Source organism: Notamacropus eugenii, chromosome Y, assembly GCF_028372415.1.
Source record: "Notamacropus eugenii isolate mMacEug1 chromosome Y, mMacEug1.pri_v2, whole genome shotgun sequence".
Classification (NCBI taxonomy): Eukaryota; Metazoa; Chordata; class Mammalia; order Diprotodontia; family Macropodidae; genus Notamacropus; species Notamacropus eugenii.
This window is the reverse complement of record NC_092880.1, coordinates 12,305,113-12,377,201: the sequence shown is the minus strand read 5'-3', so window position 1 is coordinate 12,377,201 and position 72,089 is coordinate 12,305,113.

The window sequence follows — 72,089 nt, the reverse complement described above, 5'->3', positions numbered from 1 at the left end:
GTTAGCATATTTCTCATTTTACAAAGGGCCACAAAAATATTTCATCATGTGAAATGTAGTGGTTTCCTTTGGGGAGAAAAAGGCAATCAAAAATGAGATTTAATTGATTTGTCCTCTAAATGGATCTCTTTTGAGGAGAAAAGACACACGTAGCAATAAAATTGTTATAAGTACTCAGTTCCCTCATCCTTAGAGGGGTAAATTTAGGCTTTATTAAATTAGTCTTTGGGGAACCAACATTTGTCCTAAGATATGGCTTGTCAAAATAAAGATTTATCAACTCCAGAAAGTAGTCAGGCTTTCTTCTGAAAGGACTAGACACTCCCCAAATGGAAAGCTCAAACAGTGAAAATGAATGAGGGACTGCATAATGTCATGCAGTTATCCTTTAATGTGGGAGGAAAGCCAAAATAGCAGATATAAACCTATTCTGAAATCACTTAGCCATGCGGCTCAAAGGCTAGAAGATGGGAGTGCTGATCCTAGAGCCAACACAGACTTCCTCTGTAGTCTTGAACAAACTCCTTTGCTCATATCCAAATTTATATAATGAGGATAATTAGTCATTGTTTCCTGCTGCAGCCCTTGAAGCGATTAATTAGCTAATTGTTTCTAAGTAACATTTTATAAAAAGCTTAAGCTATATTCTTTAAGGCATTGCTTCTGATCTTTATATTTCAGTGTATTTACTTTCAATGCAATGAATAGCCAAAGACAGTGTTGGATTTGTATGAAAAAAAGTGATGAAATCTATTGGCTGACCCATGGATTGGAGAGTCATTCAGAAGTATTTCCCAGAACCTATCATGACCCCCTGGGGGACTCAATTTCCCCAACTCTGAATATATTATATTCATATTGTTAACTAGCTTCAATAGTGATTTATCATGTACAGTCCCTGTGCTGATGTAGAAATAATACCCTATATTTTGTCTATTATAAATACCCAAATTAACTATGAAGAATATATGAATAAGGATGTTCTGTGCATCCAGATAAAGAACTGATAAAAGTATATGTAGAATAATTTTGCATACATACATACATACATACACACGTATGTGTTTGTGTCTAATGATAGCCATCCCTAGGGTGAGGAGTGGCGGGCAAGAAAGGAAAAAAAGAAATATAGATGATAATTTTGTTATATATTTGAAAAAATGTCAAGTTGTGCAGAACAGATTTGCAGTTTCATGTGCAATTATCTTTTTATTATACTGTTATGGAAATGCTTGTTTATCCCATAAATTAAAAATAAAATAAAGAAATAATACTCTAGTGTCCTGAAAAAGTAAACTCACCTACAAACTGAGGAACTAAGCATTGACTCGGTGATTAGACCACGCCCTAGGTCAAGGCCAGTTAATTACCAAATATTTATTTAACACTTACTCCAAGCCAGGGTAGAGACAACAGAATAGATTCATTGTAGAACACAGACTAAGGAAAAACTGACTTTGAATATCTTCTCTGGCAATATGTAACCCCAACATCTAGAGCTGTAACCTATGCTAGTGGAAGGTATTCTTCTAACAGTGAATTAGCTCCACTGATGATAGACTGAAGAAAAGTAGTTATAACACTCAGCAAAAAAGCTAACAGAAAGCCCAGGTCTACAGAATGCTATGCTGATTCTCCCAATTTTGGTAGAAGATGTGGAACCTAGATTCTGATGTGTAATTTTGCCAGCACGTAGTAAATATATTATTCCAATTTGGGGGAACCTAACTGCTAGCCTTACTTGGGTTTCCTCCCCCCACCTGTTCTAGTGTGAAGTGGAAATTGCATTCCTTTGCAAAGTCAATCAAGAGATCACAGATGATGGAAGCAGTGGTTGATGTCTTAAGTATGGCCAGAACGAATTTCTCTACTCTAATTTCTGCGTACGTTATTAAGACAGGTCAATTATATTTTCATGCCATGTTTCCCTTTTCTGGGAACACTGCTGCTAAGTGATGTAATTTCTGAGGGTCTTGCTGAGGTTGTCTCCAGGCCAGACTTTTATTTCTTATAGCAAACCAGCCGGAGATGCCAAGCAAAACCTTGAACTGACTCCTCTGATTCAGTATCCTGGTATCAGCAAGAGAAATACAGTACCTTCAGGTATTATTTTGCTTCATGAATTTAATGGTCTTTCCCTGCAGCATTGTTGTTGTCATGGGCTGGGTTAGAAAAAGGTCAAAAGCTGTGTTTGGGATAGACTGGAATGGCATAGAATATTTGAAGCAATATATGTTCATAGATAAAAATCAACTTGATTACAGTAGAATTCAGGGAAATATTAGTAAGGAGTGGAATTGTACTTTCAGTCACTAAATTTCAGACCTGTTTTCATATTTATTGGGGTTTTTTTTCTCTCTTTTCTTCTACCCTCAGTTTCTGAGTATCAAAACCAATCCTGGTTTTACAGTAATATAAAAAAGACAAGCCACTCCCTTTCAGTCAATAAAAGGAGATATTTTGTTTTGTAGTTAAAAAAAAATATTCATACTACCAAAGAGTAAAACAAATGAGGCACTGACCTCCCACCAGGGAGGGTAACTTTAGTTCAAGCCTGCTATAATAATGGTGTCCATTATTGTTACATGGACTGGGAGTCATCTATTGTAGGATGAACAGCTGTTGATTACAATGAAATTTATTCATTTTCTCAATTTAAACACTTTGGATATAGCTTGTCATATATGTATGTGTATATCCATCTTTAAATATCTATTCCTGTGAATAAAATCTATACCTGTGAATAAATATGAGATTTTGTGTGAAAAATGTGAAAAAATATAGTTTTTCTATAGAAAATGACTAACATGGTTTACAAATATAATATAGAAATATAAATATGATATTTAGCATCCTATTTATAATAGTGTATAATTTTATAATATAGTATTATTTAAAATATATTAAATATAATACATATCTATGTAATTATATGTAAATATAATCCATACAATAAACATATTATGAATGTTTACATTCTATTATAAATATTTACATTTTATATTTATGTAACACATACATGATATTGATGTTGGTCAGCACTTACTTTTTCCTGGTGCGGCCAGCAGCTAATCTAAGCCTGTAACTCAGGTCCCCTGATCCTTGATGCAGAACTTTTAATGATAGCTAGCTTTTATGTAGAGCTTTAAGGTTTGCCAAGGACTTTATACATTTTTTCTTATTTTTTCCCTCACAATAATCTTGGGAGATAGGTGCTATTATCATCTCCATTTTAGAGATTAAGAAACTAAGGCTGAGAGAGGTTGAGACGATTTGCCCACGTTCACATAGTAAATATCTAAGGTAGAAGTTGGACTCAGGTCTTCCTGACTCCAGCTCTAGCCCTCTATCCATTCTATCAGTAAGCTGCCTTAATTTAACAAAGTAACGATACTGATTTACAATTATATAGCTTTGATTATAATTATACGATTTAGAAACAGTAATTAAAATTATTACTCATTACGGTTAAAAGTATTCATAGAAATAAAAGATACGATAAAAATGGTCTAAAATTATTAAGGAACGGTATTTATGTTTATAAGAAACAAGAAACTCTGAAGTCTTTTCCAATATGTTTGGAGGATGAAACAAGAATTCCCATTATGGATTTCCACTGTTATTGGAAATGTGGTGAGCATGCTAGATAGAGTAAAACAAAAAGGAAAATTACTGGAACAAACATCAACAAAAACAATGAAGAATCATCTATCACATTACTCTTCCTCATATACCCCATATTCCAGACAAATTGCCTTACTTATTGTTCTCTGAATCCAGTACTTCTCCTTTTTTACTTCCATACTGGTGAAAAACCTGTCCCTCATATCTGCTAGGATATAAAGACTATTGTCTTTGCTTCATAGCATCTTTAGCTTCCTTCAAAGCACATTTCAGCTTTTGCCTCCCATAGAAGACCTATACATAATATATATATGTATATATATACACAAGCAGTTGGGTGGTGCAATAGATAGAGTGGTAAACCTGAAATCAGAAAGCCTTAGCTAGAATTTGGCTTCAGATGCTTATTAGCTCTATGACCCTGGGCATAGAGCTCTGTGTCTGTCCATTTCCTCACCTGAAAAGGGGGAAAATAATAGCTCTTACTTCCCAGAGTTATTGTGAGGGTAAAATGAGGTAGTATTACTAAAGTTTTTTGCAAATTTTTTAGGGCTAGATAAGTGTTACACATTTTTTCTTCCAAAGGGAATATGAGCTACTTGAAGGGAAGAATTGTTTTGTTTCTTTCTCTCTAGAACCTAGCACATATTTGACACTTTTAAAAAAATCCTCAATGCTTAACATAGTACCTGGAACATGGTATGTACTTAATAAATGCTTATTGAACTGAATTAATTTTTTTTACAGATTTTAGAATATCAGTGAAATCAAGACAAATGAAAGCTACTAAAGTGGCAGAATATAAAATAAATCCACAAAATTCATCAATCTTTGTGTATTACTGCCATGGAAGGAGGAAGAAGGAAGAAAATGTTCAGTTGAGATAACAACGATGTTAATACCTAGTATTTAGTCTATCAAGAAATTTATGATTTATGTCAACTACATGTACAAATTGATTTTTATAAAAATAAAAGATTTTCTTTGAGTAATGAAACAGACATAAGCTGTTCAAAGGATGTCTAATCTGCAAACTGTTGGCTAAGTTTTATGAACAGAAACATATACCTATGTACTAATTTCTACAAAGTACTTATACAAATGTCTAAACATACATATCAGATGTGATTGCTGAAAATATGAAAAAAAGATAGGTGAGCTTTTGCGAATCATTTTTTTGCAGTTGACCTCATTTTCAGCATTACAGTTCAGTGAAAGAAAGGTGTATAGAATACAAGTCTATGACCTAATGTTACTGTTGATTAATTTTTAATAAGCATTTGACTTATTAAAAGAAATCACACTTATGTTCTCCTTTCAACAAGGTGTTTCATGAATGTTTACATGCTTAGGTTCCTTCATGCAAAATTTCTTGATAGTTACAGTCATAAACATTACATGTTTAATAATCTGGATTTGATATGAAATGAGATGTAAAAAGGGAGAAGACTATTTCTCATAAGTGTCTACCACTGTCAAGAAGGATTTCTTACGCAGTCAAGAGGAAAAGAGATTCCCTAAATGTGATGATAACCTACTGATGTTTCTGCTTGCAGATGGCATTACAGACTCACAGAATTTCAGAGTGGGAAGGAACTTCAGTGGCCATTTATTCCAACCTATACCTGAAAAACGATTTTCCACTACAACAACCCTAACAAGAGGAAACAAGAGGAAATCCATTATTTCCAATGCATCCTCTCCAACTGTGAAATACCTTCAATTGTTAGGAATTATATCTTTATTAAGCCTCTTTTGCCACTTCCATGTGGGGTTCAAGTTCCAAAACTCCATTTGCAGTGGCAGATTGGTTCCACAGAAAAGGCTACCTCTTTCCTCAGCATTTTAAGGGTAACACTGAGTCACTGGAGAGGATTTTCTAGTACCACAGCTCATGTGTTTCCACTGATACGCTTCCCTCTGATTTTTCATTTATATGAATTAGCCAAACATGTTTAATTAGCTTTTAGAAATTAATATTTACTAAAGTGGCGTAATTAGAGAAGTTAGTCCAAAACCCTTCATGAACTAAGGCTATACTCTCTCTCACAAGTATACTCAAAGTCAAGGGGAAAGTGGGTTCAAGATCAGACAGAGCATGACAGAAAGAGGATAATTCACAGTCCTTGAAGTTCTTTTGTTGGAGGCCCTTTCCTTCATGATGATGGAATCCTTCTGATGCCCCGCTTTGGTATGGAATGGTATAGCTTTCTTTTGGACCCAAGGTTTAGAACTTTGTAGAATTCTAATGCTACCTTTCTTTAGTGTCACCAATTTGCCATTGGGCCATGATTTAGACACTCTCTTTAGTCATTACTATCCCAGGGATGTTGATAGGATAAAAATGAGAAGTCCAAGTCTTTCAGTTTTCTCCCTCTGGTTAAGTGGTGTGGAAGAAGATAGGCTTTTTACCTCTTTCCAAGCAATTCCTTGTCAGGGTAGCACTGGAACAGTTTTAACCACTAAGCTGGCCTACCATTTAAATCCTAGGTTCTGACTTGGTCTGCTACTTTATATAAGCCTCACAGGGTATGACTGAGTTTCTTCAGACAATATCAATACACTTTCTATGTAATAATACTTCATTTCATCCAATGGTTTTTTCTCCTTCCAAAATGACTATGGCTATCTAGTTTAATGCTTTTAATGGACTGATTCAACAGAGATGTCCTCAAATAATTAAATTAGTTTTGTTAGGTGGAATGAGGTGATTGATTCATGTTCCTAGTTTTGTTCTATTTTGTTTTTTTCCCTTCTGGGGCAAAAGAAGACAATATTACCAATAATAAACCTTCAGATACTTGAAATCAACTATTACTCTCACCCAAGTCTTCTCTCCTGTAGGAAAAATATCCCTAGCTACTTCAACCAATTTTTCTATGACTTGAATTCAGGGTCCTGTTCCATGGGGGTTGCCCTTCTCATGGTGAAGTTAGGCAAACAACTGGCCAAGTGTTTAGGACAGAGGACTGGGAGTCAGGAAGATCTGAGTTCATTGACCACCTCAAACACTCCATGGAAGAGTGACTCTGGACAACTCACTTAACCTGTCTTGGCCTTGTTTCATCTTTTGTCAAGAGGGAATAATTACGGTACCTACTACACAAGGCTGTTGTGAGGATCCTTTGAGTTAATATAGGCAAAATGCTTTGCAAACCTTAAAGCTCTGTATAAATTCAAGCTATTATTATTACCATTATTATTATTTCTACCCTTCTCTGAATACTCTTAGGTCTATAAATATCTTATGAAATCAACATGTATTGTATTGATTGCATGATGTCTTATATTTTTATGAGTTTCCTCAATGAGATCCAAAACTATTAAAAAAAAGATCTAACAAGTCATACAGGGGAAAAAACAAATTCATGAAGATTTAACAATCTATGAAATGAAGTTGGAATGGTAGCCACTTGAGTTAATTTCTCAGTATGTATCAGACACTGTAGATGGACACTGTTTGGAGACCAGAAGTGAATAAATTAAAAAGAGACAGCTAGGTTGCTTTTGGGAAACAGTCTGGCATTTTCACTTCTAAACTGCTCCCTCCCTGAAAAAATTCACTTTTTTTAAGACCAGTGCTTTCTAGATGCTGCTATATGATTATAGCACAGCAGACAGAGATCAGGAAGACCTGAACTCAAATCTAGCCTTAGACGCTTACTAGCTATGTGACCCTGGGAAAGTCACAATCCTTTTTACCTCAGTTTTCTCATCTGTAAAATGAGCTGGAAAACGAAATAACAAAACACTCCAGTATCCCTGCCAAGAAAATCCCAAATGGGGTCATGGAGAGTCAGACATGACTAAAAACAACTGAACAACAAATATGTTTACAGTCTTTTCTTGGGAATACTACAGTCTTGGAAGAATAAAAAAATGATGATCCAAAAGACAATGGAGAGATGTATGTTGGGGATAAGCAGCAATGCGTAAATTTTAATATGCTGTCAAAAACATCATACATGACATAAAAGCTTGAGAAAGCAAAACAAGGCATTTTAGATGGTTAACTGGAGAGTTCCAGTGATTCCCACAGAATTAAAAAAAATATGTAGAGAAAGGCAGCCATTATATCACATAAATCCTGTAGGGAAAGACAAGGTAGGACATGGACAAACCTCAGAAAGGGTGAATAAACATGGAAGGGTTGCAATCTCCTTTGATGGAGGGAGTACCTATAACAATGAATCTATAGTACTATCTAAGTCCTGAAGTCATGCAGTTCCTATCATAACCCACAGAGTCTGACTTTTCATTTTTGAGAAAGAATTTGAAGGTATGCATGCCTGAGGCTTCTGAAGAACCTCTAAGCCCTGCATCTTTGTTTCAAATGGAGAGTTTGTGTTACCCTACCCTGTGTTTCTCTTTGACTTGAAGTATCTGGGTATTAAATTAACTTTGAACTTAGTTTACAGTATCTTTACAAATTCTTCATTAATTTTGCCAATTCTTATATATGCAAAGATGAAACCTGAGCTTCAGTTGTCTCTACAGTGTCTGCTCATTTTTAACTGTGAAAGTTGAGCAAGTTTTTATAGATATATTTTTGTCTGAGCAAAAAATGTGATTTCATCAAATAACTTTAAAAATTATTATTGTACTATTTACTTTATTTTTAAAAATTAATTTATTTTTAGTTTTCAACATTCATTTCCACAAGATTTTGAGTGCCAAATTTTTCCCCATCTCTCCTCAACCCCCACCTGGAGACATAGTGCATTCTGATTACCCTTTCCCCCAATTTGCCCTCCTCCCCTCCCTTATCCCCATCTCCTCTGTTTTCTTATAGGGAAAGATAGATTTCTATACCCCATTACCTGTATTTCTTATTTTCCAATTGTGTGTAAAAACAATTTTTAATGTTTGGTTTTAAAATTTTGAGTTCCAACTTTTCTCCCTTTCTCCCTCCCCGCCCATCCCCACTGAGAAAAGAAGCAATTCAATATAGGCTATACATGTGTAGTTATGCAAATGACTTCAACATAAGTCATGTTGTGAAAGATTAACTATATCTCCTTCCATCCTATCCTGTCCCCCATTTATTCAATTCTCTCTTTTGACCTTGTTCCTCCCCAAAAGTGTTTATTTCTAATTACCCTCTCCTCCCATTTGCTCTCCCTTCTATCATCCCCCCACCCCACTTATCCTCTTCTCCCTTACTTTCCTGTAGTGTAAAATAGATTTTCATACCAAATTAAGTGTGCATGTTATTCCCTCCTTAAGTCAAATGTGATGAGTGTGAGATTCACTTTTTCCCTCTTACCTCCCCTTTTTCCCCCATTGAAAAAGCCTTTTCTTGCCTCTTCTATGAGAGATAATTTGCCCATTTCATTTCTCCCTTTCTCCTCCCAATATATTCCTTTTTCACCCCTTAATTTGTTTTTTTTAGATATCATCCCTTCCTGTGCAACTCATCCTGTGCCCTCTGTCTATATGTATAAAAGTCCTCAAATTATCTAAATACTGAGAAAAGTCTCAAGAGTTACAAATATTATCTTTTCATGTAGGAATGTAAACAGTTCAACTTTAGTAAGTCCCTTAAGATTTGTCTTTCCTGTTTACCTTTCATGCTTCTCTTGATTCTTGTGCTTGAAAGTCAAATTTTCTATTCAGCTCTGGTCTCTTCATCAAGAATCCTTGAAAGTCCTCTATTTCTTTGAATGACCATTTTTTTCCTCTGAAGTATTATACTCAGTTTTGCTGGGTAGGTCATTCTTGGTTTTAATCCTAGTTTCTTTGACTTCTGGAATATCATATTCCAAGCCCTTCAATCCCTTAATATAGAAGCTGCTAGATTTTGTGTTATCCTGATTGTATTTCCACAATACTTGAATTGTTTCTTTTTGGCTGCTTGCAATATTTTCTCCTTGACCTGGGAACTCTGGAATTTGGCTGCAATATTCCTCGGAGTTTTTCATTTTGGATCTCTTTCAGGAGGTTTTTGGTGGATTCTTTCAATACTTATTTTACCTTCTGGTTCTAGAATATCAGGGAAGTTTTCCTGGATAATTTCATGAAAGATGATGTCTAGGGTCTTTTTTTTTTTGATCATGGCTTTCATTTAGTTCCATAATTTTTTAATTTGTGTCTCTTGAATCTGTTTTCCAGGTCAGTTGTTTATGCAATGAGATATTTCACATTGTCTGCTATTTTTTCTTTCCTTTGGTTTTGTTTTATAATTTCTTGATTTTTCAAAATGTCACTAGCTTCCATTTGCTCTACTCTAATCTTTAAGGAATTATTTTCTTCAGTGAGCTTTTGGATCTCCTTTTCCATCTAACCAGTTCTGCTTTTTAGGGCATTCTTCTCCTCATTGGCTTTTTGGATCTCTTTTGCCATTTGGGTTAGTTTATTTTTAAAGTGTTATTTTCTTCGACATTTTTGGGATCTCCTTTAGCAAGCAGTTGACTTGCTTTTCATGATTTTCTTGCCTCATTCTCATTTCTCTTCCCAATTTTTGCTCTACTCTTACCTGATTTTCAAAATTCTTTTTGAGTTTTTCTAGGGCCAGAGACCAATTCATATTTTTCTTGGAGGACCTTTGACTTTGTTTTCTTCTGTTTGCTTGCTGTGGTCTTCCTTGTCACCAAAGTAAGATTCTATAGCCTGATTCTTTTTCTGGTTTTTGCTCATTTCCCCAACCATATACTTGACTTTTAAGCTCTTTGTCAAAGTAGTTTTCTGCTTCCAGTGGGGGTGGTGGGTGTACTGTCAACTGCTCGATTCCCCCACAATCTGTGGGCCTAGAGCTCCAGAAACAGTGGCTGTGGGCCCCTGCTGTTGCTATGGCTACTGCAGGTTCCTCTGCCCCCTCACCCCTCTACTACGCTGGGGCTGAGGCCAGATCACTCCACTCTCCTGCCCTAGTCCCACAGGCTTTTCCCACTGACCGTTCAATTTATCCTCAGCATTTTGGAGTCATGAAGTCTGGAAATCACCACAAGTGTGAGAGATTCGGTCCCTACAAGATCTTCTCAGGTCCCCTCTGTGCACTTGCGGCTCACACTGGACTGCACTCTGTTCCCATTGTGGTACAATAGACACTTCCTGATGACCTTCCAGGCTGTCTTTCCAGGAGATTTGCTTCACTCCATCATTCTGTGGGTTCTGCAGTTCCAGAATTTGTTTAGAGCTATTTTTTACAGGTATTTGACTGGGCTTGGCAGGAGTGCCCTAGAAAGTCAGTGCTGTTACTCCGTCACCTTGGCTCTGCCCCTGTATTATTTATTTTAATTGATTCTTCCATATATCTGTAAGTTCTTCATTCCTCCTTGTTATTTATAGAAAATTTTCAATTTGAATACTTCCATCTGTTCCAATAGTATTTTAAGCTAATTAGAATTAGCATACAGAATGCATGTGAAGAGTATCTACAATTAAGGTTTTCAGGTGATCTAAGAATTTAGTACTACCTTCTATCCCTTTTTCTTCACTCTTTTTCCCAGTGAAAATGGAAGGGGGACATATGTTGCATCACTTTGAATTTTTTATTGCTTTATCAATTGCCAAAGTGAAACAAAAACATAATAAAACAAAAGAAAATAAGCTATTATGTAATTTACAACAGATAACTTTTTGTACTTAGAAGTGCCGTTAGAAAGAAATAAAATCAGTAACTATGCCCATTGTGGGTAAAACAAACAAAAAACTTGTAGAACTTATTTTCACCTCTTTATATCTTTAAGCAAAAAAAAAAAATAATGAATGGGGGTGGGGAGGAGAGAACTAAGACGGCTGAAAAAAAGCAGAGACTAGCCTGAGCTCTCCTCCAAAGCCTTTCAAATACCTGTAAAAATGACTAAACAAATTCTAGAGCTACAAAACCCACAAAATGGCAGTGAAACAACTCCTCAACCTAAGATAACCTGGAGAGTGGACAAGAAGGGTCTATGGCACCTGGCAGGGATCACAGCACAGTCAGGTATGGACCACACCTGCACAGACTGGTCAGAGTAGGCCTCAGGGGATTGAATCATTGGCAGCTGTGGGGGCTTCCAGACTTTTCAACCCACAAACACCAAAAAGGTCAGTGAGAAAATTCAATGGGACTTGGGTGAAAGAGGAGTGCACCCTCTGCCCAGTTAGGCCCCAGCCCCATGGCAGTGGGGTGGTAATGACAGTATAGCAGTGGCAGCAGCAGCAGCAGAGGTTGCTTCTGGAGCTCTGGACCCATAGATAGTAGGGGATAGAGAGTGGTTGATACAAAATCCCTGAAGCTTGGGACAGTATACCCACCCCTAACCCTACCCCCACTGGAAGCAGAATTCTACCTTGACAAAGAATTAGAAAGTCAAGTATTGGGCTGGGAAGATGAGAAAAAGAGTTCAGACTATAGAATCTTACTTTGGTAACAAGAAAGATCAAAACATACAAGCAGAACAAGACAAAGTCAAAGTTCCTCCATCCAAAGCCTCCAAGAAAAATATGAATTTGTCTCAGGCCATAGAAGAACTCAGAAAGGATTTTGAGAATCATGAAAGAGAAATAGAGGAAAAATTGGAAGAGAAATGAAAGTGATGAAAGAAAATCATGAAAACTGATTCAACAGCTTGCTAAAAGAGATACAAAAAGATACAGAATAAAATTATACCTTAAAAAATAGACTAAGCCAGATGGCAAAAGAAGTCAAAAATGAGGTGAAGAATGCCTTAAGAAGCAGAATGAGCCAAATGGCCAAGGAGATCCAAAAGCTCAGGGAAGAAAATAATTTCTTCAAATTTAGAATGGAGCATATGGAAGCTAATGACTTTATGAAAAATGAAGAAAATATAAAACAGAACCAAAAGAATGAAAAAATAGAAGACAACGTGAAATATCTCATTGGAAAACTACTGACCTGAAAAATAGATCCAGGAGAGATAATTTAAAAATTATTGGACTACCTGAAAGCCATGATCAAATAAAGAGTCTAAACATCATCTTTCATGAAATTATCAAGGAAAACTGCTCTGATATTCTATAACCAAAGGGTAAAACAGAAATTGAAAGAATCTGCCAATGGCATCTGGAGAGATAACCTAAAAGGAAAACTCCAAGGACTATTGTAACCAAATTCCAGAGTTCCCAGATCAGGGAGAAAGCATTGCAAGCAGTCAGACAGAAACAATTAGAGTACTGTGGAAACACACTTCAGATAACACAAGATCTTAGAAGCATTAAGGGACTGAATGGTTTGGAATGTGATATACTGGAGGTCAGAGGAGGTAAGATTAAAACCAGGCATCACCTACCCAGAAAAACTGAGTATAATCCTTCAGGGAACCAACTGGATTTTCAATGAAATAGAGGACTTTCAAGTATTCTTGATGAAAATATCAGAGCTGAATAGAAAATCTGACTTTCAAGTACAAGAATCAAGAGAAGCATGAAAAGGCAAACAAGAAAGAGAAATCATAAGAGCCTTATTAAAGTTCAATTATTTACATTCCTACATGTAAAGATGATATTTGTAATTCATGAGATCATTCTCAGTATTAGGGTAGTTTAGATAAATAGATAGATAGATAGATAGATAGATAGATAGATAGATAGATAGATAGATAGATGGCACAAGGAAAGTTGAATATGAAGAGATGATATCTAAAAATAAATTTAAAGGAGAGAGGAATATATTGAGAGAAGGAAAAAGGGAGAAATAGAATGGGGTAAATTATCTCACATCAAAGAGGAAAGAAAAAAGGTTTCACATGGGAAGAGGAGAGAGGTGAGAAGGAATCAGTGAACCTTACTTCGGATTTGGATTAAGGAGGGAATAACATACACACTCAGTTGGGTGTCTTACCCTACAGGAAAGTAGGGGAGAAAGAGATAAGGGGGGGGATGGTAGAAGAAAAGGCAGATTAGGGAAGGGGGTAGTCAGAGACAAACACTCTTGAAAAGAGACAGGGTCAAAGAAGAAAATAGAATAATTGGGGGCCAGGATAGGATGGAGGAAAATATAATTAGTCTTTCACAATATGACTATTATGGAAGTGTTTTTCATAACTACACATGAATAGCCTATATTGAGTTGCTTGCCTTCTCAATAAGGGTGGGTGGGGAGGGAAGAAGGGAGACAATTTGGAACTCAAAATTTTAAAAGCAAATGATAAAAATTGCTTTTACATACAACTGGGAAATGATATATACAGGCAATGGGGTATAGAAATCTATCTTGCCCTTCAAGAAAGTAAAGGTGAGAGGCAGAGGGGAGGGATGATAAAAGGGAGGGAGGGCAGATGAGGGAAAAGGGTAATCAGAATGCATGCCATCTTCAGGGTGGGAGGAGGGGAGAGATGGGGAGAAAATTTGGCACTTAAAATCTTGTGGGAATGAATGTTGAAAACTAAAAATCGATAAACAAACAAACAAACAAACAAATAAATGAAAGAAAACCCACAAAAAATAAAGCCATTTTCACATCAGAATGAGGCATCAAAATAATACTTTTGTAACGATTATGAAGATCCAGTTAAATAAGCTATTTAAACGTGCTCTGAGAACTCTAAAGTACTGGAGACATATAGAGCATTGACATTCATCTGATTTTGGAATAATTAATTCAATTATGCTAATGATGATGAGTTCAGAATGCATTTCATTCAAGAGTCAGTCACTCATAAGCATGAAGTTCCTACGTTTCATGGATCTGTTCAAAGAGATAGCGGTGATACAGTGGAAAGAACTATGGACACACGAAAACAGAATAATTGAATTAAAATCATGGCCTTGGCACTAACTGGTTGATGGGTTGTGTGACTTTGAACTTTGAAAATTTGACTTTGAAAAAGGCACTTCATCTTCCTGAGCCTCAGTTGCCTTTTTTGCTATGTCAATGACCTTCAGTTATAGGTTTTTACTTGTCTTCTTTCTACTTTTACAGCAGTAGAAAGCAAGCAGTCTCACTTATTTTTGCTTTCTCTACTTTTCATCATTACAGACCTAAGGCATAATAGATACTTTCCCTCTGGCTCATTATCTGGGGTCTGTTACACCTTCACAAAAGTCTCCCCTAGAGACGACTCTACTTTGAGGGCAACTTACTGACTGGTGATTTCCTGCCTAGGTTCACCATATTATTAGAAGGTCCAGCCACATGGCTCACCCCTCACTTCCAAGTCATCTCCTGGGCTGCTTCTTTATCACCCCAGTACTTTCTAACTAACTCGGTACTGGCTGCCAGGCATGGCCCTACATGTAAGCTCTTTGTGATTAGGGACCATCTTGTCTTTTCATTTTTGTATCTTTAGCTTAACACAGGTACCTGACAAGTAGTAAGTACTTAATCAATGCTTTATCTATCTATCTAGCCATCAATAAATATTTGTTTAACAATGTTTAAAATATTTTTCATGACATACATGTAGTCTATCAAGTCTTTCAAGAGTCACTTTTATCCACAGCAAATGTTGATTGCTTTTACTTGAGTAAATGAAACTGGTATGATAAACTAAATTATTAGGGATATTACTCTTAGATACATAGGTAGATAAATCATCCCTTAAGTACTTAGTGTTTGTCAGGCACTGTGCTAGCTGCTGAAAACATAAATACAAGTAAGTGAGATAGATCCTGCCCTTAAGGATCTAATTAGACTTGGAATCAGGGAAACTTGAGTTTGAAGGTGGCCACAGATATTTACTCGCTGTGTGACCCTGAGCAAGTCACTTCACCTTTGCTTGCCTCAGTTTCCTCATCTGTAAAATGTACCTATATCCCAAGGATTTTGTAAGAATAAAATGAAATAATATTGAAGTATAGTAGGATGGGGAAGGTAGATAAAAGATGAAGGGAAGTTGGAAAGGGAAGGGGTGCTTGAATCTCAGTCATTGCTTAGAGCTAGAGGTCAGAAAATGAGATGGAATTCTGGTTCCTGGAAAGAAGAGGGAAAAACTCATCTGTCAAAGGTGAGTTTGATCTCAGGGTAAAGTCTAAGGTTGGTGTTTGAATGATAGACTGGTTAGGAGCAGTATGGTTTGGAGCTGATGGTTCAGAAGAAATGTTTATTATTTTAAATAAATGTATGTATCTGCGTGTATTATATGTGTATTTGTTATATTTATTATTATATGTGTATTTAAATAAACATACATACTTTAACATATTATCTTATAGTTAAATGTCAAAAAAAGTATGCCCCCTTTAAAAGTCAGCAATCTTCCATGGATTAGAGGTGCCACCTTTTTGGACTCTTTTGTGGCATATCGTAACTTTCACTCAGCAGTTTAACATAGAAAGTGCTTGTGAGATGGTTGCTCACCATGAATGGGAAAGTCTACTTTTATAAGATATTGATATAACCTCATTTCTGGCAGGATACTTTCTAGTTTTTGCAGCAGAAGTTTTTTTGTTTTGTTTTGGTTTTGTGAGGAAAGAAATCCTTATCCCTATAGTTGATGCCCTTGGGTTTGATGGGTGCCAAGGCACTTTGATTAATTGCTTCTGGTTCTCACTGGACCATTCTACTTGTCATCATTGAAATGAGCAGATGTGGAAATCTTGGCTTGATGCGCAGATTATTATTTGATTATGTAACAGATTTTTTAATGTCTTGGAAAGTGCCTTGAACTTGTCTCCAGAAGTCCTAGGTTCAAATCCCAATTCTGCTGCTTGACAGCTCACTTTAGGTGTAAGCCATAAAGTGGTTATTTTGAATTTTTTAAATTTTATTTTATTTTTATCTGGGTTTTATTTCCTCATCTATAAAATAAGGATCCTGCAGGTTGCTTTTAACTCAAACTCTATTTAGGATTCTAAATCCATTGCTTCTGTGTGAATCACTTGAGTCAGTCAAACCAAACTAGTCATCCCTTCTTCCTCAATTTCCTAGACCATTAAAGCACTTTGCTATAGTTCTCTGGTTTTGCAAACATTAATTTCTTTTGTAGGAAGGAGGAAAGCATTTACCCTGCCCCAGCTCCCATATTTTAAAAAGTCAAGTCAGAGAAGTGACCAGGGTCTGATCCTCTCCAGCTGAGGCAAAGAAGCAAGTTAGTTAAGGGGAAATTAGTTTAAAAGGCTGAGGATCAAATAACAGGGTTCAGGGCCTGCAGCACTGCTGTAGCTTGAGATTTGCATCCTAATAATTTTTTTTCTCTTTTCCCTTTCCCTTTCCCTTTCCCTTTCCCTTTCCCTTTCCCTTTCCCTTCCCTTCCCTTCCCTTCCCTTCCCTTCCCTTCCCTTCCCTTCCCTTCCCTTCCCTTCCCTTTCCTGCTAGCTACATAAATGTCAGGGGCAAGGAAAACAGATGGATAATGATATCTAGAGATATCAACAGAGTATATTCCAAGTAGATTGCTATTTCACATTTTTTAATGGCACATCATTTAACTGTTTATATTGAATAATTATCCTAGGCACACTGGCTTGTTTGCTCCTAAGCTTTTCTAATATATACCCATATAACCATACATACAAATTGCAGCTAAGTTCAAATAGATGTAAACGAAATGTACCTATACACATGTGCATCTATACACACATGTACATAAATGTGTACAGATATATACACATATATGTGTGTCTATTTATGTATATGTCTATTGTTTTCAAATATTACCCTGTGCAGAATTTCTATCTAAACATCTCTAGCAAGGTAATGTACAAAACATTAGAATGAATTTATTGCTGCCACTAACATTGCCCCTTCTTTCTATCCTAGATCATAACAACATTTGTATTTTACTTTGTTAGAGCAGATCCTGTATATCAATTACTTTTATTACTGAACTAGACAAATAGAGCATCTCCCAGGGGGTTTCCCCATTGTTTTTGTGGCTTCATCTTTCAAGACTGATAGAAGACTCTTTGGCATATAAACTAAATCTGCCCCAAACTTGATCAGTCTGAAATTACTCTCTCCATTCCTCCACCCCCCTCCCAGTCTTTAATTTCCTACTTCCCATTACTCTGTAACTTCTCAGAATTTATTTACATACTAGGCAAGGTATTAATTTGAACTTGTTTATGCTTCCTTGTAAGTGTTCTTAGGCCTTTTTGATACGTGTTTGTCCTGACTCTCTCATTAAGTTGTAAACTCCTCGGGGGCTTTGGTATCTCCTCTCAGCACCTAGTACCAGACTCTGTACTCAGGAGGGGCTGCTTCAATAAATGGTGTTGACTGACAGGGAATGGGATTTTCTACCACGACAATGAATTCCAGAAGGCAAGTCTAATGTGTGTGACCTGCATCCCCAAAGCACTCTCCTCCTTACCTGCCCTGGGGTAGGACACAGGATACATAGAGCTAAGAGCAGAGGGTGCCACTCAGGCAGGGCAAAGTGAAATTGTCCAAAGGATTTGCCACTTGTTCTGATGGAGGAGATGAAAACAATAGAAAAGTAAGTAGGTCCACCAATAGGCAAAGATCCAGACTCTTCTATGCTAAACATAGCATTCTCATGGAATTTAATAGGTAATCAGCTTGTGGATCAAAGAAACAACTAATGTGTGAATATAGGTCTTTACTCAAAAGAAAATCAGAATGAAGATGTTTATGGTTGTTGTTCTGCTGTGTCTGACTCATGACTGTATAGGATTCTCTTGGGAAAGATACTAGAGTTTTATTCAGGGAGAGCTCTGGTAAGGGACTTGCCACGGTCACGCAGGTGGTGAGTGTCTGAGGCCTGATTTGAACTTAAGTCTTCCTGAATCCAGGCCCAGTACTATATCCACCAAGCCACATAGCTGCATGAAGATTAGGTTCACTATTTATGCCAAGTCAACTCAATGTTATGGCAATATAAACATAACTCTAATATTTAAAGACAGCAACAAAACAATTCATGGAATGCTCAAAAGAAGCACCGTGGGGTTTAAAAGGCAGCTAAAGAGAGCAAATAGGGTCTAGATTAGAAAGAGAAAGCCCTGAGTTCCAATCCTGACTGTATGACCCTGGCCAAGTCACAAGTTCTCCAAGTCTCAATTTCATCTTTGCAATGAGAGGGAGAGGTTCAAGGACCACTCTATAATCTATAATTCTATTAGCTGTAAAGGGTAGAAAAAGAAAGTTTCCTTATTTTAAAGTGAATGGATCAAAATTAATGAGCTCCATGGTTATTTTCAGGGTTTGAAATATTAACAGAATAATCTTGTCTTTGCTTTAAAAAAATGCAGAATTTCCGGTTGATGCTTTCGTAGATAGGATCTTGCATTTACTTCCCCCTCTAAAATCTGTGTTTGTTTGCAATGTCTTCATTTCCTAGAATTCCTATATTTGTAGCAAGTAATAGCCTGGTTAACCAACACTCTTAGTCCAAGAGGCATAACTCCAATGGGAAGCATTTCCAGACTGGGTCAGAAAAAAGACAAAATGAGTAAAAGAGACAACTGCCTCAGCAACTTTTTGGCTGCTCATATTGGAAGCAGCACTCACACTTAATTTACGGCTTCACAAAGTTCCGGTTTCAAGGCAATTGCCCCCTTCCCGGCCTATTAGGAAGGCTTGCAACTGAACTTCAGTGCACAAATTAGGGAGTCCAGGCAGGAAGAATATAAGGTGCTGAAATCTTAGATTAGCACAACATTTAAAAGGAATTTTAAACTCTTTTACTTGCTTCTGCCTAATTTGTAAATGCCCCTTGTCTGCTCTCTTGGTCAATGACATTCTAATAGAAAGCGTATGGAAGCTTAGTCTGCAAAGGGAGGTTATTTTGTAGACTAGGGTTGGGGGAAACCTCAGCATTAAAAGTTTGGGGGTTTCTTTTTGATGGTAGAGGAGGGTAAGTATAATCTTCTGAACCCCAAACTAGACTAGAAAATTATGATTTCAGATATGAGTTGATTTGGGGAGAAAAAGAGACTTTTTTTTTTGATCATAGGATTTCATTGTGAATCGGGGCGGGGGGGGGGGGCAGAAAATTCGAACGCTAAACCAGGATCCAGATACATTCATGTTGCAACCAGAGACACGAGTCTTTGGTCCAAGAATCATTACTGGAAAACTCAAAATCAAACAGATTTCTTCTTCTTTCTGGTGACTACCTTATGCTTCATTCTTTACAGAGATCAAAACAAAACAAAAATTCTCTCAAGGAGATGTTTCTTGGGATTTTAAACCGTTAACAGAGCTTAGAAAGCTTCCATACTTGGCATGTGTGTGCACATGCATGTGTGTGTGTTTTCTAGCAAGAAATATTCAGGTCTTTGCAGGCTTTCTTTCTCCCTTCTTCCCCTCTCCTAGTGTTCCAGTGTCCACCATATGCATAATCTGGGCCTTCTTAAAAGAGAAAGATGGATGTGCCTTCAAAAGGAAAATAATACCTGTTCCTTATTCCTGTAATATTTATGGGGGCCTCTGCTCCAATGATTTTGGCTTTATGAGGTCCTTCTCTGTGGGTTGCCTTTTAATTGCCTGCGGTCTCCTAGCTCTTGAGGTAAGGGCCTTTTGCTCAAGTGTCCACCCTAGCCCACTGAGCAGTCAGTCCCCTTAGTCAAAGCAGTAGTAAAATTGGCATGCCTAAATACTTCAGGAATGCTAACATCTCAGATCTGAGAGAGTTAATTTGGTCCAAAACGCACTCTGGTAATGTTTAGGTTTCAGATAAAGTGCCTACAATGTTGCCCTTTTGACCCCCATTTCCTTGTTCGTGTGCTTCTAGGAGAAAGTGATACTTAAGTCCCAATCTTTACTTTTATTAGCTCCCAGAGTAGAATAGGATTTCAGCCCAGTCTTATCTCTGCTATAAACATCCTGTTACCATTCATATCTTAAAGATATCTTGGGGAAAATGATTAAATACCTTCCACCAAATGGAAGGAAGCTCATCACAGTCTTCCTCCCACCACCCCTTTAACTGGTGGGGGTAAGTTTAGGCAAGTGAATGATATTGTGCTCTGGATTCCTTAATGTTTTAAAAAAATGTAGTCTATAAACCAGGATGGAGAGATTTCTATGGCATGTGGAATCAGAATGGAAAACCATCTCCTAACAGATTGTGCATGTGTATGTGCGTGCGTGCGTGCATGCGTGTGTGTGTGTGTGTGTGTGTGTGTGTGTGTGTGTGTGTGTGTGAAGAGGAGTGGTTTAGGTCGTTTGGGCAGTGGAAAAACTTCTGCCTGCCTGTGGTACAGTGGAAAAAGTTTTGGATTTGGAGTCTGAGGACTTGATTTTTACCTCTGTGACCTTAGTCAAGTCACTTGACATCCTTGGGCCTCAGTTTCCCCATTTGTAAAATAAGGGGGTTGGCCTAGCTGGCCCCTGGGGCTCTTCTAGCTCTACAGTTTCCACCCTCTGACCCCAGAAAGACTCAGGACAGAGCAGGTAATGACGTCAGGAGGATGGAGCTTGTGGAAGTTTGAGTCAGGGCTTCATGTTGACCCCCTTCCTGGCCGGCTCCCAGTTTCTCTGAGTGGGGAAGCCTTGGACATCACTTGGACAGGAAACTTCTCCTCCCCCCTAGGTGGAGTTGGATCCAGGCAGGCTTCCCAAGGGCAGCAGGCTTCTTGGGACTCATTGGTAACTTTCAAGGAGAGGCTCTTCACTCGGGTCTCTAAGATGCCCCAAACTTTCCTGACTTCTGGCAGTTGCTTCCAGTCTTCCCCATGCTTAGAATGCCCTCCCTCCTCACCTTTGCTGGTAGAATTCTTGCCCATCCCTTAAAGTCTGCCTCAGCTTCTTCCTTCTTCTGCAGGTTTTGCCAAATTGTTCCACTCTGTCAATGATGAACTTTCCCACCCACCCCAATGGCCTTATGGGGTGGGGGGAGGCATTTCCACAGTGGATCAAAGAAGGCTGGCTTCAGGGGCAGGAGGACTGGTGTTCCAGTCTTGCCTCTGAACACTCAAGTTGTGCTTTTCTTTTCAGTGATTCCGGGCCACTCTCAAGACTAGGTGCTGCTAATGGGTATTGGTAGAGCGAGTTTTCCCAATGGAAGTGTTTTATGTTCATCTAATCACAGTTCCAGAATGTGCCCTTGTCCTGGATTATTGTATATCCTAGTTATATCGATACAACAACCAACATGCAACAATTTACAGAACCACCACCAGAATGTCATAGAAAACAACCCAGATAGACTTCGAAACTCTTTAAGACTATTGTCGCCTTGGCACTGGAAGGGACCTTCGAGTCCGGCCCCAGGTGTGTATAGATTGATAGAATCATTCATCTAGAGCTGGGAGCAATGTGGGGGGCCTGATTTTACAAATACGAATACTGAGGTCCATAAAGATAAAGTGACTCAGCCAAAATCATGCAAGTATCAGAAGCAGGACTTGACCTGAATGTAGCAAGCTTTCCTCTGTACCACTTGACCTTCTGCTCAGCAAAGCATGTTGCTAACCTCTTGACAAAGAGTGGTGGACTACAGGTGAGGAAAGGGGCTTGTCTTGTCATACATGGCCCAATGTATGCATTTGCTTACTTAACCATATTTATTTGTGGTAGGGGTTGGTTATTGGGAGGTGAGCACCAATAGTACATCTTTCAAAACTCATCCACAAATATTCAAGAAATCAGCATAAAAGGTACCAACTGGACCAGATCTGGAGGAGGTTCAAAGCTTGGGTAAAACCCAGTGTCTGCCCTCACCAAGCTTATAGTCTAATATCTCCTCTAAAGTGTGTGCCTCCTCCCGCAGCTAGTCCAAGGATGCAACAGGCCCATAATACCCTCGAATTAAATTGACCTGAACTGAAGTGTTCTCATCCTTATCTCTAGTGGATAGTCATGCCCCATTGGGGTGAGGAATCATGAAGAACCTGGCTACAATTGAAACCTCTTTTTGTCCTTAACTGCTCTTCTCTCCCCATCCCTTCTCACATCCCACTGCCTGTCCTGGTCACTTCTTATGGGGGTCAACTTACTGTATTTGAGAATGGTCCAACATGTCAGTCTTAACTTCTGTGGTTATTTCAGCATTCTAAAACAAGACCAAGTGGCAGTTGATATCAGTGTCTGAATGAGACAGAGAGAGACACACACACAGAGGCACGGAGATAGATAGACAGAGATAGAGACAGAGAAGAAGGGAGACAGAGAGAGAGAGAGAGAGAAAGAGAGAGAGAGAGAGAGAGAGAGAGAGAGAGAGAGAGAGAGAGAGAGAGAGAGAGAGAGAGAGAGAGAGAGAGAGAGAAATCCAGGAAAGACAGAGAGACAAAAACAGAGAAAAAGACGTATAGTAATTAAGGGTGAGAGAGAGATGGAGAGACAGAAAGACAAGAGAGACACAGACAGAGACAGAGATTGGGATTGAGGAAACCTCTGGGGGATGGCCTGAAGCTTAATCTACTTCTTGAGGTAACTCCTTGAGGTCAGAGACTGGGGCTTGGAGAGCCTCAGATAGCTTCAGGACTGAGCCCCTTCCTGGAGAGGGCCTGCTCCAACTTCTCAGTTTGGCACGACTGGCTTATGAAGCCAGGGACTTCCCAGGGAAAGTCCCAGAAAGTCCAGGCAGACCCATGGCCAGCAGCTTCCTCTGCTCTTTCAGAATCCCTTTCCCTCCTAACATGCTCTCCTCCCCATTCTCTCCCTGGTGGTTTTCCACACTTGGGGAGGGCTCCTCTCCCCACTGAGCTCCTTTCAGTCCCCCTGACTCTCTGCTGGATAGGGACCCTAGTAACTGCTCTGGGACATCGGGAAAGGATGGACAGAGAAGGTGGGTCCTACTGGCTCAGACCCCCAAGAGAGAGCTGAACACTGGTCTGAGATCTGGAGGGAAAGGGATACATGTTTCAGGGTTGATTGATAATCTGTTTCTCTCACCATACTTCTTTAGTTTCAAACTTCTCCCAGCCCCACGGCCTTCTTCCTAAGCACCAAATTTGGGTAAAAAAGGAGTCCCATGTTTTAGACTTGCAAGGGACTTTAGAGGTGGTCTGGTCTACCTCCTTCATTTTATAGAAAAAAGAAACCAAGTCTCAGAGAGGGTGAGGGGCTTTCCCAAGGTCACACAGCTGGCGAGCAGGGCAGCTGAGATTCCACCCAGGAACCAATCTAGGGTTCTGGGTCTCATTGGGTAGCCACGTTCCTGCCTCCCTCCTAGCCCCATTGCTCAGATACCCCTCTCCAGAAGGGGAGACAGCAGCAGCCCCCAAACCTGTCCAGGGGCTTGACTCCTCCAGCAGATCCCTAGATTCATGGCTTCAGCTCTCAGTTCTGCCATGTGGGCAATACTCCCTTGGATGACCAGAGCTGAGGGAGAATGCTGAAGTCACCAGAGGTTCTGTCCAGTCAGAGCTTTTGCATTGTGACTTTCTACATTGTGGTTGCTAGGTTACCTTTCTGCTCTGTAATCTGCTCTCCCTCATCAATTCCTGGGGTCCCCTCCCTTCCCTAGATTACCTTTCCCCACACCTGGATACCGAAGATTCACTCTCCTTGCTGGGGGTTCTTCAGAGCCCTCTCGACTTCCTGGTTACAAGATCAGTGGGAGGAAATAGAGACAGGAGGCAGCCTGGAGTCCTAGGAGAGATGGGGAAGGCTGAAATCAGTCAGTCGGGTGACAGAGAAGGCTGTGGGAATGGTCTTATGACAGAGAACTCTGTCCTTCTGTCTCTAGACTTTGTTTCTACCTGTCTGTCCCTGTTTCAAAGGATAGTGTTGGATTTGGAGTCAGGAAGACTTCAGTTCAAATCTGGATGATACTGGGCAGGTCATTTAACCACACATAGCCTCAGTTTCCTCATCTGTAAAATGGTGATAATAATAGCCCTTTCATCCCAGGAATGTTGTGAGATTTAAATGAAATAATATATGTTATTGGTAACTCTTAAAGGATTCTTTAAATGCTGGCTTTAGCTGTTATTTGGGCTGAAAGAGGTCTCCTGGTCCAATTCTTTCATTTTACAGATGAGGAATCTTGGGCCTAGAGAAGTTAAGTGACTGTGCAAAGCCATACTGATATTGTGTTTCAAAGATAAGATTTTAACCCAGGACCTCTGACTCCAGAACCAAGCATCTTAAAAAAACCCCTAAAACAACATGGATATCCTTTCCTAATGACTCTCTCTCTCCCCCACTTCAAATAGAACCTTGTAACAAAGAACTATAGTGAAGCAAAAGAAATCAATACATAGGCTGTGTCAGAAAATGTAGACCTCATTCCTCACCCAGGGTGCACCACCTTTCTGCCAACAGGTGTCAAGCATTGATTAAGAACCTACCATGTTCTAGGAGACCTAAATGGAATATGAGTCTCTTCTGATAAAATGGAAGCTTCCAGGGGATAGGAAATGTTTCAGATTAGTCAAATTAGAGCTACCTCTCCCTGAGGAATCTGACTTAGAGTGTGCCATCCTTCTACAATACCAGAGAGAAGCCTTTTCAGTGAGAAAATGTGCTGCTGTGTGGGCTTTTCATTGGTTTTGGAGTCATAAGACCTGGGTTCAAGTCTCAGTGCTGATGCTTGATTCACCATGTGACCCTGAGCCATCTCTGACCCTCAGTTTGTTCATCTGTAAAATGGGCTCAGTGCACTTGGTATGGCCAATCTCCCAACACTGCTCTGAGAAAACACTGTAAATGTTAAGGCTGGATAGAAAAGTGAGTTATCATTATGATAAATCATCATCATCATCGCTACTATTATTATGTTTTGAGGTAGAGAAAAATCTACTGATTTCAAGATCTGTGGTAATTCTCCCTGCCCCACCCACACCAGCTTGTAGATCCAGTGTTTCCAGGAGACAGCATGGTCTGGTCTTTCTCTCCCATATCCACCCCTTCTCCATGTGGTTTGTTGGGCTTTTGGCCAAATTTGACAGGTATAGCAGCAAGCATCCTAGCATACCCAGGATGACCTACTAGCACAGGTTCTTAGATCTGCATTTCTTAAAGGAAAGCAACTTTAAAAGGGGTCAACAGTCTTTTTAAAATTACACTCGCTAGTTCAGGGGAAAAGGCAGTACCCTGAATGTCAGAGAAAATACAGAGAAATTAGCATAAAGACCCACAGATAGGTCTCTGACTGCCTGAATCAAAGCAGTATTGCTATACACTTCACCTACACCATTGGATTGAGAGAGCCTTTACATCTGAACAGATGGGGGGGTCTGAACATATAGGACCAGAGAGTCACAAGGTCCTTCTTATGATTGAGCCCCCAAAGCAAAATACCAACTCAGAGTATATATACACTTTTCAGAGCCAAAAGACCTCCCAACCCTCATAACTCAATATCTAATTAGAAATTAGAAAAATGTGTGAAAGCCTTCCTACAAAACAAGCCTCCCCTAAGCAAGCTTCCTTTAATGGGTTCCTTGAGGCCTATTAATGGGTGGGGAAGATCTTAAATCTCATTAACTTTACAACAGACTGGTTCAGGTAACCTAATCCTTTCTCATGGGAAAAAGTAAGTGGAGCAATGCTGGCAAGGTGGCCTTTCATACCCTAGGCTCATGGCCAGCAGGGTCCCTACCTGAGCTTGGGCTCATCAGAGGGCCAGCAGAGATCTGAGCTGCAAGCCCTATTTCCTCCCTCCCTCCCCCCACGTAAGCTTCCTGAGGGCAGGCACCTTGGCACTGAGTAGGAACTTAGTGAAAGTTTGTTGAAGTGAAATCTAGAAAGCTCCTACTTCACCTACATGTAGAGGGGCTTTCTAAATGCTTGTTGCAAAGCCTTGGAATCTGGGAGCTCCCTCCTCTTCATCTGACCCCTGAAGGGTCTGTACTACTTTTATTCCTTTGTAAAATGGGGCCAAGGAAACCCAAGGAAGCCATCTGGCTTTTAGCACCATGGAGGTTCAAGGTAGTTTCTTCTCATTGGATAATCACATTTCTGCTTTGGATTGGCTTCTCTTAGCTTTGTCTTTAGGGTATGACAGGAATGTAATGACAGACCATTCAAGGCAGCTGAGTCACTGCTTTGTCCCATCTTCTAAGAAAAGCCCAGAAACAGTCATGAATAAACAAAGTCTCAGTCAGGAACCCCCCCACCTTGTTTTTATTGTGAAGAGGTCAATCCCTTCATTTTACAGATGAGGAAACAGAAGCCTAAGAGGTCAAGTGACTTGTCTGAAATCACACAGGTAACATGGTTCAGAGATGAGAATCATCCTGGATGACCTGAATTTAAATCCCGCCTCAGACATCTGCTAGCTGTATATTCATGGGCAAGTCATTTAATCTCTGTTTGCCCCAGTCTGCTCATCTGTAAAATGGAGATCATAAGGGTTATCGTAAACCAATACTATATAAATGCTGGCCATTATTGTGGCTTCCACAAGGTTTTGTCAAGAGAGGTTCTGAAAAGAAAAAGAAAAGAATTGAGGATTGAGCCTCTACCTCTTGGAATTTCCAGTTTCCTTTAAAACCCATCTCAAGTGCTACCTTTTACACAGAGCCTCTAATGATTCTCCCTGTGCCTGCCCCCAAATTTGTTACTGTTCAGTCATGTCTGACTCTTTGTGACCCCATTTGGGGTTTTCTTGGCAAAAAATACTGGAGTGGTTTGCCATTTCCTTCTCCAGCTCATTTTACAGATGAGGAAACTGAGGCAGACAGGGTGAAGTGACTTGTCCAGGGTCACACAGCTAGTAAGTGTCTGAGGCCAGATTTGAACTATGGTGCACTATGGTGCCACCTAGCAGACTGATATGGCTTATAAGATCATGGAGCCATTGGATGCTGGTTTGTCCAACCCTTTAAATTTGTAGGTTAAATGACTGGACTAAGGTCACACAGGATTGAAGCCCAGGTCCAGTTCTTTTCAAAGGTGTCAAACTAGTGTTTCTGGAAGACACGGGTTCAAATCCTGCCTCTGATTATGTAAGCTGTAGGAGCCTGAGTTAGTCATTTAACACCTCACTGCCTTAGGCAACTCTCTAAGCAACTGTCCATCTGTTTCGATATAGGAAACTTCTTCAGAGTTCCCTCCGTTAGTAAAATCACTGGTCAAAATCAAAACCAACCCCCTCCCCCATTCCTCATCCCCCCATCCATCACCTTCCTTCCTACCCTTTCGTATTTACTTTTCTGTGGTTATACTGTGTCTTCTCAGCCCAATGTAAGCTTAAGATGAGAGCTCTTTCATCTATTTTTCCCCCTTGGAATCCCCAGTGTCCAGCATAATGCCCTGCCCATAGTTAGTTCTTAATGAATATTAAATTAAAATGGAATTGAGTGAAGGAAAAAGAGAATTTTGTTTCTGCCAGGACTAAGTAACCCCCATGTATGTGCTGAGGGGACAGGTTAGTCTCCATCCTCGAGGAGAAGATGAAGGGCATTAGACAGACCTCCCTGATCTCTAGGTCATCAGAGGAAAATGCCTCTTGAAAAAAATTAGAAATGATTTAATAAGAAAAAAAAGGAGGAAAAAAGATGTGAAGAGATAGAGGGGAAACCAGGAAGTTGGAGGGATGAAAAAAGGGATGGAGAGAAGGAAAGGATCTCTATCATCCTAAGGAGAGAGGGCATCTAGTGATGGATAGATGAAGGACAGGTGAATGGTGAGAAGTGGAGACTCTTTGCCAGGGGGCATGGAAGTGCCTATTTGCCAACACAACGTAAACAACCCAGAATTCTGCTAGATTCCTGGAACACACATTCAGGACTTGACAGGAAACCTCCTGAGACATGTCAGAACTGACAGCCACTGCCCAAGCCTGGCTACTCATGTGGGGACAAATGATGCCCCCAGAAGGAAGCTAAAATGCATCACAAAGGTTCTGTGAAATCTTTGAGGAAAAAAACAGACAAACTAAATACCTGAAGGGCATAGGTGTTATTCCCACATGAGCCCAAGGGATTCAGAAGAGAAAGGCAGATTTGGGAAGTGAACAGCAAGCTGAGAACATGGTGTGTGAGACCTGGATCTGGATTTCTGAGCTGTGCTTTAGAACTGATCCTTGCATTCCTGGCCAGGAATGGGATGGCCCCACTGAGGACCAGGCAGAACATTTGCTGGGATCTTGAGGATCTGATCCAGAGCCTGAAACTGAAAAAGGAGGGGGTTGGAGAAAGTTGTCTTCATCATTTGACTAAGCCTTATACCACAGAGGAACCAGGGCAGCAAATGAAGAGTGACAGGTGAAAGGACAGATAATTCATGAGAGACACTATCCAAGAGGAGAGCCAGTGATGAAGCCTATGGCTTGAGAGATTTATCTACAGATGCTCCAAGTGTGGTGGGTAAGCAGGGTGAATGAGAGATCCTAACACAAAGTGGGCTGTGGAATGTATTTGGATTTGGAGACAGAGGAGCGGGGTCCACATCCCCATTTTGCCATTTTGTCTCTGTGCTACCTTAGGAAAATCATTTCCTCTCTCTGACCCTCAGTTTTCTTATCTATGAAATGGAGAGGTGTTGGTTGAAATGCCCTTTAAGGGTCCTTTTTTGTCTCAAAATCTATGGTCCTATCAACAAGCATTTATGAAGCACGGGCTATATTACAGGCCCTTGGACAGGGTCTGGAAATATAAGACATATAAAAATGAACAATATATACTTTGCCGTAGTATACATTATACTGGGGGCATATAACACGCATATTTAACTATAAATGTAATAAATAGAAAATAAATGTAAGGTATCTAGAGAGGAAGGGCCCTGGTAACTGGTGGTAGTGGGTTTCTTGGAGAAAGTGGTGTTTGTCTTGAAGGAGTGAGGGGCACTATGAAACAAGGGAAGAGGGAGGCTCGTTCCATGGTATATGTCATTGAAAACCATCATAGGAGATGAGATGGATGGTATAGTAGCATTGTGTTTTCTAAGGTCAACGCATTCTTCTACTCATGAGATGAGGGGTTATACGTGATCAACAGAGAGACAGTCAGTTTGACTGAACCGGAGAATGTGGGAAGAAGAGGGATGCACAATGAAGTCAGAAAGAGAGGTCTTTTTTGGGATGCCTCTGAGACTTCCAATTTGAAATGTCCAATACGCAGCTGATGATGGGAGACTGGAGCTATGGGGAGAAATTGGACCTGGATGTGGATGACTTTGAGTCATTTGCATAAGGATAATGAGACCCATGGGAGTTGATGTGAGAGTATTAGGAGAGGAGGGCCAGGAGAGTCTTGGGGTGTATTCACAGTTAATGTGCAGAGTATGGATGATGAGCCAGCAAAGGATGTCTGGGGACACATTTTGCTGTCATAGATTACGCTGAAATTTTGTGGACAGGGATTGAAAATTAGAAGATGGTCCTGGAAGGATATATTAAAAAGCATTGAAAAGCAGCAGAGTAAACAAAAGGGGTGGTGTAGAAGCACTGGTCATTACTAAGAAAGTCCATTCATGCTTACATCCCATAAACTGGGATGAGAAGTGTGGTAGAGAGCATTGGGACAAAGATACACAGAAAAAGAAACATGTGATTTTGGGGTGGGAATATACTATGGACCAGTTGGTCAGAAGGAGGAATTAGAGTAGGAGGTTGAGAAACTGACCAGAAACTGCATGGGGACATGATGTTGAAGTGATGGATGACTTCAGTTATCTATGCTGGAGTTTGCTCTCTGCTGAAAGCTGGGAATATGGTGATTTGCTCTGGCTTCAGAGTGGTCCAGGCAGGATCCAAAAGGGCATTCCAGTGGGAGAAAGGCCCTGGGCAAAATCCAGCCTGTATGGTTCCTGAGATCCTTGGCAAGAGTCCAGCCTGGCAGTGGCCTCAGAGCCCAGCAGTAGGGGAGAGGGACTGATGACAGGGAGAGGTCTTGAGTCCAGTGACAAGAGGGGGCTTGAAGGCCATGCACAACACAGTAGACCTAGAGTCTTCCAAAGGATGGTCCTGGGCTGGCCCACTGTACTCAGAACAGCCACACCTTGCCCACATCATGCATTCGCAGAGCTTGAACCAACTCCATCTTCCCTGTCCTCCCCCAATAAATTAGAGAAAACTCTGAACATCATGTGGAAATAACTCAGTTTGAGAGATACCCAAGAGATAAACCTGGAAGAGGTAGTGACCTCATGATAAGTCCTTGTAAAGTTTTAGAGAGAAAGATATCCTAGCCATAGGAACTACAGAAGTGCCTAGAGGAAATGAAACCAGAGATACCAGGAAGGACAATCTAAGGGGAAATGGACCTAAGATACCTAAGAACAGACAGTGGAAAATTTCACTCAAGAAATGGATGACCTGAATGAGCCAGACAGAAGACCATGGCAAGAGCAACGGATAATACCAGAGCTTGTGATTTAAGAATGGAAATCCAGACCTTGCCTGATGCGTTCCCTAGAATCTGGGAGAGTCAATTACCAAGGACCTAGAGAAAGGATGAGTTGGCCAACCAGGAGGCAGTGAGCCCAAGACAGCTGGGAAACCTTCAGTGATGAAACTCTGAAGGCAAAAGCAGAAGTTATTCTGATGGGGAGATGTCTAAAGAGACTGATACGGTCACCCAGGGGACTCACCATGCAGCTCAGATGGGAGCAACAGCAGGTGAGGGAGGAAGGAGGATGGACACACAGAACACTGAAGTGAGCTCTATGGTATTGGTCATGCCAGTTCTCAGAATCTCTTTTTTTCCTTTCCTGTGAAATAGGCTAATAATATAAGCACTGCCTACTTCATGGAGTTGTGAGGGAACATGGGAACAAAGTTGTTCTTGCCATGGTGTTGCTTAGAGGCAAGGCAAAGGGTTAAATGAGTCCTTTCCATTTGCAAGATCTTTTCTCTTTCTCTACCTCAGTCTTGTAGAAGAATTCCTGATTTGCTCTGGTAGCCCTGCCTGTGAGGGCCCCCCAGCTGGGAGCTCAGGTTTCCCCCCCTCAGTTCTAACCATGCCAGCTATACAGCATCTACAGCCCTGTGTTTATCTAAGAAAAGTCTGGCTGAATAACAACCTTGCCAGAGAACCTGAGCACATATGCTCTGGTGTCTATACCAGAGCCCTTCTGCATCATGTTTCTGAGACAATTCAGCATGTTGGCAAAGGCCAGTTGACTCCTCCAATGGTAGCTGGCTGCCTCACTGGTCTGTGCGGCAGTGTGGCATGGACTTGTGGGAGATTTCCACTTGAGTGGATTGTCTCATGGTCTTTGTGAAGCTGAGGCTTTGTAGACCCAGTCTAGTGAAGAGAAGGCTACACTTAGAATCAGGAAGACCTGGATTCAAATCCCACGACTGACCTCACTTAACTGCACTACCCCAGACAAGTCACTTAAGCCCCCTGGGCCTAGGTTTCCTCCTCTGTAATGTGATGATGTTCTTTAAGATCCCTTCCAGTCCTACATCTATGATTCTGTGATCTACAAAATCAAAGCCTTGGACTAGATAGTTTCTAAGAGGGAGTTTCCCATCACCAGAGGTCTTTAAGTGGGAAACTGGGTCACCATTGGTGGGGGTGTTGAAGCAGGCACAAATTGGTCTAATTCAGGGGTGCTCAAGTTTTTTTGTGTCCTGGGTCTTTTTGGCTGACTGGCAAAGCCTAGGAACCTCTCTCAGAATCATATTTTTTAAATGCACAATGTAAAATATATGGGCTTACAAAGGAAACCAATGATATCAAAGTATAGTTATTCAAATAATAAAAATTTAAAAAAACAATTCTAGGACCCCAAGTTTAGAATGCCTGGACTACAAGATCCCTGAGGTCTCTTCCAACCCTCTCAAATTCTAGAATTCTGGTATTTTACCCACTGTCCAAGACTGAGGTAGACTAGAGGAGATGACATCACCTTCTGCTTCCCTTCCTTCCTTCCTTCCTTCCTTCCTTCCTTCCTTCCTTCCTTCCTTCCTTCCTTCCTTCCTTCCTTCCTTCCTTCCTTCCTTCCTTCCTTCCTTCCTTCCTTCCTTGTAGCCCTGCCTGTAGTGACAGCCTCAGGCCAAGGTAGTCACGTCCCACAGCCATCCCAGAGACACAAGAGGCATTCACCTGTAAAAGGAGGTTAATAATAGCACCTACTGCACTGGGTTGTTGTGAGAATTAAATTAGATTGTCTTCTCATTTGCCAAGCATTTTGTAGACCTTGAAGCCTTATGTAAATGCTAACAATTCTTATTACTGAAGTGCTTTGTGATGTTGTTATTATTATTTATTATACTCCACTGGCAGAGATGTTGTCAAGAAGTCATCTGTGCGTTGGAAACTCTCAATATATTTGTTGGATGAATGATGAAAGGAGTAAATGAGTGGATGGAATGGGAATGATTTAATTTTTTTTTAATGAACCAGGATCTATTTTCTCTCCTTCCCACTTACCCACCCCGGCTGGAAATAGCAAAAGGTAAAGACAAACAAGACTCTTAACAAATTTCCACATTGACCACATCCAAAAATATTGGAATGGGAATGAATAACAAGATGGTAGGAAGTGACTGAACGGATTGCGAGTGTAGACCAGGATTTTGAGTAGGCTCGGGTGATTGCCTCTTGTGTCTCTGGGATGGCTCTGAGATGTGGCTACCTTGACCTGAGGCTGTCACTATTGACCTATCCTAGGGAAGTGGGGGTCCAGAAAAGGTGGGGTTTTGCTCCTGGGTGAGCTGACTGGTAAATACGGCTGCTCCTGACGGGGAGGATTGGGAGTGGGGGTTAGGGGGAATCTTTCCAGGGTCTTTACATTTCTTAGGTAGTCTCTTCCATGTAAGTCTGGGTCTGTTTGACTTGTGTGGCAGTCCTGCGTGTCATGTCCATGATCTACATACACTTGTGGGCTTTGCAGATTGTGTTCAACTGGATGTCCTCCTGGGAACTGCCTGCTCTGCCGATGGACAGGCACAGAGGCTGTGGTTCTCACCAGGAGGTGGCAGCAGCACATTGTGCTCTGCCCAGCTGCAGGGACCCCTGAGCCTGAGACATCCCCATCTTTTCCTTGGCTGTCTGCCTAGCAGGCTTTCCATTGCTACCTCTCTCTGGCGCTTGCTTTCTTTGTCTTCTCTCTTGCTAAGATCCTAGGATTTTGAGCTGGAAAGGATCTCAGAGACCACAAAATTCAAAGCCCTTGGTTTTACAGATGGGGCCCAGAGGTATGTTAGCTGACTTTGTCCAAGGTCACATAAGTAGTGAGTAGAGAAGTTGGGATTTGAACTTGGCTCTTCTGACTCTAAACTGAGTCACTCTTCCTATAGCAGGCTGCCAGGCCAGACTGCTGTGACCATCCAGTGAGACTGAGCATCCAAAGAAGTCCACAGACTCCAGTGGACTTTGCAATTTATCTACATTTGCCCTCATTATTGAGGGGCTCTGGGAAGGTGTCTACCTTGTCTATCTCTTGTCCCAGCTTCCCCATGATCTCCCTTATCTTGTAGTACTTACTTCCTACTCATCTTTGGTCCCCCATCTTCTCCCATCCCTAGTATTATATCTCTCTATTCCTACTCCTCATCCCCATCCATGGTACTCAGTTTCCATCTGTAATTGCCAAATCCATGATATAGCCTTCCTTATTCCTGACATTCAACATCTCCTCCATTTACCAGCTGAGACTCACCCCAGAATGATTCCTAAAACCTTTTCATTGTCTGCCCTTAACATTTTCCATAGATTGATCTTTTAACAGAGACAGAGACAGAGGAGAGAGAGAGAAGGGAAGAAGGAGAGACCGGAATAGAAGGAAAACTGAGACAAGGAAAGAGGGGGAAATAAAGATGACACAGAGGAGTGGAGAGTAAAGAAGAGAGCTAGGAGAGGTGGTGGAGACAAAGAGGGAAAGGGAAAGAGAAATACAGACAAAGAGTTGGAGAGATGGGGAAGGAGTGGGGAAGACCTAGGGAAGGAGTGAGAGGCAGGAAGAAAGATCCAATCAGAAAATACATAGAAAGAAACATTTGTCTTGGAAAGTTTGGACAGACTTCATTCAGAGGCAGGAGGCTGGCCTTTCTGAACTCTACAGAACCTTTTCAGGCCTCAGACATCTTGGGAAAATGAGAGAAACAGAAAGAGATGGTGAGAAATGAATTGTAAGTCCCTTCATAATGTAGTCACTTAAAAAAAATCCCAGTAACATTCAAGTTTTAATTGAAAGTGAAAATTGAATTAAAAACCCACTCCTCTCCCCTGCCCTCCAGACTCCTACTCATTGTGTCTCGGCTGCCCAGATTGTGCCAGCGAGTTCTCCCTCCTCGGAGGGACCAGGCTGTCTCTTGGCAGATTAGAAAGATGTCATTTTGCCGACAAAGCCATTTATCATGGCAGCTGGAGAAATTAGTGGTAGCCGGGTGGTGCATATGGATGTGCGTGTGTGTTGCAGCCAACAAGGGAGATGTGGAAGGCGGTGGTTGTGCCAGGGAGTGCCACCTGGGACTGCTGGGGGTAGAGGAGGGGGGGAGAAACACTTCCAGGGGGAAGAATTTTCTATCTTATTGTCAAGGAACCTAGAACTCTATAGCAGTGGAAGTGGGAAACTGAGGTAATCTAATCCAACTGATTTTAAAGGGGACAAAATTGAGGCCCAGAGTGGGCATATGATTTGCCCAAGGTTACTGTTTTGGTATTTGGGACTAGGACCCAGGACTCCTAACTGCTGGTCAAATGCTATTATATAAGAGGCTCTGAGAAGACCCTCCTCCCCCTGCGCAGAAATTCCTCCTCCACCTGACAGCTACAATATCTGAAATTCAATCTACAGGTTTTAAAAGATCTATATATTCTAAGCTAGACCAATAGATCTTTTGGGAATCTTGAGAGATCTTAGATAAAGAATCTTTTCTGTTAATAAAGAGCCCCTCAGGAAGGGGGATACCCTAAGACATCAGCCTTAAGCCATCATCTCCTCTAAGAGGGAGTTAGTTGGCAGACAGTCTTGAGTGAGGCTCTAGGAATTAGGAACTGAGACAGGCTCTTGGGGAGATGCCAACTCAGAGTGTGGTCTCCAGTGGCCATGCCCCAGGGGTCTACCCTTCAGCTTCTTCCATTGAACCATTTTATCAATGTCATACTTATCAGATTCATAGATGATAGAGAGCTGGACAACAGTGGATAGAAAGCTGGTCCCAGAATCAAGAAGGCCTGTGTTCAAGTTCTGACCAGAACCTCTGCTGAATGTGGGACCCTGGGCAAAACACAACCTTTCAATGCCCAGGCAACTCTGTAAGACCATATGGGCAGAGCAGCTGCCAATCTACATTGGAAGTGGAGTAGATTCTTCATCAAAATTTTCTGATACTGATGAAATTACAGGCTTGGTCCCTGGATGTGGGAGATGGAGCCACAAGGCAAGGTTAAAAAACATCCCATTAAGCTGGCACCCTGGGCTGAGTCTACTGAGGTGAGATGTTAATGGAGATAAATGTAAAGTCTGACCCTGCGGGTTCAAAAAATCATATGATAATGAAAGAGCAGCTTACATCTAGGGCTTTGAGGTTTACAAGGTGCTGCACACATCTCATTTGAGCTTTATGATGATACTGAAGTAAGTGCTATTATATCCACTTTTCAGATGGGAAAATTGATGCTCAGATTGGTTAATGATGCCCATTGATTCCCATTCAGTAAGTCTCCGAAGTTGGCTTTAAACTTGGGTCCTCCTGAGCATTTTTTCTACTCTACCACACCACTGGAGATAAACCATAGTTCGTCTGAAAAAAATCTTGGTGTCTTAGTGGACTGCAAACTCAATATGAGTTAATTGGGTGGTGTGACAGTTAAAAAGAAGTCAAATATGCTTTTGGGTTGCCTTGAGAGGCATAGTGCCCAGCACCAGGGAGGTGATGGTCCTGAGGCACTCTGCCCCCTTGAGATCATGTCAGGAATATTCTGTTCATTTCTGAGCACCACATTTTAGCAAGGACATTGATTAGCTAGAGAAAGTACAGAAGAAACTAGGATGGGGGAGAAACTTGGCATCAAGGTTTCCTTTATCTTGAAGGAAAGGGAGACATCTATCCTAGAGAAGAGAGAGTTCAGGGTCAGGGTAGAGAGAGATCACCAGCCTCAAATATTTGGAGGGCTAGTGTCTGGAGGAAGGAATAGTCTTTTCTGCTTGGCCCTTCTGAGGTCCCATTTCAGCTCCAAGACTCTGTCATTCTGGGCTTCAGTGTGGGAAAGCACCAAGCATGAGTGGGAAAGTGTAGAAGAGGAGGTCTTTTAAAGGACAAATTTTGTTGCAGGGTAAGAATATTTACTCTTAAGACAGAGGACCTGGGTTCAAATCCTGCTTCCGATGATTATTACTTGTGCAACTCTGGGCAAGTTTCTTTAACCTACCTGAGCTTTAATTTCCTCATCTGTAAAATGAAGGAGTTAGACCAGCCTGCTCCATGCCTACAACCTTAAATGAGACTTTGGCTAGGTCAGATAGCCTCCCTAAGCCTCAGTTTACTTATTTGTTAAATGAGAGATCTGGACCAGATGATCTTTGTCATCTCTGTCTATGATCCCAAGTGTGACTTCAGTTAGGTCAAGTAACCTCCATGAGCCTCAGTTTCCTCGCCTGAAGGATGAGGGGGTTGGATTAGTCAGTGTCTGAGGTCCCTTCAACTTTAGGAACATTAGCCTATGAAGAGAAACTCCCCTAACTTTCCATCTTTTCTGTGGGTTTGGCCTCTTCTGTATCACCCAGATGCAGCTGCACCTGGATACTCTGGGCTATCCCCTTCTTGGGGAGTCAGGGCCAAATAGGCAATCATTTCTCCAAAGGCAAAAGTGGGAGAGGGCTGTTGTATTAATCTTCAGTGAGACTTTAGAGACTCAGCTGCTCTCTGGAGTTGTAGGAGCAGTCCAATACCTATTGGTGAAGTCACAAGCCCTACCTCCCTAATGAGTCCTGGCCAGAGAAGGATGGGCACCTCTAAGCTGGGGATTATACACAGCAGACAGTAAAAAGCCCAATGAAGACCATAAAGAGGGCTTGACAGCATCCCTTTAGGCTCCATATATTTTTATTTTGTTTTGTTTTGCTTTATTCCCTGGGGATAAAAATGAGAGAGAGAGACTTTCAATCCAGCCCAGCCACGAAGAGAGCTGACTCTGGGTCCTCAAATCCCTTTGCTGTAAGACAATGGAGATGGATGGGAGACTGGTTGGCTGAAGTTTGTCTGCAGGTAGCTCTAACTTTATCAAAGAATCCTACATTTCGAACTGACATGGTCACATGATTCTAGATCTAGAGCTTCAAGAGCCTTCAGAGGCCATCTAGTCCAAAACCCACACTTTATGAATGAGGAAACTGAGGCACAGAGAAATGAAGTAATTTGTTCAAGGTCACTTAGGTAGCACATGGAAGAGGCACTACATCATGTTGCTGAGTCAGCACCCCTGTCTTCTGGTCCTACCAAGGTATCTTTCACCTCAAATTCTCCACCTCTAAAATGGGGACAAGGGACTGGTGATTTCCAAGGTCCCTAACAGCTTTGATGGTTCTTTGAGTCTATGCATCTTCAGGTGTAGTTTGGTGTCACTGACCTGCTCCATCCAGGAGAGAAGATTGCTAGTTATTGGTTCCCAGAGGTTTGGAGTCAGGAGTATCAAGGTAGCACCAGGGATAGGGAGGATGGGAAGGAGGCTCAGGTGTGTTTCTCACTCCATATCCCATATCTGTATCTTTTCACTACTTGTCCCTCATGCTGGAAATTTTCTTTTCCCTCACCTCTGCCTCCTGGCTTCCCTGGCCTCCTTCAGGACTCAGCTTAAATCCCACCTTCTGTAAGCAGCCTCTCCCAATCCCCCCTACTGCGAGTAATCAACCCTGAATATATCTTTGTACTTTCTGTAAAATGGAGATTTTTAGAGCACTAGCATCCCAGCATTTTTGTGAAGATCAAATGACATAATATTTATGAAGCACTTTGAAAATTTTAAAACACAATATAAGTGGAAATTATCATTATTATGATATATCATTATGATGATGATAACTGTCATGATTATTTTGTTATTTACACGTTCTCTTCCTAATTAGAATGTGATTTCCTTGGGGACAGAGATAGTGTTTTTATATCATAGGACCTGGCACAGAGTAGGTGCTTAATAAATATGTGTTGACTGACTGTGCATGCCTCTGTGCATGCATGTTTGCATGTATGTGTACTTTTAATATAAGCCTTTGGGAAGTCTTACATGAACTGATGCAAAGTAAAGTGAACAGAACCAGGAGAACAATGTATACAGTAACAGCAACATTGTAACACTGATCGTCGGTGGAAGATTTAGCTACTTGATCAAGACAACAATCCAAGACAATTCCAGAAGACCCGTGATGAAAAATGCCATCCACCTCCAGAGAGAGAAGTAATGAATTCTGAGTGCAAATTGAAAGAGGCTTTTTTCACTTAAAAAATATGAGTCTTATCACAGAACAGATAAGAAATCACCCTTCACTCTGGGACAGAAAGTTTCAGTGATGCTGATTGAGTGAGTGACATTGAGGTCAATAAAAGGAATGGGGGCTTAGTGAGGAAAGTTAGGAGAGAAAGAGAGATAGACAGAGATAGAGAGAGACAGAGACAGAAAGAGACAGACAGAGAGACAGAGACATAGAGAAAGAACGTTGAATGAAAGGTCTGAGCTCAGTTAGGAGGATAGGGCCTCAGCAGAAGAGATGGAAACTCAGTGTGAGGGATGGGGACTCAGTGAAAGGGATGGAGGGTCAGTAAGGGATGAGGAGAAATAGGAATTTGGGGGGAATAGTAGCTTAGTGAGAAGGATGGGGACTCAATGAAGGGATGGTTTTTCACTGAAGCAGATGGGAGCACAGTGAGGAAGATGGAGATCCAGTAAGGAGGATAGGGGCTTTGGAAAGAAGGGTAGGATCTTAGGGTCAGGGAAGGGACCCAATGGGACAGCTGGAGCCCAGTGAGGGAGATGGATGTTCAAAGAGCTGGAATTCAATGAGGGGTGTAGGGGTCTTGGGAAGGAGATAGAAATTCAGTGAGGGGTGAGAGAGCTCAGTTAAAGGGATAGTAGTTTTGTCAGAAGAGCACTCAGGGAGGGAACAGAGAAATAGCAAAAAGGAGGAGAACTCAGGGAGAGAGGGGATGGGACTCAGTCACATGAATCTAGCCATGTGCTGGCTAGGCTGCCTCAATGGAAACTTAGAACTTTCCTAATAATCTGTAAGCTCTTAGAATTCTACCCCACTCCTGGCCTCTCACCTTCAGAGAGCAGGGGTTTTTTTTGGTGGGGAGTGGGGGAGGAACTCAGAGGACTCACCATTGTCCCATAATCCGTTTTACCTCTCCTGCATTCCAATTTTCTGGACTTCATCTTGTTATGAGGTTCAGAACATCTAAACTTCCCAGTGGTTCTCCAGTTCCCATTGGACAAATTTCAGACAGTCTGGCATCTGAGGCCATGTAGGACCTGGTCACACCTGCCTCTCTGCTCCATCCAGGCCTGTCTCCTGAATGTTCCCTTTTCTACTCATTTCATAGTTCACTCATTCCATTTTGCAACTGGAATTGGGGTAGGAGCAATCAGAGGAGGCCCTTGATATATTGGACTGGAGGACTTCCCATGGAACTGAGTCTGTTTCTTGGCTACAAAAACATTGATGTCATTGACAAATACATAAAAAAATGGAATAACACCTCGCTCCTGTTATATTCTCCTGGATTTTGGACAATGTTTGACAACTGGGAAAACCGAAAAGCTATCTGGAAGAAATTAGGTTTAGACCAATATCTTACACCATATAAGCCCCAAATGGGTATATGATATAGATATAAAGGGTAGCATCATAAAAAATGAGTGGACCAAGAAAGTAAATATTTGTATTTTCTATATTCACAACTTGCATGTACTCTGACTCTCATCCCATCTCCCTCCCGCCAGAACCTTGTACTGTGTTCCTGATAAGTAAGATTAGCCTCATCTTATTCTGAACCAGTCTATCCCACCCCACCCCCTTTTCAGCTATCATCTGCTCCTCTTGGGCACAGTCTCCGACTCCCTCCAGTTATGGGGACCAAGGGGCTAAGCAAAGGTGCTGTGCCTTCCAAAAGCCCAAATCCTTTAAGGCTCATCCAGAGCTTTTGTCACCAGAAGGTTGCTAAGGAGCAGACTCAGCGCCATGGAAAATGTCCCAGTTCAAAGTGTCAGAGAACTGGGATAGCTCGGTGATATAGTGAATAGACTGTTGGGACTGGAGTCAGGAAGACCTGAGTTCAAATCCAGCCTCAGACACTAATTGTGCAAGTCACTGAACCCTGTTTGCTTCAGTTCATCTGTAAATGAGCTGGAGAAGGAAACAGCAAATCGCTCCAGTGTCTTTCCTAAGAAAACCCCAAATGGGATAGAGCTGTAAACAACTGAGAACAATCAAGTCAAAACAAACAAAAACTCCACAAAGTATCAGAGGACATTTTATGTTTACCCCCACTACAATATAATCAAGGCCTTTGCTCCCAGTGCTCTCTCCACTTTGCTTTATCACTCAGATCCACCTTATTCTGCAAGGCCTCTTTTAGGAAGCCGTGCTGGATTACTCCAGCCCAAAGTTAGAGTTTTCTTCTCTGGGTTCCTACAGATTTCAACATTTGTGTCTCTTGTCTTGGCACCTAATCATATTCTGTACACTTTTAAAAAATAAATTTTATTTTTTTAAATGAACAAAAATGAATTTTTTCTCATTTTCTTCCTGCCTTCCACCTTAGGAAAAAAAAAAGAAAAAAGAAAAGCAAAACCCTTGTAACAAATATGCACAGTCGGGCAAAACAAATTCTTCCACTGGCCATGTCCGAAAAAAATGCATGTCTCATTCTGCACTGAATCCATCACCTGATCTGTCAGGAGTATGCTTCATGATTCATCATCTGGAATCCTTGTTGGCCATTGAATTTATCAGAGTTCATATGGTTTTCAAAGTTGTTTATTTTTACAGTGTTATTGTTATCGCATAAATTGTTCTCCTGGTTCTACCACTTTACTCTGCTTCAGTTCATATGAGTCTTCCTGGATTTCTCTGAAACCACCCCCTTGTCATTACTTACAGTACAATACCCTATTACATTAATACACCATAGTTTGTTCAGCCATTTCACAGCTGATGAGCCTCCCTTTAGTTTCCAGTTCTTTATAGTTACAAAAAGAGGTTATAAACATTTTAGTACAGTTGAATCCTTTTTCTCTTTTTTTGATCTCTGTGGAAGTATAGTGCTAGGATTGGTGTTATTGGGTCAAAGGACATGCACAGTTGTGTGACTTTTCAGCACAGTTCCATATCATTTTCCATAATGGCTGAGCCAATTTGCAGCTCCTCCAATGTCTGTCATTTTCGTTTTTCCTTTATCTCCTTTTCCAATCTGATGAGTGTAAGATGGAATCTCAGAATTGTTTTAATTTATATTTCTCTAACTGTTAGTGACGAGACATTTTTTCCTATGGCTGTTGATAGCTTAGATTTCTTCCTTAAAAACAACAACAACAACAACAACAAATAAACAACTACCTGTTTTGACAGTCCTATGTTCATTTATCAATTGGGACATGGCTTTTATTCTTGTATATTCAAGTCAGTTCCTTATATATCTTAGAAAAGAGACTCTTATCAGTGAGACTTACCAAAGATTTCCTCTCAATTATCTACTTTCCTTCCAATTTTAGATGCACCAATTATAAAATATAATATGAAAATATAAAACATAAAATGAAAGTTTTTGCATTTAGGGTTGCCCATTTTGTCAAAATTGTATATTTTATCTTATGTGATTTTTTCAGTCCCTTTTTGGGTGTGAATGCTTTCCCTATCCACAGGTCATGAAGGAGCTTTTTTCCTTCCTCTTTTACTTTGTTTATGATGCCATTCTTGCTATGTCATACCTACATAATTTGGAGCTCATCTTGGTATACGGTGTGGCATGTTGATCTCTGCCCAATTTCTGCTGAATTGCTCTTTTTTTGGCCAGGATGAGTACTTATCCCAGTAGCTGGTGTCTTTCAGTTTATCAAGCAGTGGGCTGCATTTGTTTTCTTCTGTATGTTGTGTACTTAATCTATACTATCAGTATCAAATTATTTTGATGATTGATGCTTTGTAGTATGGTTTGAGATCCAGTTCTAGTAGACCCTCTTCCACCTCACTTTTTTCCATTATTTCTCTTGAGATTCTCCATATTTGTTCCTCTAGATGAATTTTATTATTCTTTTTCTAGTTCTATAAATTAAACTTCTGGTAGTTTGATTGGCATGACATCGAATAAGCAAATTAATTATAGTTTTTATTATATTGGCTCAGCCTACACAACAGCAACTAATATTACCCCAATTATTTAGGTCTGTCTTTATTTCTGTAAACAATATTTTGTTTTAGTTGGATTTCTAGAGTTCTTGAATGTTTCTTGGTATGTGGATTTTGAAGTATTTTATACATTCTATAGTTATTTTAAATGGGATTTTTCTTTCCATCTTTTCTCGCTGAGTTTTGCTTATATTGTTCTCTATTTTTGTTATATGAATTTTGTCTCTAAGTAGATACTTGAGCTTCCTGAGGGGAAGGATGGTGATTAAAAAAGTTTTTCCTTGTGGGAAACCACCTAGGACAAAAGTTCACCAAGCCTTGGAAATCCTATTACCTGTAGACTCTAACAACTGACCTAACCTATCACTGAGAAGTTATTAATTGGTGATAGACAGTGAAGACCAGTTATGGGTGGGAAGACCAGTGAGGGAGTGGTGGAGTGTGGGTGACTTCCAGAAACAGGATAGAAGAACCAGCAGTGGTTGATAGGAGACATGATTTGGGGGCAGGTGGGAAGGACTGAGTATAAGGAAATGGAGAGAACTGTGGATGGATGGATGATGAGTACAGGGAATGGCAGGGGCTGAGTAATCAGGGATAGGATGATGAGCAAAGCACAGCTGGGTGCTAGGAGTAAAGTTGAGGATTGAGGACAAGAGGTAGATAAGTGAGTGAGAGGAATGGGGAATTGGGAGCAGTGATGAGAATTAAGTGCCAGGTACTGGAGAGGTTGAGTACCAGGGATAAGAACTGAGGATCAGGGATGGGAGGCTGGCTGCCTGGGTGGGGACAAAGAATGAGAATGGGATGTGAGGAATAAGAATTGCAGAATTGAATATCCAGAGTGGGAAATGAAGATTGAGGATAGGAAGAGAAAAGAGCAGACATGGAGTAGGGGAGAGTGGTGGGGATGGGACGGCCTGAGTCCCTAGAGGGAGGGCTAGTGATGACGAGGAGAGATGGGGTAATTGCTGGGCATGGGGCTCAGTACCAAGTATGGGAAAACCTTCATCCCTAAAGGGAGAGTTAAGCATCAGGGATGGGGCTTAGGGGTTGGGAATTAGCACCATGGTCTCAGGAAGGCCCATGAATATATATATAGGTTCCAGGCAGGCTTTTGTGATTTCTCAAGGAGATAGGTGCATCCTGCCTAGAAAGAAAGAGGGATGTGGGGGAGGGACGACTGTGTGTTAGAACTTGTTTAGAAGGGGACATTTAGGATAAAACTGCTTTGGCTCCTAATGATGGAAAATGGACAAAGATGCTGCCTCTGGCTGCCTGGTGAGAATGAGTAGGCAGCAGCCAATGTCCTGCAGCTTTGTATCACCCACAATGCCCAGCACATAGTGGGTACACAATCGATATTTGCTGCAGATGAATGAGTTGTCTTCAGGTGCTGCTCACTTAGGGGGTGGGCTGCCCTTTGGCAGAGCAATTTCCATTCTCCTTGTCAGCCTGACTTTCCAGACTCCCCCTGGGAAATGGAGCTCAGGGCCATGGGCAGGAATTCAGAAAGTTGGAATGATTTGCACAGGTTCACCCAATGGGGCTGAGCTTGAAGTGAAAGTACCTGCCTAGGAGCCTCGATTTGTGAGCTGCAGACCATCTCCTCTCCTATCTGCCCCCTTCTGGTGCCTGGCCCCGCTCTTCCCCCACCGCTGACTTATTAACTCCCTCCTTCCAACTTTCCAAGGGCAGAAATACTAGTCTAAGGAGAGAATGAGAGTGCCCTGGTCCTGACACTAACCGCTGGTAGGGTCTTTCCCTCTGAGTGTGCCTTCCTTTATCCTGTATATATCCTGTATTTTCTTATTCCCTATTAGGATAGAAGCCACATGAGGATATATACTAATATAGAACCTCCAATTCAGAGACTCATTCAGAGGGAGCTGTGGTGGAGAGAACCCTGGCTCTGGCATCACAGAACCTGGGTTCAAGTCCTGTCATACCACCCTCCTCTGAACACTGAAAAGCTTGGACTGTCTGGCTTCTGAAATCTCTTCCAGCTCTAAATTTGAGATCTACAAGTCTGAAGTGACAGATGGAGGCCAAATATCAGACAAAGAGATCATATGGCAAACTGGAAAGCTCTTGGAAACCCTGGGTTCAAATTCTACCTTTGACATTTAATATCTGCATGGCCATGGGCAGTCAGTTGTCCTCTTCCAGATCTCCATAATCTTGATAGACCTAAGAACGTAACAACAGACAGACAGACAGACACTCTGAATGCCCATTCAGAGAGTCTCAGGGAGAGGGAGCAACTGACCCCTTCTGTACTGTATCCAAGGTCCTCCTTGGGCCTAACTGGTAACCTGCTCACACCCATCACGTTCTTTTCCAGTGTTCTCTCTGTTCTACCCACGTCCAGTCCTTCAAAGACTGTTGTGCTCCATGATTGGCAGCCATATGTCAATACGGGTTCAGTATTACAGAATGATCTCTGGAGTGAGTAGTAGAATGGCCTTGTGGAAAGAGAACCAGACTCAGAGCCAAGAAGCCCTGAGTCCTTGTCCTTCCTCTGACACATACTGTCTGTGTTACCCCAGTCAAGTCATTTGACAGAGAAAGTGCTAACCTGTATAGGTGGAAGGAATTTCTTCACCTGAGAGGTCTCTATACCAACAAAATCACAGGTCCAACTCCTGTCCCTCTGTAACATGGAGGCAATAATTCTCTAGTAGCTCTCTTACTAGGCTACTGTGAGACTCAAATGAGATAATGTCTATAAAGTGCTTTGGAAGCCTTGAAACGCTATGTCAATGCCAGCCATCGTTACTAACAGTGGCTTCCTTGGTTGCTTTCCTCTGCCACCCTAAACTCCAGCACACCCATTCTGTCCAGAGCCAACTGGCCCTGGCTCTGAGCCCTCCTCTCCAATCTTCTCCCCCCTCCCCCAGCAACTATTCCATAAAACAGACAGGAATGCATTAGCTGGAATGATTCTGAAGAGTCCACACATCATTACATTCACCCATCACATTTCATTATGACTCGGATAAAAATCTGGGGTTTTGGCAGGAATGGGTAATCCTGATGTGCTCACTCATTTAGTCTCCCAAGGCATGTCCAAAGGCCTCAATAAGACAGAGAGTGAGGGCAAAGGCTTGAGAAGGTCTGATAGCTTGAAGCACTTGAAGAACAGTGGTAGGCAGAGGGTGGGAGTTGGATTGCCCTGGGAAGGTATGGGAGAATTTTAAGGGTGTCCTGGAGACCTGAGAATGCAGGGACCTAAATAGTTGTTTGATAAATGAGTGAATGAAATAGAACTTATTTAGAACATACAATATGATAGACACTATGCTAAGCATTAGGTATATACAAACAAAAAACCAAGATGGTGCCTGTCCTCAGGAAGCTTACTTTTTAACAAAGGAAGACAATACATGTTATGGGGGTGGGGGTGGTTGGCAATGGGCAACAAGTCACAGGAATGAATGGTGAATACAGCCATCAGACAACTGATGGAAAGACCACTTTAATGGTGGGGTCAGGAAACTAGAGGCCGTAGGAATGGGAGAAGCTGTTTCACTTCTCTCCTACCCTTCTGCTTGCAGGGAAGAGAGAGGTACCAAAGACATTATGTCCAACCCAGTCTTCTGTGTTAATTGGAGGTGCCATCTTTTGCCTCCATGAACTCACACCCACAATTCCTTATGAACTCTCTTTCCATCTCTGAATGTTGGAATCCTTCTCTTCCTCTGAGGCTCAGCCCAGGTAAACTGATAACCTACAAATTGTTACTGTTCTATCCCTCCTCCCAAATTTCTAGAACTCTTTGCCAAAATCCCAAACTTCCTTCAAAGCCCAGCTCAAATGTCACATCCTGAGGGAGAGTCCTGGTGGAGAGGCAATCCCAGATTCCAGGAAGCACTTGTACAATCAAACTGAATTCCTGTACACAGCTTCCTATGAAATATGGACTTTTTGGTTTGGTTTTTACTCAGATCTGTAGCAGCAAAGTACAGTGGAAAGAGCTCTGGCCCTAGAGGTAGAGGAGTCAGGTTCAAATCTTGCCATTTCATAATTACTACCTGTGTGACCTTGAGGAAATCAATTTCCTTTCCAGGATCAAAGTTTCCTCTGTAAGAGGAGAGGGTTGGATTAGATGGCCTCCAAAGACCCTTCTAATTTGTGTTCCTATGATCAGAGTCCTATAATTTTATTGGTTTAGGGAGCACTCAGTGAGGAAGCTCCCTCTATCAAAGCAGATTGGCCCTTTCTGAGCTGCTTGTCATCTTGGACAATTATCTGAGAGTCATGAGAGGTTAGTGACTTGCCTAAGGTCACATAGCCAGTGCATGTGGGAAGCTGAGGCTGTCATTTTCTCAACTGTTTCATAGTTCCCATCAATGTAGCCCATGTGAACTAGGTCCCTTTCTAGCTGTGATGTTGCCTTCTGGTTCCAGAGGTTTGCACCTAACACATGCAAGTGTGTTGTGGCTACAAAGACGTGCATTCATCTGCCTTTGATTCCACAAACCTGAATGAAGCACTCATTGTATTCAGGAGCCACTAGCTCTGCCTTCAGAGGGTTCATAGTCTAATAAGGGGCTCTGGGCATTCAAAGGGAGGAGTGATCATTGAGGGAGGGAGAGAAAGAAGAAAAAGCTTCCCAGAGGAGGTGATGTTTGAGCTGGGCTCTGAAGGATGGGGAGAAAATGGTACTTATTCCCCGCATCATGAGGGGCATCATGAGTAAAGATAGTTAAGAACAGACTGTGTTGCTTTCAAGGAGTAGATCCCAGAATGTCAGACTGGGAAGAGGTCTTTGGAGAATTGATTTTAACATGTATAGTGTCAGAGCTGAGAAGACTCTTTGAATGCCACATCATGAGTGGAAGGGTCCTTAGAACATGGAAAGTCAGCTCAGTTCATCACTCTTCACCTAGATTAACTCCTCACTTTCTGGATTTCTTTCTCTACCATATTCTAGCAACCTTCTCATCCTGGAAGATGCATCTGCTCTTCAATTCTTTCCTCTGATTGGTCAGTTCCTCTGGAACCTCTGTTCTAAGGGAGTGTCCAGGTTCTGAATATCCAGACTTCTCTCTTCACCACCCTCCACTTCCTCCTACTTCCTCAGTTCCTTTTTATGTATTGTCTTCCCTTAAATAAGTTCCTTGAGGTCAGGGACTGTCTTTTCTTCTTGTCTGTATTTGTAACCTCAGTGTTTAGCACAGTGCCCAGAACATAGCAAGTGCTTTAAAAGCTTCTTGACTCAATTTGTAAAAGACCTAAGGAAACAATGTAGAATGACAGGAAACACATCAGAACATTAGAGACAAATGTGGTCTTAGGATAAAGAATATAATATATCATAAAGGCCTCATTTCTAGAATATATAGAGAACTGACCCAAATGTATAATCATACAAGTCGTTCCCCAATTGATAAATGGTCAAAGGATATGAACAGGAAATTTTCAGAGGAAGAAATTAAAGCTATCTATAATCATATGAAAAAATGCTCTAAATCACTATTGATTAGAGAGATGCAAATCAAAACAACTCTGAGGTACCACATCACACCTATAAGACTGGCAAACATGACAGAACAAGAAAATGATAAATGCTGGAGAGGATGTGGGAGAGTTGGAACACTAATTCATTGTTGATGGAGCTGCGAGCGCATCCAACCATTCTGGAGAGCAATTTGGAACTATGCCCAAAGGGCTACAAAAATGTGCATACCCTTTGACTCAGCAATATCGCTACTAGGACTATATCCCCAAGAGATCATAAAAATGGGAAAGGGTCCCACATGTACAAAAGTATTTATAGCAGCACTCTATGTAGTTGCCAAAAACTGGAAGTCAAGGGGATGTCCATCAATTGGGGAATGGCTGAATAAATTATGGTATATGAATGTAATGGAGTACTATTGTGCCATAAGAAATGATGAACAAGAAGACTTCAGAGAGGCCTGGAAGGACTTATATGACCTGATGCTGAGTGAAAGGAGCAGAACCAGGAGAACTTTGTGCACAGCAACAACCACAGTGTGTGAGAGTTTTTTCTGGTAGACTTGGATTTTTGTAATAACGCAAAAACTTCTTATAAAAAAAAAAAATCCCAAAGGTGGTTCTCAAGGCAAAATGCCTTCCACACTCAGAGAGAGAAATATGGAAGTCACTCACAAAATGTAGCAGATCATGTTTGTGTATGTGTATGTGTTTGTGTATCATGTTCTGATTTGTTATACGATTTCTTTCATTTATTTTAGTCTGACTACATAGCATGACTATAGTGAAAATATACTCAATAGGAAAGTATATGTAGAATCTATACAGAATTGTGTGCAGTCGTGGGGAGGGAGGGGGGTAGTGGGGAGTAGGTGGGGGGGGATAAAATCTCAATTGTATGGCAGTGATTGTTAAACATTAAAAAATAAAAAAAGAGAATATAATATATCAGAGTTTGAAGGGCCCTATTAGAGATTTGAGGGACCATCTGGTCTAATTCTTTCATTTTACAGCTGAGGAAACTGAGGTTCAGAAAGAAAGATGTCTCAGTCAGGGTCACACAGTTAGTCAGTGCCAGAACTGGGAGTCAAACATAGGTGTCCATATTCTTCATCCCAATGTGTCTTTTCATGTACCTCAATTTCATCATCTATAAATATTGGTGTTGATGGTCTCTATAACTCCCCTTGCAGCTCTGGTTGTATGATCCTATGATCATCAGGTGGGAAAGGCTAGTTGGTTGGGGTCAGGTTGAGGAGGGGCCAAGCTAGGGGATCTCGCTTTTATTTCAAACATATTTTCACATTTACAAAGACATACACTCAAGACATGGAAAACATTTAGACATATGCCTTTACAGTTGTCCTCCTCCCACCCCCACCCCCATGTCTTTATGACTTCTGTGATCTCAGAAGCCCCACGGGTTGCAGTCCCACTATCATCTCTTCCAATCCTGGACCATTTTTCCCTTCCCCACTGTGTTGGGAGCTCCTGGGTCAGGGCTGTCATCTGTGTGACTGAGAGGTGGATATTATCTCCTGTTCTTGTTGTACCTTCTTGGAAGTGAAAAAAAGCAAGTGGGGTGCAGTAGAATAAGCCCCAAAGCTTGGCTGGAGCCTTAAGTTAAGGATTTACTAGCTGTGTGTAAAAGAAAAGCCACTTAAACTCTCAAATCCTGTGTCCTCATCTGTAAAAGCATTTCAAGTCACCTCCCTCCCTCACTGGGAAATTGTGAGGGAATTGCTTTTTAAATGATGGAAATATTTCTCTCTCATCTCTGTCTTTCTCTCTCTAATTCTATCTCTTTCTAATAATGTGTCTTTCCTTCTATTTTTTCTTTCTGTCTCTTTTCTTTCTTCTCTTTCTTTCATTCTGACTCTTTCTATCTCTGTCTCTCTCAGTATGTTTCTGTATGTCTATCTCTGTCCCTCTCTCTGTCTCTCTCCTTTATTTCTCCTTTCCTCTCAATCTCCCTCTTCCCTTGCACTGTTTATTCACGAGAATAAAGATCGACATTTTCAATTACCCCAAATATAACAGTAGGATTCTACCCAGCAAGCTGGCTGCAGAGGGTTTGTGTGGTAAAGGTGGGGGGTGAATGTGTGTATGTGTGTGGAAGCTTGGAGTGGCCCAATTCCCTCTATCTCTGCTTATTTTTCCTCTTTATGAGAGGATTTCTTCCTGGGAGATTGTGATGTGAACACGTTTACCTCTAGGGAAGAAAGGGAGACAAAAGAGAGAAACAAAAATCTGCCTTCCTTTTCTTGTAAACACTGTGTGCCCTGTAGAGCCAAGCTTGGTAGGAGAAAGGGCAGGGGAGTGAGGAAAGGGGGTAGGAAGAGGGAGAGAATGGAAGGGAGGAGAGAGGGAGAGACAGAGATGTACATCAAGGGACACAGAGAGGTAGTGAGAGACAGAGACAGATAGAGACAAAAAGATAGCCAAAGATATAAAGACAGAGACGCAGAGGTAGAGACACAGAGACAGAGGAAGATAGAGAAAGAGAGACAAAAAGGAAAAAGAAGGGATAAGAAAGATAGGGAAAGAGAAAGAGGAAAAAGGAGAGAAAAGGACAAAAAAATTGGAAAAGACAAAAAAGGAGAGAAGAAAGAGAAAGAAAGGGGAGGAAAGAGCGAAGAGAAGGGGAGAGGGATAGAGGAAAGGAGAAATAAGGAAAGGGAGAGAGAAAATGAGATGAGAAAAAACAGAGAAAAGAACAGAGAAGAGAAAGGAGAAAAATGGATAAAGAAAAGGGGAGAGCAGGAGAGACAGGAGAATAGGGGGAGAGAGAATAGAAAGGACAAGGAGGGAATTGGGAGATTAGGAAGAGAGAGAAAAAGAAGGAAAAGGAGAGAAAATGAGAGGAAAAAGTTAGGAAAGGGGAAAGAGAGAGAGAGAGAGAGAGAGAGAGAGAGAGAGAGAGAGAGAGAGAGAGAGAGAGAGAGAGAGAGAGAGAGAGAGAAAGAGAGAGAGAGAGAAAGGAGGGAGGGAGAGGGAGAGAGAGAAATGGAGGAAGAGGTCAAAGCCTGTGTCACCACTGCCTTGGGCCCCCAAATCAGGCAGCTCTTGTTATATGTTCATCAGAATGGAGTCAGAGCCCCAGAGCCAGAAGGGAGACAATGTAATCAGGGAGCTGAAGGAACCTCCTTGCGTCCAGTTATGAATGGGGGAGGCTGAGGGTGAGGCCGGCTGAGCTCCCCAGGCCCTGAGCCATCTATTCTGGGAGTCCACCAGGAAGCCCATTATAGCTCAGCGTGCATCCAAGGGCTGAAGCAATGAAGCTGGCAGGGTAGGGAGGGAGAGAAGGACTGAAGCAGGAGAAGAAGGGCTTGGGGATGTGAAAAACCGGCTGGAGGTCTCTTCTCTGGGAGAAAAGTCAGACCCAGGCTGGTCCTGTAATAGGCAGCTACAGAGAAAGTGGTTATTTCATGTGCTTCATCTATACTGTGGCTTTTCCAGGGCAAGGGTCTAAGCTGCCCCTTTTTAACATTTGCCCCTCAAATTTGTCCCCAGCTTGGGAACCTGCATTGCCACTATGACCTATTTCTTGTCCTATTATCGAACTTTAGAAACAGAAAATTTTAGAATCTCAAAATCCTAACAGCAGGATCATAGACTTTAGAGGTGGAAGGGGTTTGAGAGACTACCTAATTAATTCCTCTTATTTTACAGAGGAGGAAAGGCAAACCCAGAAAAGAGACAGGACTTGTCCAAGGTCATATAGCAAGTTACCGACAGAGCCAGGATCACGTCGGGTTTCCTCTGTCTGGGTTTTAAGGTCCTCCAATAACTATATCCCTTTCCTGTCCTTCTATCCTTTTGGCTGCCCCCAACTCCACTGACCTCTCCCAGCTCATAAACTATCCCCCCTGGGTAATCCACATCCATCATTTCCTTTAAATCCTGATTCCTCTGAGAAGCCCCCAGTGATCTCCCGTCTTTGAGACCCTAAGCATTCTGAGTTAGAATATGGTTTCTTTTTTTAAACCAAAAAAATCTTTTATGGATGTGTTTTGCTTTCACATTGTCTACCTTTCCAACCCTCCCCATCTATTTTAGAGAACCAGTTTTTATAACAAAAATTTTTTAAAAGAGAAAAAAAAAGCAGGTCAGTAAAACTGACCAACCAGTCATCCAAGTATCCCATTAGATGTGTTCTCCAGCCAGAGTTTCCCATCTCTAGGTCTTACCCGCTCTGGGCTACTACTCCAACGTGTACTGGTCGGTGGGTCCCTGGAAAGCGATTGCTGCTTTAGATTCTAAGGGAGCCCTGGAGTTACCTCCTCTCACTCCTGAGCTCGGGAGCCATTCGACCTATAATGATCACTCACTGGATGCGTTTGGCTTAAAGAAAAGACTTCTAGTAAGATGGTTTGGTAAAAGCAAGGTACAAAACTTCCCCCCAGACCTGGGGCGTAGATTCCCACCAATACACCTAGTATCAGTCACTCAGTCAGTAAATATTCATCAAGCGTCTACTAAGTGCCAGGAATTGTGTTAAGTGCTGGGAATGAACGTATGAAAAAACCCACACCCCTAATTCCTGCCCTCAGAGAGTTTATAATCTAATGGGGGAAGACAAAAAAGAAACTAAAAAGTAGGAATGGGGGAAAGGGGCGTGATGGAGGTGTCCAAAGGGCTGTCTTAGAGTAGTCCGTGTGGGTATCTTACCCTACCACTAGGTTGTGAGGGAGTTTCACTAAGGCAGGGACTGAGGGTTTTCTTCAGACTCTCTATTTCCCTCAGCACCCAGCACAGTGCTCTGCACACAACAGGAACTGACTAAATGTTTACGGATTTGAATTGAATTGAAATGGATATGTTTGGGGAGTTTTAGAACTGGGATCCTGAGGTATTTGTGTCTCTAAGAACGCTACAAAATACCCTGGTCATGAAAGGGGGATGCACGAAGGTGGAGAGGGTCCCTTTGGTTAAGGGAAACTGATAAAGTGCTCCTCTTTGGGATAAGGTGATGTTTCCCCTTTTTTCTGTTCTCGGGAGGGGGTAGGTGGGTGGGAAGAAATCCTTAAAGGTCCTCAGGGACCTCCTTCTGAGCCCTGGGAGGTGAGTGTAGGGTTGGAAACCACCAGGGGGCCACATGGGATAGTGGAAATAGCCCTGATTTAGGAGCAAGAGCACTGGGGTTTGATTTTGACACAGCTGTAATCTTTGGAAAGTCCCCTCCCTGCCTCAATTTCTTCGCTGATAATATTGGAGTTAAACTAGAAGTTTCTTATGGTCCCTTAAAGTTCCACGTCCTAAGAGGCCTGAATCATAGACTTCAGAGCTGGAAGAAGCCTTGGAAGTGATCTAGTTAAGTTGCCAAGTCGACAAGTAAGTATTTAAGCAGCTACACATGTGTGTCAGGCATTCTGCTAAGACACAAAGAAAAGTGAAAGACAGTCTCTGTCCTCAAGAAGCTCACAGTGTAACGAGGGAGACAGTAGCAAAAAGCTACAGAGACAAAACATATACTAAATCAAGTGGAAGATAATCTACAGGGGGAAGGCACTAACATTAAGGGGCATTGGAAAAGGTTTTCTGCAGAAAGTGAGATTTTAGGTGGGACTTGAGGGGAAACTGAAGAAGCCAGGAAGCAGAAGGGAGGAGGGAGAGCATCTCAGGCGTGAGGGAAATGCACCATTCCCCATACCTGAAAAAGAATCCTCACTCCCTTTTACCTGATAGGTGGTCACCCAGACTTTCCCTGAAGGCCTCCAGGGAGGAGGAGCCTCCTGGTAGTAACTGATAATTAAAGTTTGCAAAGCACTTCACATTTTAAAAGTCTTATTTATTACTGATGGACTATAAGCTCCCTGAGGCCAGGACTATTTCATTTTTGCTTTTGTTGTATTAGGCATGAAATATTTTTTGGCTGAATGATTGATTTGGGTCTTGCAACAGCCCTGTGAGGTAGATATTTGACTGTAAAGATTTTTATTCCCCTTGTACAGATGAGTAAATCAAGAGAATGAAGTGAGTTCAATGAGGCTGAGTGCTTGCCTGTGGCCATGTAGTTGAAAGTGTGTCCAAGGTGGGATTTGAATCCAGGTCTGTTCTGGCCCCAAGTCCAATGCCCTATCCATCACACCAGAGTTGTTCAAAGTGCGGTCTATGGAAGGACCCCAAGTGGTGTGTGATCGACTAACAGAAGTGTGGAAACATGGGACAGATCTCACCCAGCCTGAGATACCCAATCACTGGCCTTGTCCCACCCCATGACACACAACCCTCTCGCTCTCTTAACCAATGATTATCAGCACTATCCCCACTCAAAGCCATCCTGGAGGCTGGCCTCCTCTGGCCATGTAAACTCTCAGCCTCTTCCCTTTCTTCTCGCTGCATCTGCCCCTTGGGACAGTTATAGCCTCACCATAAATGTCATACCTGCTCCTCCCTCTCCCCTCACTCCCACTTCACCTCATCATGACAGATTGATAGAGGAAGTCAGGGGGTATGCCCCTGGTGTGCTCCAATGGGCCAGTGAGGGGGAATGATAAATTCTGTTCCCTGTGGATTCTTGCTCCTTCTTGTGTTTTGGTGGGATAGAGGGAGGCACAGATGATGAGAGGGCTTGGATGAGTTGTGATCTTCATTACTGATCTTATTACATTATCTTTCCTCCTAAATTAATCTCTCTTCTAAATTTCTCAATTTCTGTGAAGGGCAGGTGGGTATCACAGTGGACAGAGCACCAGCTTTGGAGTCAAGAGGTTGTGAGTTTAAATCCAGTCTCTGACATTTATTAGCTGTGTGACCCCGGGCAAGTCACTTAACCCTGTTTGCCTCAGTTCCCTCATCAAAGAAAATGGCAAACCACTCCAGTATCTTTGCCAAGTAAACCCCAAATGGGGTCACCAGGAGTTGGACAGTGCTGAACAACAAGCCTTTATTAAGTATTTATTATGCGCCTGGCACTGTGCTAAGCTCTGGGGGGAGACATTACACGGAGGTGGGAGGTGTGGGGAAGGAGAGAAAGCACCTCCTGGGAGACAAAAGTCCACAGAGTCAGAGGTATGAACCAGGAGAATAATGAAGAGTGAAACTCGCTAGCCTGGGTACTTCCTTAGAAGGAGGGTTCCAGGAAGAATGGGGGAGAGAAAGTGGTGGGATTGATGGATCACTCAAGGAAGACTTCCTGTAGAAGGTGGAGAGTGGGACTACTTGGGCAAGGGTCAGGACTGAAAACAAGGCTGAGCACACTGATGGCCCAATGTGCTCCATTTATTTATCTTGTTAAGTCTGGGAATGATTTTTCACCTACAGAATGAGTCCTGGGGTAAAGACAGGAGGAGGGGGGGTGCCTTCACTCTTTCCAGCTACCCAGAGAAAGGGAGGGCTGTTTCTCTTGGCAGGAAGGCTCCTCTGTAAATAGCTGGGCCCAGTGGTCTGATGGATGGCTACTCCCTTCTAGTGGGTCTCTGGGCAGATTTATAGGTTCTTTCCCAAGGTTCCTCTGTAAATCTTGGATAATTCACATCAGACCCTTTGGCCAGAGACGTTTTGTGCCCTCCTGGGCTGGCCTGCAATGTGGGCCCAGTAGGAGACTGCTTACATATTTTGATCTGAGAGCTTGCCAGGAATGGTCCCTATGCCCCCAAGTATCTCTGTTGGTCCATTGTGGGTCCAGAAATCACACCATTAGAGCACTTGAGGGGGTAGCCCAGGAAGCAGAGACTCAACCATTTGAGTATCATTTGGAGAAATTGGTCATTTTACTCTGGAAAAGAGCAGACTATGGAGGCTCATTGGGACTTTCAAGTATTTGAAAGGCTGTTGCGTGGAAGACTAGTTCTGAGTGGAAGCCACAGTGTGGAAGACTTCTTCTTAAGATTTAGAGCCATCTTCTTAAGATTTAGAGCTACCCAAAGTTGGACAGACTGCCTCAATTTACCTTCCTGGAACTCATAAATAGAGTTTTCTCATCATTTTGAGCAATAAGGTGTTGCTGTGGACAGAGCATGGGGTCTGGAGTCAAGTTGGCCTAAGTTCGATGTTATTATAAACATTTACAAACTGTTACCAAGGGCGTGTCATCCACCCCACCCTCAGCCTCAGTTCCTTCATAAAATGAAGGAGTTGGACTCAATGTCTTCTTAACTTCCTTCAGCTCTATATAAATTCATGACTCAGTGAAATTGTTAGGGGGATTTCTACTCAAGGTTGACCTTGATGACATCTGAGTCTCCTTTGGTCCCGAGATTCTGTATAAATATATATATTGTATAAAAAAAGTGATTTATGTAAAATGGATTGAATGACAATAAGAAAGCCTGCTACAGAGCATAAAGATGAGTTTGTCTGTAGGTCATAGGTGGTGACTTAGTTTACCCCACAAAAATGGACTTTTGGACTGGCACCACTATCAGCCCTCATAAGACTTTTGTGTGGCTGGTCCTGTCAACCAATCCAGGACCTACTTCTCTGGTTCTTCATTAGGAGCAGCCATCTAGTCTGTCTCTTTTGGCCCTAGGCCAGGCTGTGTAGGTGTCAGAAACTGCTTTGGCTCTTGTTCATCCTGCTCTTTCCTGTCCCTCGCACAAGGAAGGTATCTCCCAACCTGCTCCCAAAGACTTCCCCCTTGGCCTTTTACGGCCTCCAAATCACCTCTGGCTTCTTGGATGCATCTCGGGCTTGGTCTTCCAGAGACCATCCTCCCCTCTTTCTGATCTCCTATAGGCTGTGATGAAAGCACTAATGCTTATTTTAGATTTTTATTGACTTCTTTTGTTGTTACATCACATTCATTTCCCAATATTTTGCCCCAAAGTGAGCTTTCCTTTGTAGCAAAGAGTAAAATAGGTGGTTTATCCAAACCAGCCAGCATATCAACAATTTGACAGCATATGCAACACTCTGAATCCATAGCCCCCCACTTCTGCAAAGAAAAGCGAGAGGTGAATTTTCTCTTGTTGGTTCTGGGGCCAAGTTTTGTCATTGTCCCATGCCCTCATATCCTCTGTCATTAGTGCTTGAGTAGGCTTGGGTAACTTTGGTACATCCACCATTTGTCAACTTGGAAGGTATAGAGAGCCTGGGCCTAAGGAAATACAGTATAGAATGGAGAATTTATATGCAAGAAGGGGATGGCAGAGGGTTGCTGTGAGGGTAAGATGGGATCATGGCAGGGAACAATAATGCAAATATTGTAATAGCTCCCATTTCCATAACATTTTACAGTTCACAAAGCATGCTCCTTGTGGCAGCCCTGCAAGGCAGCAGGGGAAAGTATAATTTTCCCTATTTTAAAGAGGAGGCCTTTGAGAGGGGAATCATATAATCATATTTCTGAAGCTGGAAGAGACCTCAGAAGCCAGATAGACCAACCCATCATTTTACAGAGAAGGAAACTGAGGCCCAGAATGAGGCTATGACTCAGGTAAGGCTACACTGTGAGAGTGAGTCAGAATCAGAATTTGAATCCAAGTCTGAGGCTGCTTCCACTATGCCATGTTTCCTTAACCATTTGTATTCCTAGTCTTGGCTCTCTCTCAGGAATGACAGGGACTTTACGCCTCCCTCCATCATCATCATCATCGCTAACATTGGTATGGTGTTACTATGTGCCAAGCACTGGGCTAAGTACTTTACATATATCTCATTTGATCCTCACAGCAGCCCTGGGAGGTAGGCATTATTATCATCTCCATTTACAGATGAGGAAACTGAGGCAAACAAGCTAATTGACTTGCCCATGGTCACACAGTTAGTAAGTGTCTGAGGCTGCATTTGAACTCAGGTCTTCCTGATTCATGACCTAGAGCTCTATCCACTGTGTCTCCTGGCTGCCATCAACTGGTGGGGAAGCAAAAGGTTTGGGGGGGATGTCTTCTTGAATCCTGTCGCTTCAGCGGGTACTAGATTGGTGTGTTGTTTTTGTCCTTCCAAGGCTCTGAGCCCCGCTTATGACACTGTCCCCTAGTTAATCAAGTATATTCTGTAAGTAAAACATAGAGGCTGGGTAACACCCTCCATCCATAATATTGAACCAATTTTCTGCTATGTATCATCTCAGCCTTGGCTAGATATATTTTAAATAAAATTAAGCCTATTATGGCAATATCTTCACTGTAATTAAATTGATTACTGTAGGATCCCAGTGTCCACATTTCATATATATATATATTTTTTAATATATTTGCAGGGGTGGGGCTGGCCCCATGGATGGAGGTGGGGGGTGGGTGAGTGGAGATTCTGCTTCAATCTGATTGGTTGCTCAACTGGCTTTCCTTCCTGGGCCAGAGCTCTGGGATGAGGGGTCCAGTAAGGGAGATGTGATTGAAGCTTGGTTGATATCCTCTTCTGATGCTCATTCAGGGAGCAGCCCTGGGCTTGGGTGGAGGAGATGGCTGTCTACAATGTGAGATATGAGCAGTCCTGGATGGATCCTCTCTCCCAGTGTTTTTCTTTAGTGCCTGGAGGTCACCATTAGTAGCCTATGTCTGTTTCTGCTGAGATGGGTCTAGCTTCCCATCTGGATTTCAAAATCAGGCTTCCACTGCTGTCTCATCTGGTCCTCTCCCTGGATCATCCCACTTCTCCTGTGTCACGTTCACTATATAATAGCCCCCACAAGCGCCACCCTCCTTCTCCCATTGGCTAGCTCCTCCTGGAGCCTTCACTTTGCCAAGGGCCTGAGGTTGGCCTGCCTTTGTTGCTTTCCCAGCCTTGTTCCTGACTTTGTGGGTTTCTTGGTGCCTTCATGTACCTGCCCCATCCTCTCCACCCCAGTGCACTTTGGAGCTGACTTTTGTGTTGTTTCCCCCATTAGAATGTGAACTTGAGGGCAGGGATTGTTTATTAGTACTGTGCCTAACTCATAGTAAATGCTTACCACATACAAGTTTCCTCCTTCCCTTCTAGATGGAGAACCCAGGATGGAGGGAGGGCTACATGCTGAGCCAAAGCCTGAGGCCCAGTCCTGGGCTGGCTATTTATGAAGCTGTGGGACCACGAGCAACTGGGCCTCCACATCTCTGGGCTTCAGTCACCTCATCAGCCAAACAAGGGCCTTGGATAAGTGTCTGGGGGGCTTTTTTAGCTCTGAAGATCTAACCTCCCTCTCACAGGGCTGTTGTGGCTAAAGTTTTACCCTTATGTACACACCCCAGAGACCCCTGAATTTAGCTCCCTGGCTCCTCTTTGCACAGATGTGGGCGCCCTTGGTCACAGTACTTTTCTATGAAATTAATAAGGACTGTCATTTACATGGTGTCTTCATGTTTATAGAGCACTTTATAGTCATTAGTATCCCATCTAATAGAGGCTACTCAGTGTACGTGTGGTCAGGTGGATCAGTGGGGAGAGTGCTGAGCCTGGAGTCCTGAAGACCTGATTTAAAATCCAGCCTCAGGCACTTTTTATCTGTGTAACTCCTGAGCAAGTCACTTAACCTTCTTCTGCCTCAGTTACATCAACTGTAAAATAGGAATTAAATCATGAACTTTGCCTCAGTTTCCTCAGCTGTAAAATAAGGATTAGGTAATTTAATCTCTGGCTGCCTCAGTTTTCTCAGCCATAAAATAGGAATTACATCATGAACTTTGTCTGCCTCAGTTTCCTGAACTGTAAAATGGGGATTAAATCACTTAACCTCTGTCTGCCTCAATTTCTTCAATTATAAAATGGGGATAATAGCAGCCCTTATCTCCCAGGGTTGTTGTGAGGTTTCAAGATAACATTTGTAAAGCCCTTAGCACAATAACCAGCACATACTAGGTGCTTAATAAATTCTTGTTTCCTTCCCTTCCTTTCTAATCCTGACAATAACCCTGGGGGGAGAGGTATCTTATTTAAGAGGAAGGTGAGGCTCTAATGGAGTACATGACTGTCCATGGTCACATGCTCATATTGGATGACAGTCAGGCTTTCCTGCATCCAATTTGAGGTTCTTTCCACCAGGTGACTATGCCTCTCCAACTGGCTTCCCTTTTTCAGCTGTCTGGTGTCCAATCCTGTACCTTCCTACTATGTGAGTTCTCATGCTTTGTCCATAGTCTGGGTCTTGGAGAGGGCTTTGCCTATGTCTTTAGGTAGAGTGGGATGTGTTTATGGGTCCCATAATGTCAGATCACTTCTCGTTAAAAAAAAGTCTTCATGGATCCCTTTCACCTCCTCATTTAAGCTGTCCTTGGCTGGCATTCGAGGCTTTCTTGCACCATCTTATTCTTCAACATTCTTTTTTCCATGCACTCTGCTTCCATGAAGCTGGAGAATACCCTTCCTTCAAATGCACCTTGCATTTTACTCCTCACTACTCTTCCTTGAACCAGGAATGCCCTCTCTTCCCATCTTGCTTGTTCAATTTCTATCCACTTTTTAAAGCCAACCCAAATGCCTTCTTCTTCATGAAGCTTTCTTTGATCTCCCAGGTTGGTGATAATCTTCCCCCTTAGACCTCACTTATACCTTTATGTGAATGTCCTTGATGCTTTTATCCCATATTATTGGGGCATAGCAGCAGACTAGCACCTCTGGTATGATGACTGCCAAGTCCTTTTTAGGATTGCCTATCTACCTTTGGGGTTTGCCTTTCCCTTAACTCTGACCTATGGCTCCAAGAAGCTGCACTATGTGTAACAGCCACACCCTGGTAAATTGCTTCAACAGGTGGGCTAAACCACATTGAGGATAGTTGGTAGGCTACCCACTGGTGATTTAGAGGTATTTCTACCTCAAGCATCTGAAGACTTCCCATAGTAGAATGGGCAGATGAAACAATTTGTTCCAATGGCCATGAAGATGACTGAGGTTGGCACTCGAGAGCACTTGGGAGTTTAGTTGGATATTGATGATGCCAAGGTCATCTACTGCATCCTGAGCCATTGCCAGTCACCTTGATTTTTGTCTTACTGTGATGACTCTGGAAGAGAGACTGAGGCCAACGACTTCGAGCAGCTCTGCCTCACTTAAATCCAATTTATGCCTCAGTCAAAAGCCACGACCCATTTAACCATTTTTACCTACCTCAAAATCCTGTGACTATGAGCAGGTGGCAAAGCAGAAAGTTCAGATGCACTGGGAGCTGTGGTCACAACCCTGCACACAGGTGGCCCAGACTAAGGGGCTGCCTTCTCACTGGATTGAAGCAGCAGTTGGACTGGGCAGCTCTCTGGGTGTCTGAGCAGCCCTGTTTAAAGGACTGCACTGCTCACCTCCTGGTGTGAGGAAGGGGCTGGAAAAGGACCCCTAAAAATTTTCTGCTTCATCTAACCTAAACCTGTCCTGCTTACTGCTAAAACACAAAACAACATACAAACATTTTTGCAAAGATGATTCCACTCACCATTGGTACATATAGTGTGCAAAAGCTTATGGATGAAATCCAGGGGACCCAAGAGACGAAGAGTTCTTGTATGAGAACTCAGCTGTATCATGTCCAAATAGTAGCCCCATGTGAAACAAGGCTGGCAGATGAAGGTCAACTTACTGAAATCAGAGCTGTTTACACCTTTTTCTGGAGTGACCACAGGGATGGGGAGTACCCATGAAGCTGGTGTAGATTTTGCAATCAAAGCTAATCTAGTCAACAAGCTGGTATGCTTACCAAAAGAAATGAACCATTGGCTCATGATAATGTGATTGCCACCTGCAGGAAAGTGCCATGCCACCATCATCAGTGCCTGTGCTCCCACCATGATGAGGTCAATGGACCTGGAGACCTTCAATGTGTTGAAAGAGGATAAGCTTATAATTCTGGGTGACTTTAATGCAAAAGCAGACACAGATTATCAGACATGGCAGGGAGTCCTTGGGAGGAAGGGAGTCAGAAGGAGCAACAGCAATGGTCACTTACTACTGAAGACTTGTGCATTTCATGACCTTCTCATCACCAACACTGTCTTCTGTTTACCTAAATGCCTTAAACCTCATGGATGCACCCTCACAGCAAACATTGTCACTCAATAGACTAGGTCATTGTAAGGAGAAGAGACAGAAAGGAAGTGAGACTGATGAAGGTGATATGTGGTTCAGTGTGCTGGACTGATCATAGACTTATCCTCTCCAAATGAAATATTCTATTTCAATCAAAGCATTGGCCCCAAGGCAAGATAACTACTAGCAGACTTAATGTCAACAAATTAGAGCACTTCTCCTAGAGTGAACAGTTTATTGTTAACTTGGAGGGAAAGTTGAGCCAACACATAGTTAGCAAAAGTGAAGCAGAAAAGGAGTGGGCAGCTTTCAGGGTTTTGGTGTGCAGCATTGCATTTACTCATCTGGGCCAGAACACTCATGAACATCAATATTGGTCTGATGAAAATGATGGGGAAGTTCAGGAGCTGGTAAGCAAAAAACAACAATTCCATAGGCTTTCTAAGCAGGATAGTTCATTCATCTCTAAGAAGGCAGCATTTAACTTCACCAAAAGTAAAGTACAACTGAAGCTTAGAGAGATGCAGGATCCTTGGCTGAGCAAAAAGGCAGATGAAATTCACTTTTATGCTGATAGTAACAATCCAAAGCACTTTTATGATGTGAAGGCTATTTATGGGTTAAAGAACTATGGTGCATCTCAGCTACTCAGTGCTGATGGAGCCACATTGATTAGTGATAAGGACATGATCCTGGAGAACACATGGTGTTCTCAACAGACTGTCATCAATCAATGCTGAAGACATTGACCATTTACCTCAGATTGAAGTCAATCCCTCTCTAGACAAATTTCCAATTGAGAATGCCACTGTGCTCCTTTCCTGTAGAAAAGCACTAAGTACTGATTCTATTATAGCCGAGATTTGCAAGGTTGGGGGTTCATTGCTAATACAAAAGCTGACTGAAAATTTCCAGGTTATGTGGCAAGAGAAGATTATCCCCAAGGAGTTCAAGGATTCCTCTGTTGTCCATTCCTATAAAAGTAAAGGAAATAATAGATTGTCCTGTGACAGTCATAGGGGAGTCTTTTGTGTGTGTGTGTGTGTGTGTGTGTGTCTGTGTGTCTGTGTCTGTGTCTTTCTCTTAGTCATTGCTGTCAAGATTTTTGCCAGAGTCCTCCTTAATAGGCTGATCCTTCACTTGGAAGATGGTTTTCTACCTGAGAGCCAGTGTGATTTCAGAAAGGGACAAGGAACATTCAATGCAGTGTTTACTGCTTGACAACTGTAAGAGAAATGTGGAGCAGAAGTCTGTACACAATGTTTATAGATCTGGCTAAGGCCTTTGATGCTATCAGTCATGAGAGCTTATGGAAAATTATGTCAAAATTTGATTGCCTGGAGAAGTTCATCAGTATTGCATGTCAATTTCATGACACCATACTTGCCGGGGGTTCTGGATAAAGGACAATGCTCTCATGATTTCCCAGTCACCAAGAGAGTGAAATAAGGCTGTGTTTGCTCCCATGCTTTTTAGCATGATGTTTTCAGTGATGTTGTCAAATGCCTTCAACAAGGACAAAAATGGCATCAAAGTTAGCTACCACACTGTAGGTAAATTATTTAACTTGAAAAGGCTACAAGCCAAGACTAAAGTGGAGGGACTAAAGTGTTTGCAAATGATTGTGCACTCAGTGCAGTCTCTGAGGCTGAGATGCAACAGATTATGGGTCAGTTCTCTGCTCTTTGTGTTAATTTTGGCCTGACAATGAACCCCAAGAAAATAGAAATTCTCCACTAGCCAGCACCATACTGTCCATATATGGAACCATTGATTATAGCAAATGAAGAAATTTTAAATGCTATAGATAAGCTAACTTACCTCGGCAGTATACTTTCCGGGGATGTACACGTAGATGATGAGGTTGACACATGCATTGCCAGAGTTACCTCAGTATTTGGGAGGCTTGGAGCCTCTACAGAGCCATTGTGCTGACCTCATTGTTGTATGCCTGTGAAACATGGACAGTCTACGAGCACCATCTCAGGAAACTGAATCGTTTCCATCTGAATTGTCTTAGGAAGATTCTGAAGATCACCTGGCAAGATAAGGTACCAGAAGTTGAGATCTTTTCTCGAGCTGAACTGCCAAGCATTCAAACTCTGCTGCAGAGAATGCAACTCCAGGCTGGTCACATTGGTTTGAATGTAACATATATTTGAATAAAATACTATTTTATGGAGAACTCACAGAAGGTTAGTGCTCACATGGAAGTCAGAAGAAGTGATACAAGGACACTGTCAGGGTCTCTTGGAAGACTGGGAGACATGGGAAATACTGGCATATGACTACTCAACATAGCATGTCCACAACATGAGCAAAGCAGAATTGCAGTAGCTCAAAATAAATGTGAAATGTGCAAATTTAGAACCATCTCCACTCCAAACATTCATATGGACTATCTGTGCCTGACCTATGGTAGAGCCTTCTGAGCTTCTATTGTTCTGATAAGTCAGAGTTTGACACATCTGACACCAACACTGTGACATCATTTGGTCCTCTTTGAGCAGAAAGGACAACAAACAATCAAATATTATTGACTATTTTGATTGCTGTATTTGTGTTTCTGCTTCATCTTCCTGTAGGAGAGAAGGCAGTCTACAGATTGGTCCTCTTTCTCTCTACTTTCTCTTATGGTGACCTTATTCACTTCCATGATCTCAATGATCACTTCTATGAAGACGAATCAGGATTGTAGAGTCATAGATTTATAGCTGGATGGGAGCCTGAAGGCCAACAAGTCCAATCCCCTAATTTTACAGATGAATCAGCTGAGACCCAGAAAGGTTAAATCATTTGCCTAGGGTCATCTAGTTAAGTAAGAATCTGAGGCAGGATTTGAACCTAGCCCTTCCTGTCTCCAAATCATGTGCCCTATCCACTACATGAGACAGCTAGATGTGTAGTGCAATGGGTCTGCAGAAATAAAGACCAGAGTTCAAATCTGGCCTCAGACACATTAGCTGTATGACCTTGGACAAGTCACTTAACCTCGGTCTCCATTAATCTTCTCATCCATAAAACAGGAGTGATAATAATACCACCTACCTCCTAAGATGGTTGTGAGGATCAAATGAGATGATATTTGTAAAGCTCTTAGCACAGAGCTTAGAATATGGCAGATGCTTAATATATGCTTCTTTCCTTCCTTCTTGTCCAACCTGTCTCCATAGTTTATCTCTCATTTCCCTGTCTTTTCTATATCCTTGATCAGAAGTCTAGTATAGACCCTGATGACCACTTGCCTGGACTACTGTAATGTGTAATAACACATCCTCTCTCTAATTCAGAGCTTTTCTCAACTCTTCTGTTCTACAACCTTCAGTAGTTCCCTACTGCCTAGAGAGTAAAGTCTAAACTCCTTTATCTGTCATTCAGTCTCCCTGTAGTTGGCAGCATCTTACTTTTCTAACTTTAGGTCATATTGTTCCCTTCTATTGACACTGTTCTCTAGTCATATTGGATTACTACCTATACTGTAAATATTCATTACTCTTCCTAGCCTCCATGCCTTCCCTACATCTGGAATGCCATCCTTGTTAAATTCTATCTTTTAAAGTCTAACTCAGATGCAGACTCTTCCATAAAACTTTCCCTGATATCAGCTTTCAGGAACATTTTCAATGGCACATTACATTTTGCCCATTCACCTGTAATGCATTCTTTTGTATTATTAGAGATAGCACCCCTCATCTCCAAATAGATACTTATTGTGGACATATGAAATGTATGACAGGACCAAGTATTGGACATGGAGTCAAGAAGACCTGTCTTCAAATGTTGCTTCTGACCCTTCCAAGTTGTCTGACCTTGGGATGATCCCTTAACCTTAGTCTGCCTCAGTTTCCTCATCTTTAAAAATAAGAAGGTTGGGTTAGGTGGTCCTTTTCATCTCAAAAATCTGTCTCTTCCTCTTATGAGATGTACTTGAGTAATCGTGCAACAGCAGAACTATAACTAGGAGAGGGCAACTAAGGATTTGGCTCAAGGTCCTGAAATTGAGAGGGTGCTGATAGCATCTTCAGCCCTTCAGAATGACAGAGCCAACTGAACTTAGCACCTGGTTACAGGGAGCAAGAGTATTTCATTACAAATAGGAAAAGGCCAGATCCCACCCCACTCCCCAGCAATGTCAGAGAGTGTAGCTCATACCACTGTCATTGGGTTTATTTTTTGTTTGTTCCAGATACAAAAATTCCAACTCTGGCTGTGACATCTCCAGGGACATATATAACAAGAGAGGGAAGGGGACTGTAGTGGTCTCTAAGGCTCCTTGTCCTTCTAAGTTCTGAATGGTAAGGATGGAGAACAGCAGACTGACAATCTGTTAAGGCACTTGAGATATTCAAAGATCCAGGGGAAGGACCGTGAGCTTTTTGGATGGACAAATCCTCTCTGGAGGATATGGGGAAAGACATAGACAGTAATTATATGGGATTAGAAAGCAATCTGGGTTATTGGAGGAGTGCCCACACTGGGAAGACTGAAATGAAAAATAATAATCACAGCCTCCATTTGGGTCATGCCTTTATGGTTCACAAAGTGCTTTATTCCTACAACCTTTAAGGCAGCAAGTGTCAAGTGTCATCATGCCCATTTTACAGAGGGCAAGACTGAGGCCCAGAGAGGTGCCATGATTTGCTCACAGTGATGGAGCCAGTAAGTGCTGGTCTTTGAATCAGGTCCAATGCTTATCAAATAGTCATCTGTGTATGTGTCAGTACTCTCTAGCAGATTATAAGTGGAACTATGTTTTATCTAATCTCAGTATACGCGGAATATCCAATTCAGGAGGGTTGATAAGCATCTGTTGCCCTAAACAAGAATTGAGTGTGTTTGACTTATGGAAGTGGACCACCAAGGGCCCTGAGGTAGGTTTTGCCCTTCTGTGCCCCTCCCTTCTCCTTTCAAACACATTTCCCCAGATTTTTTGGTTCATTTTCCTCACCCTGGCAGGAGGGAGAGGGAGACTCAGGAATTTCAGGTTCAAGTGAGAGAATCTCTGCAGACTACAGGCTATGTGAAGACCCAAGGAAGGGGAACCAGAGAATAAGAGAAGGTATTAAAAGGGAAGAGACCTCACTTAAGATCTTCTTATCACTCAGTCCCAGGACTGTTGTAATGGACTCGTGACTGGTCTTCTCACTTCCAGACTTCCCTACATATAGTCCAGGCTGTCTGAGGAATGTTCCTAAAACATCACTCTTATCATGTCACTTCCCTGCATCCATACCTTCACTGAGCCCCTATTGTTTGCAGAAGAAAGTCCAGAATTCCTAGGTGCTCTACAATCTGTCCAGCCTCTCTGGTCATTTCTCCCATGACTCCCTTGTAAACATTCTTTACTATGGTCTGACCAATCTGCATATACCATTCCCTTTTCCACAGCAGCTAGGTAGTATAGTGCATTGATGGACTGATAGCCCTAGAATCAAGAAGTGATGAGTGTAAATACTTCCTTGGATCCTTTAGCTGTGTGACTGTAGGCAAGTCATTTAACTTTTTGTGCCTCAGTTTCCTCAACTGCAAAGTTGACTTGATGACCTCTAAGATCCCTTCCAATTCTAAGTCTATGAGCATATGATTCCCGTGACTGTGATCTTTCTTCCCTAGAGTGGTCTCCCTATTCTCTCCACTACCTGAATTATATTTATCTTTCAAGACTCCACCCAAATTCTACTCCAGGAAGCCTTCCTTAATAGCCTCAACTCATAGTGATTACTACTTCCAATCTTAGGTTTATAAAATGTCAGAGCTGGTAGGGATCTTAGAGGTCACTGAATTGATCAACCAGTCAATAAGCATTTATTAATCACCTATTTAGGTACCGTCCAAGGTTCTGGGGGGGTGCTATATAGACAAATGAAATCATTCCCCACCCCTCCCCCAGTGAGTTTTCATTCTAATGAGAGAGACAACCTGCACACAAAAGACATACACGATAAATGCAAGATAGTTTTTTTTTGGAGAAAGGGAGACACTTGTAGCTAGTGGAGCAGAGGGGATAGAGAGAGGTCCCATGGAGAAGGGATTCTTAAACTGAGCCTTTATCAGTACTAGAGATTATAAGGACTGGAGATGAAGAGAAAGTGCATTTCAGACATAAGGGAAAGCTGTGCAAAGACATGGCTCATGTGTAAAGAGGGTTAATTTGACTGGAATATTGTATACGTGAGGAAATGGGCGTCCAGAGAGAAGTACCTTACTCAAAGTCACAGACGGAGTGGTGAATAGGGAATTGGAACTCTAACCCCAATGTTATTTCCACTACACTATGTAGGTTTCCATAAATACTTGTTGATAGGTTGATAGGTTAAGAACTATGTTTTAGGTATAAGTATCTGAGTTTTAGTAGAGTCCTTCTAGATACAATGGGTTTTCCAAAAGAATAAATTTGAAATGGTAGAAATTCCAAGATCTTAAGCAGGTTGATAGAAGGAGGTATTTTGGTGTGTGTGTGTGTGTGTGTGTGTGTGTGTGTGTGTGTGTGTGTGTGTGTGTGTGTGTGTGTGTGCGCGCGCACGCGCGCTCTTGTGCCCTTCAAGTCACTTACCATAAGCATTTGTTCAGCGCAGGGTTCGGCATGTTGCAAGAAATGGTTGCTAGTTCCTAGCATCTTCAGGATGCCTGCAGCTCCTGCCCACATTTTGGCAAGGTCCTGACTTCTTAGCTCCTGCCCTTCCATGCAGCCCCAAGCACCAGGTTGCCAAGATTCCAAGGCTCTTTCACAAATTTGAATGGAGGGTGGGATGGGAGTGAGAGCCTGGCTCCATCATCAGCTAATTTAGGATCAGCTTATATAATCAGTTAATAAGTGTCGCCAGCTCCCTCCAGAAGGCCAGTAAATAAGGTGGCCTCATTAACTCGCTTCCCGGCCACCTTTCCCCACCCCCTCGCTCCTACAGACACCACTGTCAGCCCAGCAGGGAACTCATTTTCATCCTAATTGGTGAGGGGACTGTTTGTTCTCTAGGAGAGTATAGAATGTGGAGAGATGAGTGTGGGGGTAGTGAAGCATGATAGTGCTGTATCTGCGCATGTATGACAGATATGCACGGATACAGGTATGTACACATGTGCATGCAAACATAATAGCTATTTTATACAGCACGTTAAGGTCTGCAAACACATCACCTCATCTGATAGATAGAAGGGTACATGTGCACGTGGTTGATGCCATATAAAGTCACTATTTGCATCTCAGAGTTGACAGGGACTGCTAGGGGCCACCTAGTCCAAGTCCCAGAAAGAGTCCTTTCTATGACAAGTCTTTGTTCAAAGACCTCCAAAGAGTGGGAATCTACCAACATCCCAAGGGAACCATTCCACTGTACCCACATAGAAACATTCTCAGACCTACAAAGATACATGGATACCCACCTGGAGATTTGTGTGTGTGGGAGTGACTAGGAACAGCAGAAACATGGATACAGAGACTGCCCCCACAAAAGTCAAGAGGAGGGGTAAAGAAGATGACCTTTGTAGGGGATTGTATGAATATAGAATGTACACATGATACTTACACACATACATGTCCATGTCCATGACATAAATAGATGAGTCCTCACACAAGCACACATATGCTCAGAACATGGTTATCATGTGTGTCTGTACATATAAAACACATTGATGTCTTCACATGTACACAATGATATGCATGTATGTGTGCAACTATTCGACATGGATACACACATGAGCAGACCATTATAAAGGCATGTATTTTGCCACCATGTATGCACGTGACCTTGTGTATATTGCATGGTTAATGCATTTTACATATGTACACATGTGCTGGCATGGGTACCCTCAAGCAAGACTGTAGAAAGCAAATACAATTGTACACACCCATGTGTTAACAGTGTATGGCTGTTACCTGCATGAGGTAAGTACTTGCATGTATATGACATGTATATAAAAAACAACACATACGAAACATGAGCAAACATCCAGTGTGTGTACCTATAAAGGGTTGCATAAAGCCCATATAAGGCTGTGAAGGTTCATTTGTGCCCGTTCTGTGGCTGTGTGCATGGTGAGTACCCAAGTCCATATGTTATTTATATACATACAGTGACATACACATGCACACACAGACATCACATGTGCACGCACCTGCACACATCATTTCTTCTTTCCAATCAGATAGTGCCTGTAGCAGAGGAGACTGATAAATCCCCTAGGCAGTGACAAAGCAGGAGGAGAGGAGGACAAATTTAATTAATTCTTATCATTTCTGACAGAGGCAGAGAGAGAGCCAGCAAGCAACAGAGAGAGCGAGAGAGCGAGGGAGAGTGAACCAGGGGAGGAGGGTGAGAGAAGAGAAAGAGGTGGCTAGGGGAGACAGAGGACAAAGGAGGATATGGGGTGGGGGGCTGCTCATACTCATGGCCTGTCTTACCTAGAGCAATCAGAGACCCAGGAGCACAGTCACCAGGGGCTGAGGTGAGGGCCAGCATCCTGCTCTTCCTCCCTCTGCCTTCTCCTCCTTTTTCTCTTCTTTTCTTCCTCTTGCTTCTCATCCTTTGCTTTTCTTCTTCCTCTTCCAAGTGGGCCCATGTCCCTCTTTTCTACCGTCTCTCCCAGTCAGATAGGTGAAGGTAGAGTATATTAACCCTCAACCCTTGCAGGTCACCAGGGGAACAGGAGAACACAGCACAATGAACAGAATATTTCATTTATCTTCATAATGTTTGTAGAAACCTAGGTCCTCAAGCTGGAAGGGACTCTGGAAGCAATACAGAACTCACTCCAGAGCTTCCTTGACAGGGAGATGTTTGATTCCTGATTGGATGCTTTCTGTAACAGAGAGCTCACTATCTCACAAGGCAGGTTCGTCTGCTCTTGGAGAGCTGTGCTTGCCTTGGCTGAGATGAAATTGGCCTCAGTGGAACTTGTCCATGTGGGTTCTTGCCTGACCTCTCTGAGGCCACATGGGGAGGAGAGAGGAGGCTATGTTCTCACTTCACTGAGGGGGATACTGAAGCCCAGAGAAGGTCAACTGTCTGCCCAGGTCACATAGTAATGTATTAGTTATCTAAACCTCAAGCCCTCAGGGATTAGGGTTACATGGCAGAAGAAGACTACAACTCTTTATCTTATGTCACCCCCATGGACACATCTCAACCTCTTCAGCACATTCAACTAGACATGGCTGTCTGTGAAGTGGAGAACCAGGGATACCTTTCCTAGGGAAAAATAGAGAGAGGCCATGATTTGGGATGACGGGATGTGAGAATGGAGGGGAGTAAAGCTGCTGGATGGGGTAGAGGGACAGAAGGATAGGATGGATGGAGGGAGGGAGGAATGGAGAGAGAGACAAGCAGACAAAGAGAGGAGAGACAGAAATAGAGACGGAAAGACAGAGAGAGAGAGGGAGACAGAAACAGAGAGAAACACAGAGACACACATAGAGAAAAAGAGACAGAGACACACAGACAGAAAGAGATAGAGACAGAGAGACAGAAACAGAGACTGAGAGACACAGAGAGAGATAGAGAGACAGAAATGGACAGAGATTCAGAGAGATAGACGAAGATAGAGACAGGAGGCAGAGAAGGGAGAGAGGAGAAACAACAAAGGAGGCAGCACGATGTAACAGAATGATTGGGAGCCAGAGGACCTGACTTCCCTGGCTTTTCCCCATTCTTCCGCTTCCTGGCTGAGTGACTGAGTAAGTCACTTCTACTCTCTAGGTCTCAGCTTTTTCTTTTATAAAGTGGAGACAGAGCTGGCTAAGAGACTCTCTCAGGTCCCTTCATGTTTGAAATGAGTGTGAATGTTTAGAGGAAATGATTCATGATGATAACAGTATCAGAAAGAGAAAAATCTTAAGTCTTTCTGTGTCATAAAGCTTCTTCCCAAGTGAAGGGACTGTGAGAATCTTGCTCACGGTCTTTTTGATGGAACAGGGGTGATGGGGAGGTGGTGTGGTGTGGCATAAAGAGAGTTGGCTTGGAGACGGGACTTGGGTTTGAGTGCTGGTTGTGCAACCTGTCCCCTGTGTGTGATGCAGGGCAAGTTACCGACCCTTCGTGAGCTTCAAAGTCTCTGTCTCTGAAACAAGCAGGTCTTTGCCTTTCTTTGTATCTCAAACACTTAGCACAGCGCCTGGCCCTCAGTCCATTAAGCGCTTAACAATTGCTGCTTGGTT